This window comes from Magnolia sinica, chromosome 7, assembly GCF_029962835.1.
Source record: "Magnolia sinica isolate HGM2019 chromosome 7, MsV1, whole genome shotgun sequence".
Classification (NCBI taxonomy): domain Eukaryota; kingdom Viridiplantae; phylum Streptophyta; class Magnoliopsida; order Magnoliales; family Magnoliaceae; genus Magnolia; species Magnolia sinica.
Window position 1 is genome coordinate 89548976 of NC_080579.1, and position 72089 is coordinate 89621064.

The following is a 72089-nucleotide window of genomic DNA, read 5'->3' on the forward strand; positions in this document are numbered from 1 at the left end:
CTTTGGCCACCAAATTTGGTGGGTAGGTGCCTCATGGGCCATCTAGGGCCCGCGTAAAATTTGGGAATAAACGGATAGACGAAAATGGAATTTGAGTCAAAGGCTTTGATCTTTAAACGGCCCTGTGGGGTCCATTTTAGTGATTTGAGTAATTCTGGTGGTCCTCAGGCTATGAAGTTTTTAGGATGGGTGATCCATGGCCCGATGAAGGGCTACGCAAAATTTGGGGACGATCGGACCAGGGGTTTGACCGCACGGGTCCGATTTGTGATCGACGGTGACCGGCCCACGATCGGGTCCCAGAGTTGTGGACAGACGTATGAAAATCCATTAGGCCTCCACGGTAAATATGGAAGAGATCCAATAGTCAGATAACCTGGAATCTTGGTTCCATTTGCAAGCGCCAGATTGGTCCTGGCATGGTTGCGGTGCATTAAGTCAGTGCCAGATCCCACTTCTGAGCGTCTGCCGAGTCTGCGGTCCGCGATGGACGACAAGCCCAGTGAGCCCTATGATCCCCTAAATTTCTAAATTTTTCTAACCTTCCGACGTCGCGATATAGCCCCGACGGACTGTAACTCATTGTAAATGGTCATCCGGCTTGGCGGCCCGCACTTGATCTTGCCATGGCCTGTCCAGTACAGGCAAATGGGCTAATCCTAGATTAATTAGCTCATGGCATCCCTGCCACGAATGTTTCAAACATTCGGTCCTGCGGAAAAATCCTACGTGGACGCCTCAGGACATTGTACCGATTGGACGGGATGTTACAATCTACCCCCCTTACAAATAAATTTTATCCTCGAAATTTGTACCTGATCATATTGTCGAAGCAGGGATGGGTAATGCTTGCGGACTTCTGCTTCCGTCTCCCAAGTGGCCTCTTCTTCATCGTGATGGGTCCATAGTACCTTGACCAATGGAATGACCTTGTTGCGTAAGACTTGCTCCTTCCTATCAAGTATTCGAGTGGGTCGAAGAATGTAAGTGGCGTTTTCCTTAAGTTCCACCTGCTCCCACTTGATGATATGCGAAGGATCGGGGACGTACTTCTTCAACATTGATACGTGGAAGACGTTATGCACTCCGGCTAGAAGTGTGGGTAGGGCCAAGCGATAGGCAACCGCACCCACACGGTCCAAAATCTAGAATGGCCCGATGAACCGTGGTGCAAGCTTCCCTTTCTTGCCAAAGCGCAAAACGCCCTTCATTGGGGAGATCTTGAGAAATACATGGTCCCCAGCTTCAAATTCCAAGTCTCTTCGCCTTGTGTCGGAATAGCTTTTCTGTCTGCTTTGAGCCGTCAAGAGGTGACACCGGATGATTCCATTCTTTTTGGTCGTGATCCGCACCAGATCCGGTCCTAGCAAACCCTTCTCGCCAATTTCCTCCCAACAATGTGGGGCTCGGCAGGGACGCCCATATAAGACCTCATAAGGCGCCATGCCGATGCTGGCTTGGAAGCTATTGTTATAGGCGAACTCTGCATATGGGAGGCAATCGTCCCAACTCTCTTGGAAGTCCAGAACACAAGCACGCAGCATATCTTCCAGAATTTGGTTCACTCGCTCGGTTTGCCCATCCGTTTACGGGTGAAAGGAAGTGCTAAATTTTAGTTTCACTCCCATAGCTTCCTGAATACGGGTCTAGAAGATCGACGTGAAACGAGTATCTCGGTCCGACACAATCTCCAAAGGGACGCCATGGAGCCGCACTATCTCCTTGATATACAGCTTAGTCAAGTCATCGGCGGAGCTAGAAGTCTTGATTGGCAGGAAATGGGCTGACTTGGTTAGCCTGTCCACAATCACCCATATCGAGTCGTGCCCCTTTCTAGTCTTGGGTAACCCGGCAATGAAGTCCATGGATATGAAGTCCCACTTCCATTCCGCTATAGGCATGGGCTGCAACAGGCCCGGTGGTCGGCGATGTTCGGCCTTAACTTATTGACAGGTGAGGCATCGGGATACATATTCCGCTATTTCCTTTTTCATGTTGTCCCACCAATAGTTTCGCTTTAGGTCCCGGTACATCTTTGTACTACCAGGATGCATCGCCAACTTGGAATTGTGGGCGGCATTTAGAACTTCTTCTCGCAATCCCTGGAGGTTTGGAACACAAAGGCGGCCTCGGTACCGCAATCCCCCGTCGATGCCGACCCTCCATTCGGACTTCTCATCATTCCTTGCCCCTTCCCTCATCTTCCTCAATAGCTCGTCGCTCTCTTGGACTTCAATGATTTTACTGTCAATCATTGGCTGGGCTTGAATGTGGGCTATGAATTCATATGGTTCTTCCACCGTTAGCTTCATGTCGAAGTCCCGAACGAACTCCACCATGTCCCACTCTCTCACCATTAGCGGGGCCGCAAATTCAATTGCCTTCTTGCGACTTAAGGCGTCTGCCACCAAGTTGGCCTTGCCAGGATGATATGAGACGTCAAACTTGAAGTCTTTCAACGTCTCCATCCAGCGACGCTGTCTCATGTTCAGGTCTTTTTGGGTGAAGATATATTTGAGGCTCTTATGATCAGAGAAGAGCTCAAATTTCTCACCATAGAGATAGTGCCTCCATATTTTCAATACGAAAACTACCGCCGCAAGCTCAAGGTCATGAGTAGGGTAGTTCTCCTCATGCTTCCTTAACTGTCGAGACGCATAAGCAATCGCCCTGTCCTTTTGCATGAGTACACAGCCTAATCCCACATGAGAGGCGTCGGTATAAATGGTGTACTTGACCCCTTGCTAGGGTAGCACAAGTACAGGTGCTGACGTCAACTTGTCCTTCAACTCTTGGAAAGCCGCCTCCGCCCTTTCATTCCAGGCAAATTTGAGATCCTTCCGGGTCAGCTGGGATAGCGGCCGGGCTATCTTCGAGAAGTCTCTAATGAATCTGCGGTAATAGCCTGCAAGACCAAGAAAGCTTCGCACTTCTGTAACCGATTTCGATTGCTTCCAACCTTGCACCTCCGCCACCTTGGCGAGATCCACCGATATCCCTTCCTTAGACACAACATGTCCCAGAAACTTGATCTCCTCCTTCCAGAAAGCGCATTTTCTAAACTGCACAAACAGTTGATTTTTCTCTAGGGTTTCGAAAACTGCTCTTAAATGCTCTCCATGCTCTTCACGGCTCTTTGAATAGATTAATATATCATCGATAAACACGATAACAAATCTGTATAAGAAGGGCCTAAGGACTCTGTTCATGAGGTCCATGAAGACCGCTGGAGCGTTAGTTAGTCCAAACGGCATAACTAGAAACTCGTAATGGCCAAAGCAGGTTCTAAAGGCCGTTTTCTGAATATCCTCGTCCCTAACTCGTAACTGATGGTACCCTGACTTTAGATCGATCTTGGAGAAATATTGAGCACCCCTCAACTGGTCGAACAAATCGTCGATTCTAGGCAATGGATATTTGTTCCGAACCGTCATTTGGTTCAGCCTTCTGTAATCCACACATAGCCGCAAAGAGCCGTCCTTCTTCTTTACGAATAGGACCGGGGCTCCCCATGGCGACATGCTGGGTCTAATGAAGCCCGACTCTAGCAAGTCGTCGATTTGAGTCCGCAATTCTTCCATCTCACATGGAGGCATGCGGTAGGTAGGCAAGGAGAAGGGCTTAGCTCCAAGGACTAGCTCGATCGTGAAGTCTATCTCACGTCGAGGAGGTAGTCCAGGTATGTTTTTGAATACAACCCAAAAATCCTGGACCACGGGCGTATCCGTTATCGAGGGTCCAGAATATCCGTCCTCCAATGATGCATAACACGAAATCCTGCATTCGTAGCTGACCTGGACCGGAAACGTGAGGGAAGAGCCGTCATCATCAAATATCTTCACTGTTTTTGCATCGCAATCAATTTCTGCTTTCATCATTGTCAACCAATCCATGCTTAGGATGACGTGGTAGTGGAAGATTTTAGTCACCATCAAATCCACGTGGGCCACCTTGCATCCCAAGTCGATGGGGCAACTATAACATATCTTTGTCGTCTCTGTAAAAGTGCCGGCGGCCGCAATGATCTTTACCCCCACGAAGGGACTAGGGCGTAGCCCCAAGTGCTTAAGAGTCGCATGCGATATGAGGGAAGCAGTGGACCCGGTGTCCACTAAAAGGAATATGGGAGTACCTTGGATGTGGGCTGTCACCTCAAAGGCCGTAGGAGTGGGGATAGCCGCGTCTTGGCCCTCAACTGCTAGGGCATGCACCCGAGCCTGTTGTGGAAAATTTGGTCGTTGCATGGGCAGCGGTGGCGGTCTAACTTGAGGCGGTGGCGGATGCCGAAACTGTTGATTTGGCCCCATTGCCCGCAGGGGCGGAATCTATAGGGCCGGCTGTGGAGGCCTAATGTTGCGTTACGGCGGAGTAAACCCGAGGTCTCTCATCCTCGTAAAACAGTAGGGCTCGGAATGTCCCGCCCTTCTGCAATAAGTACATGTCTGGGCCGGTCGCGTAAAAGGGGCCGGTGCGGCGGCCAGTCGGGGTGGTGAGCTAGGACGAGCCCTTTTTCCTGTAAAAGAGGAGGACGGTCCATCCACCCTGTTTCGCGGCCCTAACTGTGAGCGGCTTCAGGTGACCCGCTCCTCATCCTGCTCCGCCTTAATAGACATCTCAACGAGCTCGGCGTACGTCCTGATGTTGACGCAGCATATCTTGGAGCGAATATCGCTCCTCAGTCCTGCCGTGAACCGCCTCATCTTAATTGCTTCGCTCGCAATCATCTCGGAAGCATAGCGGGAGAGTTCCGTGAAATGGTTCTCGTATTGGGCCACGCTCATCCCCCCTTGCTGAAGGCGGAGAAACTCATTCTCCCTCTCATGCTGGTACGTTTGAGGGAGATACTTTACATTGAAGCGGGCCTCGAACTCCCCCCACGTCCATACGTGGCCCTCAGGGATGGAGCGGAGAACGCTTTCCCACCACAAGTCTGCCTCTTTTTCGAAGAGGTAGGAAAGAAGCTCCACGCTCTTTGCTTCAGTACAGTGGAGAGGCCTAAGTAGCTTGGTGACCCGATTGAGCCAATACTCCGCTTCCTCAGGGCGGTGGGTGCCTGCGAACGTAGGCGGCCTGTACCGCTGGAATCGCTCAAACAAGTTACCCACGTTGCTTCCGGGTGAGGGTTGACCAGGTGGTGTCGGTTGCGGCACTCCTATGTTCTGGGCCATGGCCCCCATCATAGTGGCCATCATCTGCTGCTGTTGCTGCATAGTAGTGACCATCATCTGTTGCTGTTGTTGCATGAGGAGCAACATCTGGTCCACTCGGTCCATAACCGGCGGCGGAGAAGGTACAGATGCCGCGGCCGGCGGTGGCAGTGCACTCGGGGCCGCCTCTTGGTAGTGCTACCCGTATTCTGAGATTCATTCCCGCCAAGGGGGCCTTGCGGATCGTCAGGAAGGAGATCCCTCTCAACTAGGCCGCCATGAGGTAGGCGGATGAATCGGCCCTCTGGTCGAGGAGGCATTCCTGTAAAACACACTTAGACAGATTAGGTGCTAAAACATCTATCGCACTCAGAATATGTGTGCATGTGCAAGATTTATATACAATTCATTGGAGCATAAAGCGTAACTCATACAAGCATTTCCATAGCAATAAGAGATTTCCGAGGAAACCCATAACTTCACATTGATTTCAAAATGCCACGAGCATGGCCAATTACATGTGCCGCATGGATTACAAGCATTACAATCACGCCAGACGAAAGGAAAATGCAACTAGTCAAGCAAGAGTCCTAACCATCTCCTAGTACATGAGTTTTGACCTAATTAACCTAAAACAACTACTAGTTATCCGTACGAAGGCGGGCTACTCGTCTGAGTCGGGCGAGAGTGGCGGTGCTTCTTCACCTTTGCTGCAACAGATCAAAGCCTTTATGGCTCGATACATTTTCTTGTTCCATTTCTCTTGCTTCGCCTGGTTCTCTTCGATCCTGGCCATCCTAGCGTCAAGCGCGTCCAAGCGCGCAAGCACGTCCGGAGTGATAGGTGGCTCTCTACTAACCTCCTGGATCCCCTCAGTTGGCTCAGTCCCTTCAGCATTTCCAGCTCCTTCCTCCCCTTCGTCCTCGTCTTCGTCCCCTTCTTCCTCGCTTCCGCCACTATCACTTTCTCCTTCGATTGGATCCCCGTATCGATCAATGTGGGCCTGTCGCTGTTTTGGGCCCATCTTCATATTATTCAACATGTCGTCTCCCAAGATCAGCGTCGGTATATAATTCTCGTCCGATCCACCCACGCCATACTGCTGTGCCAGCCGACAAACTAGACGGCCAAACGGGAGGCATATGTCCTTTCGAGTCACCCTTACTGCCCTCACGATCTGGTGGAGTACTATGCTAGGGAGGCATACGTCCGCTCCCTTGCCTACCTGGTATAAGAACTCCACCATATAACGGGAGCACTCCGTGCGGTTCTTCATCCTTGGATAAATATTATGAGTGCCAATGCGGTGAAGTATGCGGTATTCTGGGGTCAAGTTGGCCGCACTCAGGCCGGCTTCCCGCCTCCATTGGACAGCCTGCCCGCAAAGGAAGCGTGTCCGCTCGTCACGGGCCTGTCTCGTATCCAGGTTTCCTTCCTCGATCTGCACCTCTCCCTGTGGCACACCCAGCACGTCGGCAATGTCCGCCACCCCGAACGAGAACCTCTTACTTCCCATCACAAGGTCAAAGCCTAAGGGCTTAAACTTTGGATTTCTGATCCGCACGTAGAAAGCTCTAGCCCGCCCTTCATTCGCTTGAGAGTCTCCATAAAATATCTGGCCCCATCCCTTTTCCATGAAACGTCCGAGTAGGGCGATTTTATCGAACAAGTGCTCCTCTATGGAGACTTCGTAGGCAACCCTGCGCACTAGAAAATTACCCACGTCTTCCACGCGCGGTTGAGACGCTTGCCTCGCGAGAGCCCCTTGAGAGTCGTGCTTCTGCTTTGATCGACCTTCCGAGACTTGCTTCCCCTTTGCATCGGCCCTTTGCTTGCTTCGCCTCTCCCGGCTTGGTCCGGGCTCGGCGGGAGCGGGCCTCTTCTTACCCATGAGTGATAAAATCACCGGAATGGAGAAGAGGGAGATAACGGTTGCCAAGATAGTCATTTCCTTGGCTACGGTGGATTTGGGATCGAGAGAAGCGGGTGGATCGTTGACGAGGTAGTTGCGGTCCAGCCTAAAGGATTTGGAAAGAAGAAGTAAAGAAGATGAAGCTTGGAACTTGAAGTTGAAGAAGGGGAAAAATAGAAGAGTGGGGGTGAGTTTTGAGAATGGCCTTGAGGAGAAGGAGAGAGATGAGAAATATGAAGAAGGAATGAGATGTGAGAAAAGGGAGAGGAAATGGGAGTTGAAGAAGGGAAGAAGATGGGTTTTTCTTCTTGATTTGGGAGAATGGAAGATGGTGGAGGGAAGATTTGAGTGCTAGGGTTTTTAAAGGCCTTGGGAGTGAGTCTCGTCTTGAAATTTGAGGACCCAAGGGACTTAAATCCCGTTTTTTAGGCTGGGCGGGGTGCTGCGCCGAGCGGGCGGGGTCCCGCGCACCCTCTGGACTCCGGGCGGGGTGCTGCTTGCGCGGGCGGGCGCTGCGCGCGTGGGACAGGCGGGCGGGCGGGGTGCTTTGCCCGCGGGCGGGCGCGACGCGCATGGGACAGGCGGGCGGGAGGGGTGTTGCGCGCGCGGGCGGGCGCTGCGTGCGTGGGTGGGCAGAGTTGGCAGGGTCCGCTTGCTCGGCCATTTCCCGACCACCCGTAGGACCCTCGAATAAGTTCTATATATGGATTTGGGGTAGAATTAGTAGACCTACGCGATGGGCTTAGCGGCGTCGCGCGATTCTTCTCGGTTTGGATCCAAAATTCGATATTTCTACCTCCTCTCCAGTTCCCGCAGTCTCACGGTCGCCACAACCTAGTTTCCCCCGACTGGGCTAGAGTTAACACATTTGGTCCGATATTAGCTCCTTCGGACCCGGGTGAAGGCTCACTCAGCCCAACCACGCGACCCACGGTTCGTTTTTCTATTCCGCCGACTTGGCTCGTGGCACTATGTTGCGCTAACTTGGGTAGCAAGACTAGTTCCCTATTCTCCATCCGGAAGTGGGAAGGTTCCTAGGGTCTCGTAACTCCTACTACATAGCCTCTCAAGTCAGCAGATGCGTTAGCGGGTTCATGATCCACGGCCCAATGAATTTTCAAACCACGCTCTGATACCAACTTGTAACACCCTGGAAATCGGGGGTCGCGCATCCGCTCAACTCCCGAGTTCCCGAGAGTCACTATTACAGATTTTTATTTACATGCACTTAATCTGTTTAAGTTGCGCAGCCTGTAATTATCTGAACATGGGACATGAATGCACCAGTCTGCTGAAATGAACGAGGGCGATATATATATATATATACAAGTCCAAAAATAAATGGGTCGCACAAGGCGTTGCCCAAACAAAATAACAAAAGAATGTAATATCCCAAAAGAATGAGACTGAGCCCAGCGCCCAGCCATCCTATCCCGCCTCTCATGCAGGCGGCGAACCCTCCATTAACTGGAAGTATGACAGCTCCAACTCCTCGTCCAGGCTCACCTCGCTAGGCTCCTCCAGTCCTGAATCACCTGCATCTATGAAAGGGTCTGGTTGGTATTTTAAAACACCGTTCTAGAGTGGGAGTGAGTGATCAACTCAGTGGGTGCTATTAGCCATAAGTTATAACAAGCATCAATTGTAATAAGAATTTTTTCAGAATTTAATGAAAAACGATCAATCATCAGCATCTGTCTAGTCTTGTTAATGCGCATGCATGCAGGATGATATGATGTATGCCCTCGCCCAACACTCCCTCATGCGACGCCATCTAACGATCGCCAATGCCAACACTCCCTCAGTGCGACCTCGACTGCCGAGTCGCCAGCCTAACTAATGCGATGCGATGCGGTCGTGTTAGCCGAGTTATTAGTTAGGTTCATTCATCCAGCAGATTTGGAAATCTGGTACACCCCATCTAATTAATGCCTTAATGTGGGTGTGAGGCCAAGACCCCCTAATGCGTGAGGCGAGGCTCCGCGGTCCGTGATCCCGTCGGGTTCCTCATCCCCGACTTCAAGTACATGAGGACTGCTAAGAGGAAGGGATCGATCGCGGTCACTACGGGGATGCGCGGTACCCTAGCGTAGGCCGACAGCTCGGACACGGTGTCCCATTCCACCATGCCCGGCTCACGAGGCTGTGGACCGGTTCAAGCGGGTTGTCGTTGGGCTGCAATGGTTGTGGGGAGTCCCAGGTTCCATACAAATGTGAGCAAACAGGGTTAACAATCGTGGTTGGCCAGAAAGTAGACTAAACCGTACGAGTCCAGGCAAGCGTATGGCGGAACGACCTCGGGTGCAAGCAACCCACGTAGCCTAACTACAGTCGCCCACACACACTCGCCCAAATCCGTGGGTTTAGCCCCAGGGCGGTCCTACCGACGAGACCACCTTAGCTTTCCTTGTTTCCTTGGCCAACCGCAGGGTTTGCATGGTGGTCCACAACACGTCAACGGACAGGGGTATCAACAGGCAAGATCATCATGTTCTCATACATCAATCATATAATCCAGATTCACCTAATAAGCAAGCTAACAATTTATAAACAATGGTGCATGTGTGTTAGGTGTGTTGGTGGGGAAGTTGCTCACTTCCTACAACTCATGGAAACAAATTACACATGTGGTAAATAGGGCGTGCATACTATAGGGCATCAATCATATGAGCAATCCAACAAGTCAACAACAAGCGATCAACAAATTTCAATAAGTCATGTAAGAAGCACGAATAGCATCATGTGAGGAAATCAAATAAAACATACAATTTAGTACCATTAAAATAGGCATAAATCCCTAGGTTTTCTCTACACTCTCTAAATGCATCATCCCAACAATCATAATCATTAAATTCATATTGAAATTGGTGCTAGGCCACCTAGGAGTAATAGTCCGCACCTATGGCTCATTGGAGACTCGAAAAACGCCCTAGGAAAGAGGGCTTTCGGGTGGAACGGTCGGAATCCCTAAATCAAGCTATTGCATGTTAGATTTTTAACTCAATTCCACATTACTACATGAACTTCAAGAAGGATGGGTGAAAAACTCACCTAGGCAACCCACGGATGGTTGTTGAGGCTAAGGAAAGGAGTTTTCTCCTTGCAAGAGTGGTAAAGAGTTGGAAGGGTTGGCTTTCTTGGGGCCCACCTTGGATCTCCTCCTCCTCTCTCTCTTCCTCTTTACTCTTCTTTACTCTCTTTCTCTCTTGTTAGTTGTAGCAAATGGGAGAGGGAGTTATGAGGGATAGGGTTTATTCCCTAAACTTGGGCCCTTTGGCCTTAAGTTCCCTCATATTCCCAAAATAGCTTACAAGGTCTCCCTTTTTAAGTTGGAGCGGCCCTGACACTCCTTTGGCCACCAAATTTGGTGGGTAGGTGCCTCATGGCCCGTCTAGGGCCCGCGTAAAATTTGGGAATAAACGGATAGACGAAAATGGGATTTGAGTCAAAGGCTTTGATCTTTAAACGGCCCTGTGGGGTCCATTTTAGTGATTTGAGTAATTCTGGTGGTCCTCAGGCTATGAAGTTTTTAGGATGGGTGATCCATGGCCCGATGAAGGGCCACGTAAAATTTGGGGACGATCGGACCAGGGGTTTGACCGCACGGGTCCGATTTGTGATCGACGGTGACCGGCCCACGATCGGGTCCCAGAGTTGGTGGACAGACATAGGAAAATCCATTAGGCCTCCACGGTAAATGTGGAAGAGATCCAATGGTCAGATAACCTGAAATCTTGGTTCCATTTGCAAGCGCCAGATTGGTCCTGGCATGGTTGTGATGCATTAAGTCAGTGCCAGATCCCACTTCTGAGCGTCTGCCTGGTCCGCGGTCCGCGATGGACGACAAGCCCAGTGAGCCCTATGATCCCCTAAATTTCTAGATTTTTCTGACCTTCCGGCGTCGCGATATAGCCCAGACGGACTGTAGCTCATTGTAAATGGTCATCCAGCTTGGCGGCCCGCACTTGGTCTTGCCATGGCCTGTCCGGTACAGGCAAATGGGCTAATCCTAGATTAATTAGCTTATGGCATCCCTGCCACGAATGTTTCAAACATTCGGTCCTGCGGAAAAATCCTACGTGGACGCCTCAGGACACTGTACCGATTGGACGGGATGTTACACGATCACACCCACCCAAGCCCACAAGTCCAACCATAACGTAGTCCTACCAATGGGACTACCGTCTCTCCTCAAGTTCCTGACCAACCCAAGGGTAGGGATAGTGACTCATAGCATGCCAACAACCAATGTCGCATCAAGCATATTCAACACATTGATCTCATGTTACTCAACATACAATTCAAATTTTCCTACAAGCAAACCATTAATATTATAAATAAAGTGTATGTGTGTGGTGTAGGTTAGTGAGGAAGTTAACACTTCCTCCATGTTGAGAAATCATGTACACAAGAGTAATGAAATCATACGTAACATGAAGCAACAATGTATAAAAATCAATATGGCATGAGTATATGATCATCCACACATCAAATCATGTGAGAAACATAAACGACATCATGAGAGAGAGTTAAACATATAAATCCATACCATTTCAACCAACATACTATTTCTAGGATTTCCTAGGCTTTCAAAAATAACATCCAAGCAATCAAAATCATTAATCTCGTATTAAAATTGGTATTAGGTCACCTAAGAGTAATAATCCGCACCTATGGTTCGTTGGAGATTCAGAAAACGCCCAATGAAAGAGGGCTTTCGGGCCGATCGGCCGGAATCCTTAAAACAAGCTCTTGCATGTTAGAATTCCAAGCCAATCCCATCTTACTACATGGATTTCTAAAAGAATAGGTGAAAAACTTACCTAGGCAACCCACGGACGGTTGTTGAAGTCAAGGAGGAGAGTTTCTCCTTGTAAGGGAGGTAGGGAGTTGGAAGGGTTGACTCTCTTAGGCCCCACTTCGATCTAGGGTCTACCTTGAATCTACCTCCTTCTCTCTTTCTCCTCTTTACTCTCCTTTACTCTCCTTCTCTCTTGGTGGTTGTAGCAAATGAGAGAGAGAGAGAGAGTTATGAGAGTTAGGGTTTATTCCCTAGACTTGGGCCATTTGGCCTTGAGTTTCCCCAAATTCTCAAAATAGCCTACTAGGTCTCATTTTTAGAGTTGGAGTGGCCCTAACGCTCCTTTAGCCACCAATTTTGGTTGGTAGGTGCTCTATGACCCGATTAGGGCCCGTGTAAAATTTGGGAACAAACGGATGAACGATTGTGGGGTTTGAGTCAACGGTTCTGATTTTTAAACGGGCCTATGGGGGTCCATTCTGGTGATTGGAGTGGTTCTTGTGGCCCTCTGGCCATGAAATTCCTATGATAGATGCTTCATGGCCTGATGAAGGGTCATGCAAAATTTGGGGACGATCGGATCTGGGGTTTGGTCGTACGGGTCCGATTTGCGATCGACGGTCACCATTCCACGATCGGGTCCTAGAGTTGGTGGACGGGTGTAGGAAAATTCATTAGACCTCCACCGTAAATATGGAAGAGATTCGATGGTTGGATAGCCTGGTATCTCGGTTTCATTTGCAAGCGCCAGATTTCGGTCATGGCATGGGTGGGGTGCATTTAGTCAGTGCCAGATCCCACTTCTGGGTGTCCGTTGGGTCCGCGGTCTGCGATGGTCCACAAGCCTAGTGAGCTCTATGGTTTCCTAAATTTTTAGATTTTTATGACCTTCCCGCATCGCGGTATAGCCCGTACGAGCTGTTGCTCAGTGTAAATGGTTATCCGGCTTGGCGGCCCGCACTTGGTCTTGTCATGGCCTGTCTGGTTTATTCAAATAGGCTAATCCTAGGTTAATTAGCTTATGGTACCCCCACCGCGTATGTTTTAAACGATCGGTCCTACGGAAAATCCTACGTGGACACCCCAGGACACTGTACTAGTTGGACGAGTTGTTACAATTTTGATCCAAGCCCTTGATTTGATGGGCCTATAATAGATGGGTTTTCGCCAACGTCTCAGGTTAAGAGATCCTACGGGAAGCGGATTGTGTGGTGTGCCACACACCACCGACCTACGTGGTGTGTTGACGTGGCTAACTGTTGTGGGCCCACCATAATGTATGTGTTATATCCATACCGTCCATCCATTTATAGAGTATGAGACAAAAAATGAGGTAGATCAAGATCACAAGTGGACCACACTGTAGAAAGCATTGGGGACAATGAGGCCTACCGTTGAAAACTTCTTGGGGGCCAGAGAAGCCTTGGATCAAGCTGATATTTGTATTTTCCCTTCATCCTTGTCTGTGAGATCTCGTGAACAGGTTGGATGGCACGGAAACATCATGGTGGGAACTAGAAAGGTTTCAACGGTGGCCATCATTGTTCCCACTACTCTATGTGGTGTGGTGCAGTTGAAATTTGAATTTGCCTCGTTTTTGGTTTCAAGACTTAAAATGGTCTAGTAAAATCGATGGAAGGTGTGGATATAACACATACAACATGTTGGGGCACACAGCAGTTTGCCACGTCAACACACCATGGAGGTCGGTGGTGTGTGGCACACCACGCAATCCGCGTCCAATCCTACGCGATGGTTGTGTACTTGTGTATGAATGATATGGTTAAGAAGAAAACAGGTCACTGGCCTAGAGAAGGGATCAAAGCATTGGATGGTAGGATCTAAGTGGGCCCGATAAGATGAGCGGTCTGGATCATCAAACTGTATGCACCGCATAAGATCACGGGTATCCTAGGAAACACTATACATGTCATGCGCGTGGCATCGAGGAACTAGATAAGACGTGACACACGTGCGGGTAATCCTAACCGCTCTTCTATTGGGCCCTGTTGGAAAATCACATTGATTGCACCTATCGAACCATATGATCCAAGGGTATTAAAAAGTCAATGTGTCGGATGGTAAGAATTATCTGATCGGTGGCCCGTCAACGGTGGGGCCGTTGGATGAGGAGACTGATGGTTGCTCTTCCATTCCCGACAAGTGGAGCCCATGGTTTTCGGATCCAGGCCGTTGATCTTATGGCACCCATCTTAGACGAATGAGAAATGTTGTAGATTGGGAGATCTTAGCAATCCAATATTGAAGGGTTTAAAAAATCTCAAATCTGGGAGGGGTTTTTTGGATTCCTCCATTCACAGTATCCCAGATTAGATCGACGGTCTGGATTTCCAAAACGCGAGACCCATTTGCATACACTGATGCATCAGTTATTTATTATTATACTGACGCATCAGGACCCACTGCTCACCACAAGCGGGCTTCTATGTTAGTTTTGCACCATTTAAGAAATGGTGGTGAGTTGACTCATCCTCTTCGCACGTGGCACTAGTGTACAGCTATCCAGACCGTCCAAAATGTGGGTCCCATTGTGGATGGAGCATATATCTAAATCACACCGTTCATGAAACCCTAACTATCCAATTGATGGTTGTCAAATGTACGGTTATAATTCTCCGAGCAAAGTTTTAGGTTATGCCCCATTCACAGCTGGCAGGTTGAAATATCATCATGGACCATTCATCTAGTTTCCCTTATTAAATATGTAATTTGGTTCAAAATAGACATATATTGGACAATCCTAGCCATCTGACCAGAGGCCTCCAAAAATCAACGGTGGGAAAACCAAATTGCTCAATGACCCACTTAAATGAGGTAAAAGCTATGAAAAGTGATGGATCCAATTGTTCGGTCTGAGTTTTGAAACATAAGCCATCCTTGATGGGTCCCCCTAGATGGATGGTCCCTATTAATCCTTACACGTGTAATGTGAAGAAATGGCTTACCCTAGTAACACAACGGTTTTTTAGGGCGATGTAAGAACTCGGCTCTTGAATTCGAATTCTTAGGTGTTATAGATGCCTTAATAGGTTTAATATTTTCATTACATTTAGATGATTATCAACCGTGAAGATTTAGCAGGAAACTAAATGTAATGAAAATATGAAGCCCGTTGGGATATCCATTTAGATGATTATCAACCGTGAAGATTTAGCAGGAAACTAAATGTAATGAAAATATGAAGCCCGTTGGGATACCCATAACATCTGGGAATTCAAGAGCCGAGTATCCATGACATCTGGAAATTCAAGAGCCGAGTTCTTATATAGCTCTCGAAAAACTGAGGTGTTACCCTCCATGTTGGGCTGCTACCAGCTCTATGGCATCAGCTTCCATGTGCTAGACTGCTAGTGTGTACAAAGGGAGATTGATACCATGGAGGTGGAACAAAAGGAATATGGTGACTATCTCTCCACAGCATATATGGCAAGGTGATGCGCAAATCGGTCCGTCCATATGCTGGGCCCTATTATGGATGTTTTATATCACAAAAATTACACCTATTAGAAAATCTTATCCATCTGATCTGTGGCACTAAAAAAAAAAAACACCCAAATGACATAAAAATCTCAAGAGAAAAATTTCAATACCACCCATCATAAGACTTTTACATATACACTTCATACTCACATACTACTAAAAGCTTAAGTTGAAAGAAGGTTGGTAAGTGATAAGGAAGAACAAGAGAAGCAGCACCAGACCAACACCCCAAGGTGAGCCACCGGCTCGATGAATGTCTCCAGGGTCGGACCCTGGTACAGGTATGCTGAGCCTACTAGATGGTGGAACGGCTGAGAGCCAATGTACTATAACAACTAGAAGTAGAGGCGAGACTACAAGCAAACGCTTGAATTGCTCGACTGCAGTCACCATAATGGCTTCGTAAACAACGTACCATAAGAAACCACATAGGAGTGCGAGCATGGCCCATATGATCAGACGCTGTTCTGAAAAGCCAGAGCTGGTGTTTGGTTTGAATCCTTCCATGGATGATTTGGAAAAGGAGAAAATGAAAGAGGGGTGGGGGTAGCAGTGGAAGTGGATGTGCGTTTGGTTTGCGACTGAGGGATTAAAAGGTGAATGTTTGGTAAGTGGAGTACTTGTGCGTCTCTTATTATATCTTTTAAGTGATGGTGACTCATTTATGTTGGATGTTGATGTAGGGCTTGGTAATTGTGGCCACCCAGATGGTGATTGTATATTGATCGGACTTGAAACCTCCTCGCCGTGTCCATTAGGGCATGTCCGATTTTTAAATTTTTTTTTCGTAGTAAAGGTAGACGGATGGGAAATGGACAATATTTATCACCCCACGGCACCTTTCCCATATTGATTTGACTCTTACTTTCGCCAGTACCAAAACTGAGGATGCTACTAAATATATGTGGGGCCGATGTATGCAAGATTTAAAACCGAGGATGTATGATTGCTACCCTTTATCCATCACGCCTAATGAATTAAGGGCATGAGAAAAAAAAACAAAAAGATACGGTTAAAAGCCTTTTAGGCCCATTGTTTACTTTAGTGTGGGCCACTTAAATGTTAGATTTGTCTTGTTCTTCAGTTCATGTGCCAAAATGTTTTGATGAAATGGATGGGTGACACGGATATGCGGTATACATGATGATGGAGCATACAAATTTATGTCAGTCATTTTGGACAGTTTTTCAAAGCAAAAATATATTTCGTGATTTCCAACGGATGAAATTGTAATAATTGACAATTCATGAGGCGTTTACACTGAATTTGGAAAATCAAACAAGCCCTTAAACTAATGGTTGGAATTGAAAATCGTCAACGGTTCAAATTCAGTAGGCCAAATGAAATGGGACTCTGTGTTGGCGTGGCAAAGTTTTGTGGGCCCTATCATGATCTATGTGTTGTATCCACACCATCTATCCATTTCCCTAGATTATTTTAGGACATGAACCAAAAAATGAGGCATATCCAAAACTCAAGTGATCCACACGATAGAAAGCTACGGGGATGATGATGCCCGATGTTGAAACCTTTCCGTAACTCACCATTATGTTTATTTCCCAACCAACCAGTTAATAAGATCACATAGACCTAGATGAAAGAAAAACACAAATATTAACTTGTTCCAAAACTTTTGTAGCCACTAAGAAGTTTTTAATGATAGACATTTATTTCACGTGATGTGGTCCACTTGAGCTTTAAATTTGCCTCACTTTTTCAGCTTATCCCCTAAAATAATGACAAAATGAATATACAGTGTGCATATAACACTTTCCATGAGATCACTCGTTCTAATACTAATCTCGCCAAAGCATACTTACCTACCCATTTCTTATAGAATCTTGTATGTTAGTGCTGGTAAGATGGCACTAGTAAATGCGGTAAGTAAAAAGTCACGGCCCCTTAAATGCTGGGTCCACAAGTGAGTGGTGATTTAATGACTCCTCGGATAAAAGTTAATACTAAAATTAGGGGCAGCTCCGATGGTTGCGATCATACTAGCAGTAATGCACGGGTCTAACTTACATCATAGTAGGGCCATGGGCGAAGCCACGTCAACACAGCGCCCACCTCCTTACTGTGTTCTACACTACAACTCATATCAAATGTGTGTTTGATGTAGCCACACATGTGTGTGCCAATATGCAAGATCTGAGTGGTTCATTAGGTGGGCCCTAAAAAAAGATAGTGTGGCAAAAATAGGACGGTCTTCTCATCAGGTTGGGGCAGTGTATGAAGCAAATTGATGGACAAAACAAGTTATTTCTGGGCATTCATTTTGTTTCAGATATTGTATTTAAACCTGCTGGTCTCTCGGCTAGATATTTACACAGCGAGGCCCAGCTGATAGACTTCTCTGATATCGCACACGTGCGCCACAATTAGCATGTGCCCTGGTGTAAATATCATGGTTGTATAAGCATGTGGGCTTAGGAAAACTCATCAGATGTTCAGATTGTCAGAGATTTAACGGTCGTGATTTGCATACATATGTGTCACGTGTACGGTAGAGAAGTCACCACCATTTAAGAAAAGATGCTAAAAGAAAGGAAATAATAGCATGCATGTATGCGTGTGTGTTTTTTGTCTCGTTGTGTAACCGGGGGAATATTTTGTCTTGAAAATTCAATATCGCATCTCCCACGTGAGGCCGCGTGGGGGAGCCGGGCCCACCTTGGTTGCAATATACGGTAAGGATGCAACGTCCTACAACGATGGAGTTGTTGGCCGTACAAAATATGGGCTCGAGAGACGAGGCCATCTCTCTGCAGTACACGTGGCAGGGTGACTTATCAAATCCTGGCCGTCCATCTAGTGGCCCATTCTATGGATGGGAAATGGTTCAAATACAAGCTAACAAGATGGTTCCAGCCATCCGATCAGTGGCCTTCATAGAGATGGTAGAAGATGGAGATATTCAATGGTCTAGATTCAGTGCGGGAAAGAGAAGAAAGTGATGGTTGAAATTATCTGGTAGGTGTATTTGGAAAAAATTAGCATGTGTTCGAGTTATGTGGGTCCTACAATGATGTTTGAGTTCCATCCAACCCGTCCATTAGATGTACCAACCCATATCAGCCATAGATTCCAAAATCCAGCATGATAGATGTCAAAGACGAGCCACATCGAAGGTAACAATAGGGGAGATTAGGGAGGGTGTGATGCCCACCATAGAAACTTCCAGATGGAATTACAGCTCGAAGGTGTCGAGCATATGCAATCTGAACCATTCATCAGGTGATACTAACGAGGATAAAGGGACACGCAAGACTTTATCTCATTCCAAAACTCAGGTGGACCAAACATGTATATATAGGTTTTAGATGTGATTGTACATCGCTCTTTTTTCTGTGTCCCATTTGAGTTTTGGATCAGGATAATTCTTGGATGTACGGTGGACATGAGAAGGCACACCAAATGCACGGTTTGGATTCCACATACACAATACGTATGGGCCCACACACCTCAAACGTAAGTTTGTATGTGTGGGATCATTCCGCAGACATTCAGAAGTTTTACAAAATCTTCCAGCTATATCAGGACTAAGGGAATCAACTCATTAAGTTTATTACTGTTCCAAAAGTAGAGGCTGCAATCAAATCAACTTGCCCAAATAGTTTTTGTGCCTAATGGTTTTAATGTCCATTTTTATTATGTTAGTAAGTATTGGAAAAGATATTTGGCATGGTTCAATCAACTTCTTTTAACTCTACTAAAATGCTTAAGCAGCTCAACAATATTTTAATTGTGTCGATCCCTAAAGCTAATAAAACTCAAAACTCCAAACAACTTTCGGTGAATCTTATAATCAACAAGATATAAAAAATTATTTCATAGTCAACAAATTGAAAGGTATCATATTATACCTAGAATCATAGTCAACAAATTGAAAGGTATCATATTATACCTAGAATCATAGCTTTCATTATTAGCTACACCCAATAGGCTTTTATGCTTTTGCTTAGCATCTCCAACAATATCATACTTAGACACTATTTGATTCCAGGTATTCACCTTGATGGAGGCATGTGTAGGATGTGTGCTGAGATTGATTTTAAAAAGGTATTTAACTCTGTTAAGAGGGATTACCTTTATGAAGCCCTCCGTGTCCTTAAATTTCCAGATACTTGGATTAATGGGATCTACGCTACTATGTCCACCCCCTGTATTATTATTATTATTATTAATGGAGAGATTTGGAATTTCATCATTTTTGAGCAAATCATATATTTCAACAGGCTTATTACAACCACTGTGACAAACATTACATGCGTAACTAATTAAATATATCAAAGTTGATTTAGTAATTAAATTCAAACTCATGTAAATATACCATTCATAGCTACTTTTGGATTAAAGCTTAATTCCTAATAGTGTCAATCACAATAGGAGGATTTCAAATCCAGGGCGTCCGAATCCACGCTCCCAAATAGGCCTGATCAAAATCTCAATGGACCACATGACAGGAATAGCTGGGACATTTGATTTTCACCATCCCAACCTTAGTATGGCCAAACCATAATGTTTCCTTCTCATCCAATCTGTTTCTAAGATCACACAACCCTGAATGAAGATAAAACACGAAAAATCAGTTTCATCCAAAAGTTTTAAAAAAATATATAACAGTAGACCTACCGTCCAAACACGTTATTCTGGGGTGGTCCATTTGAGCTTTCAAGTTGGTTTATTTATTGGGTGAAGCCCTGAAATTGACTGCTAACATGAATGGACGGAGTGGATGAAAGTCATAAGTCAAGGTGGGACCAAGTACGCAATCCATTCCAGGCATAACAAGCAATAGAGATGGGCAAATCATGATGATCGGGTGGATATGTCAGCGTGGACCGCACACTAAATCACAGCCATTAATCCACCCACCTGATCTGCACAAGAAGGTCATATGACTGTCCGGATGGAAAATGATCAACATCCAAGTATCATGTGGCCCACAACACGAGATCAACGTCCACATGTAATGTTCACCGTTTAAAACCGTTGAGGACTACAAATTTACCAAAACTATCTTCATGAACCCATTTTCAATCAAAACCTTTGGGCGCCAAACGGGGGAAGATAACAGTTCTTATATATTTTTGCTGCACTTAGAAATTTTCAAATGGCTAACTGCTGCCATTTACCTTTATAAATAATAAATGCACAGTTGCATTGCATTTATAAAGGATTTGGAAAATCAAATATGCCCTAAGTGGCTGTATCAACAGTGAAAAAAAAGAAACTATATTACTTTTAAAAGTTGAAAAGCAATAAAAAATAATTTATAAAAATAAGTTACTTTTTTTAAAAAGCTACTTATTTAAATTTAATAAACAGACTAATTTATTTAGAAAAAAGTTATAACTTAAATAAACAAAATAACTTATTTAGGAAAAATTACTTATTAACTGATGGAAGTTGAAAAAGTTACTTATTTGGTAGTATCCAAATGGGCCCTTGGGCCCTTAAATATTTACTTCTGGTTCAGTCCAGCCTAGGTCCATGCACATCTGGTCACTTGAGGACCAGAAGCCTACTAGTACAGTACGGAGACAGTTGACCAGAGAACATGTGGTGCAGTAAGACTTCAAGACCTAAGCCACTGGATGTGGTTGTTAGGGTTACCAATGGTCTGGATCTTGTTTGCCATGGGGATCAATTGGGTTCAGCCCATTTATGTAATGGGCCTAAAATTTGGTCATGGGCCCAATAGATTTATTTAACGTATGTCGAAATCAGGTCCAACACCATCCACTTAACATCAATCGATCGATCGGGACCAGGGTTCAGTGGGCCCAAACATCTGCCCAGACGCGACTAATGGACCTAAATATCCGGTGTATTCCATCCCTCCTGGTAGCCCAACAGATCAATCAGGCCCGTTTGGTTTCCCAGATATAGGGCTGTCAATCGGCTGGGATCGGGATAAGCACTCCATGATCTGATCATTAAGCCCATGGGCTGAGGTCCGTCTTCATTTTCTGGCCCAAAAATAAACCAGCAGGTCACATGGCTACATTTTCTGCCATTGTGGGCCCCAGCTTGAAATTTTTGGCCACGCTGGCCCAGTGTTCCTAATCTATCTGTTGATAAGGTAGGTCCCATGTGCTCAAAGAAATAGACATTTAGAGAAATGAAACCATCCGTCTGCGAGACCTCCCACTCTGATACCACTTTAATGCAGGATAATTAGCCACTTACCTTAAAATCTTGAATTGTTAGAGAGTAGCGAATCAATCCCTTTAACTCATATCCAAGGCTCCAATCGCATGGGTTAGGACCTTGGCCGAACTTTCTCGTTGGCCCCACTTCACATGGGTTGCACTTCACATGGGCCACCTATCCTGAGTGTGTCCTCGCATCCCACAGGCTACCCCATTTGAGCCTGGTGTGAAAATGCCCTTGCATTATGATCCCAATCTGGACCCTAAAATCAAATGGACAATACACGCTAGTCCGAAGCCCTGCCCACAGCCTAGTGCAAGATTTGGGCTGTTCATTAGGCATGGCCTGGTTAATAAATGGGCTTAACTTTCAACTCTGGGCTTAGTACTTGGGCCTAACATTCAACCCAAGTCCAGCCCAAAAGCCCGATGGCTCATTTGCAACTGTACGGCTACGATTTGATCATTCTTCATACCATCTCTAAATGGGCCTTAATTAAGTCAAGAGAAAAGGAAATATTAATGATGTTTCCACACGAAGATTAATTAATGAACGTCTATTTTCCTCGAGTATGATCAGATGGTTAGATCATCCAATCCATTTTAATTAATGCTGGTGATCCAATGATCTTTACCATCCAATTAATCAATACGAAATGGACAGTCCTTATTTATTATAACAGAAAGGTCCAACCAATGGTCTGGACCACCAGCATGTCAGGCCAACCTTGTGCATCATGGCTAACCAAATTTACCAATCATGGATATTAAAATGAATAGTCCACATTAATTATTATAATAGAAAAGGTCCATAATAGCCATCATTAATTGCCAACCCCTTTCAAAAGCCACTTTGATCTAATGATCCCAGCACCACAAGATTGCTAAGATCCACGCCGCTCATCAGGTGGGCCACAAAAGTTAAAAAAGAAACTTATCAATGTTTCAAAATTTATATACTTGTATGGGCCATCTAATGATCATATTTTATCTTATTGTTAGAGAATGCAATTTACCTGAGCCAAGCGACTGTACGGTGAAAGTGCAGTCGACCAGGAGGTTTGCTAGAATACATCCAGGAGTAGCTGCACCGGGTCCCTTTCAATGATCCGAACCGTTTGTCTTATAGGTCTTAAGGTGGGTACAAGAAAAGAAATTTGAAAAATTGGATATCTGAACTCTTTGATTGTTGAAAGATCAAGGACATCATCCTTGAAAAGAGTTGGCTGATTAGAGTATTGAAACATTCAACATTCCATCTGTTAGACGCAATTCAATCAAACACAAGGCCATACATGTGATTAGGGCATGTATTTGTTGTGTGTGCGCGATTAGGATGTGTGAGTGAGCCAGATTTGTACTCAAGTCATTGTTTAATTGAACGCTAGTGACCCCGTGCTGAGATAACTGAGCAAAACCGGGTTCAAAAATCCAGCTTTTAAATCAATCATTGGTTCTGATCAGCGTAATGTGATTTACGAAAGGGTTGGGGTGAGTTCTCTAATGAATTCCTTTTGCCTTACGCCTTCATCACTCTCTTTTTTTCACTAGTATAAGTAATTAATATTTATCAAAAGAATAGAGATGAATAAGTAACTTAAATGAAGACTAAAGTAGTGTCAATTTTATTAATACTGAAATGCAGCTCATCACAGTCGATATATTATTCGAATAAACTATAGAAATAAGTAAAACTAAAGATAAATACCTAAGAACAGATGATCGATGTAAATAGTCAGCAAGATGTGATTAGAAAGATGATCACCTAAGTAAGAACTCAATTGATTGGGATCCGGCAACTTAGGATTATTGACATTTAATCTAATCTTTCGGTACTGTAGCAATGACGCTTGACAACAATAATTTATGCTAAAATTAGGCTATGCTATGCTACGATAAAAGTAAGGATAGATGTAAAAAGAGATAGATTTGTGTTTGGCATGGGCCTGTATCTCTTCGGCACATGCCCTTTTTATAGGCTTCTGAGAGATGGTGAAAACCCTCACTTTGTTTCTTTGCTGATCTTGGATCCTCCATTTTTTATGGTATGCATTTTGAATAGGAGAGTTTCCACATTTCTGGAGCCGTGTATTTTCAAATCTTTACTTTTACGTAGATGGTCTTCATATTGGAATATTTAAGATCTTGTGTCAAGATTTGGGATCCAATAAGGAGAATCTCTACTGCCGATCCCGGATCTCAAATTGTCATGGCCATTCATGTATATGAATGAACTAATCAGACCACCTCCTGCAAGACTTTGAACTCTCGCTCTCTTCTGATTGTGGTCCTGGTGAGGTCGGACCGCTTGGTGTGTATCTTTTTCTGACTTGGGTCTAATTCACAATTGAATTTCCTTAAATATTGGTCCGATCCTTGAATATTTAAAATCTTCATAATCGTAGCAAGGTCTCCAAATGTCTCTGGGAAGATCTCCCATTTTAGAAAGACTATAAGAGACGACCTTACCGAGTATATCATAACCAGATCTGTGATAGAATTATTTTCCTTGATGGGTCTTTATAATCGTGCTGGGAACATTGTCTCATTAATTGGCTCGATAATCAAGACCATGTGGCATGCAATGTTTCGCTCCCCAAAAGGTACGTAAGGTTTTATGTCATTGCATTAATGATATAATCCGTATCGTCGAAGATAAAATTAGCTAAAGATATCTTTCGGTGTGAGTATGACTTCCACTAGCATTAATTCGCAATGACTTCCACTAGCATTGATTTTGTTATGTCGATACGTGGCGATTTCTTATCGATCCACGTTGGTGTGTTGAAAATGGTTGTGAACGCCATCTAATTCATATTTTCTAGTTATCACCCATCCAAAGTGATGTCCATCATATCAACAGTTTGGGTCAATGAAAAATGACCCCGATCCAAGGATTAAAGTAATGACATATTCAATAGTATTACATCCTATGTATTCTAGATAAACCTCTCACAAAAGGGTGTGGATTGGTTACTACCCCCACCAGGACCTAGCTAGAGATTAGGTGAGACTCATGATTCACCTAAGCCAATATCGTCCTTACCATGGGGCTCACCTTGACGTCCGTATTCTGTATTCACGTTGTCCATCCATTTTTCTAGATCATTTAGGGCATTAACCCAAAAATGAAGCAGATCCAATTATCAAGTGGATCATATCATTGAAAACAATAGAGACTGACCATTAATGGGCCACAAAAGTTTTGGATTAACCTGATATTTGTTTTTACCCTTCATCCATGCTTACGTGACCTTAACAACAGATTGGATGGAAAATAAAAACCATGAAAACATTAAAGGTGCGCTCTAAGAAGTTTTTAATGGTAGGCCATTCCGTCACTACTATTTCCTAGAGTATGGTCCACCTAATAATTGGATCTACTTCATTTTTGTTATGAATGCCCTAAAATGATAGGAAAAAACAAATGGAGAGAGTAGATATAAAATACACACATCAACGTGGGCCTATGGTAAGGGCCACATTCTTGCATAAGTAGGAGTCTCTAGGGCTGTATATGAATCGAGTTAGCTCGATTAGCTTGCTCGACTCGACTCGAAAAAGCTCCAACTCGGTTTGAAACTGAGTTCAAGCCAAGTTGAGCTGATTTTTTTGGCTTGAAAAAAATTTCGAATCGAGTTTGAGCTTAGCCGAGCTCAACTCGACTCAGATCGAACCCCAACTCGAATCAAATTCAGATCAAACCAGTTTAGTGACTCGGTTACTTTGATATTGATGTTGCTCACCAATTTTTTGATGAAATGACCCAACAAAGTGGCGGCTGATGGCAAGGAAGATATGTTTGTGAAACAAATATCCATTTTTCTTGATTTTGATGTTGCCTATAAGGCGTTTGATGGAATATCTGTAAAATCGCTACTGTTGTTTTATAAACAGTGAGAATTTGAAGGTGCAGTCCATGTGTTTGTGAAAATGCCGCAGAGGCAAACTTGGCTCGATCTTGGCTTGAACTCGGCTCGAATTGGCCCGAGCTATTGACTGAACCGAGCCGAGCTGGCTAGTCAGGCTCAAGGACCAAGTCGAGCCAAGTTCGAGCTGTGCCAAGCTCGACTCAGTTCAACTCATGAACACCTCTAGGGGTCTCACTTAATCTATGCCCCACTGTAAACAAATGAACCTATCAGGGCCTCCGTGGGGCCCACCTTGATATATGTGTTTCATCTATTCTGATCCTCCATTAAAAAAAATCATGTTAGGGCATGAGCGAAAAAAGTGAAAAATTGAAGCTAAAGTGGACCACACCACAGGAAACAATGGGGATTAAATACCTACAGTTGAAAACCTCTTTTGGGGCCATGTAAGTTTTGTATCAAGTTGATATTTATATATTCTCTTCATCCGGGTAAACTTATATTTATCTTTTCCATTTATTCAGGTCCATACAAGCTTAAGAAAAATAAACATCACAACGCATCCTACAAAGATTCCAAGAGTGGATATCATTATCACCACTACTTCTTGTTGTGTGGTCTACTCAAGACTTCGATCTCACTTCTTTCAGGCAGATTGAATATTCAAGTGAACCACACCACAAAAAATATTGGAGAATGAACCCCTACTCCTTAAAATCTCTCAGTACCATAGAAGTTTTGGATCAAGATGATATTTATATTTTTCCTCCGTTTAGGTAATATGTAACCTTACTAACGGGCTAGATGGTAAATAAACATCATGGTGTGCCTTAGGAAGGTTTTAGCAGTAGGATCATTGTCACGTGGTCCCCTCTAGCCTTCAATCTACCTCATTTTTAGGCTCATACACCAAAATGATATTTCAAAATGGATGAACGGCTTGGATAAAACACATGTAATGATGGACCTCATAGAGCCCCTAAAAGAACCGCCGTCTCTAGCCCAGTCCTGGTGGGGTAGTACCCAATACCGTCCTTATGACCTGCCGAGGTTCTTTCTTTACAACCGGACGTGTAAAAACCATACGCGTGCGAGATCCAAGCCTTTGATCAGGTGCGTCCCGCAATGAGGTTGCCCTTGCCCAAAAATCAGTAACAACGTCCCCAACATCACACACACACACACACACATATATATATATATATGGAGTGAATGTTACCAGGGATCCCCACCTAATGTGTGGCAGGGATATCACACACGTACGCCACGTCATGTAACGCGTGCTCCATGAATGGTCTCTTATGTAACTCACGCGCGATGTCTCTGCTTTGTCATTTGCATGGGCATTTTGAACATTTCACTCGTGATCTTGAAAGTGGATCCCACTAACACCCCCATCATTACCTTCAAATCCATCCCATGGATATGTCCAGCCAAACGGGTCCTTTGATGCTTATTTTCGGGCGAAGATTCTGAATTCCATCGACATGTTTTCTCGATCGCTGAGTCATCTGTGCCCTTTCGAAGTTTGCAAACCCCTCGCGCGTGTGTAATATAGCTGATGTACACGCTACACATATGTTAGCATGGAACCTGTCTCGTGATCTAAGCCATCCGTCAGGTTCTTTCAACTTTATATATATTTTTCCAAAAATAAATATGGTATACTCAGTAATCCTACCATGATATTGCAAACAAATGAACGAGATTGCAAACTATAGCCCACCTTACCTGTTGATGAAACTGATTCTTGGAACTGAGAATTTATGTAGTCGTGAATTTATGATTGAGGGATTGGATCTCCGGTCTAGCTTCTATGTTGGCACATGTGGGGTGTGAACATGAGATATATTGCACACGCGTATGTGCTTATGCAAGCTCTAAACTTCTTTATTTTATTTTTTATTTCCTTCCCTTGCCGGTCCCAACCGCAATACCTCTCATCGTGCTACTTTTCCTTTTGACCGTCGGATTGAGGCTCATGATGGCCTCACCATCGACGGAATATGACCATGAAGATCATCAGTTCTAAAATCCTATTAATTGAGCCACAAATCATGTTAAAGTAGACGGTCTATATTCATGAGAAAAGAGATTCTCCAAGAGTGAAATATTTCAACCTCATTTTATTTATTCCCCATCCACGGTAAGGCCCATCGTATAAACGGTTTGGATCATTATAACATGGCCCTAGATCCAACAACTACTGTTCGGATGGTTAAAAATGAAAAACATCAAACTGTCCTATTTAAACAAAGTAAGTTCCCACGAATCAATGGACGGAGTGGATTTCTCCGCCGGCATTGATCAGGGGCCCCACCAGTTATGCAAAATCTAGATTTCTCATGCAACGCACAGTCCTCACGGTCGGACGCTGTGGGCCAGTTGCATGATCAAGATTACGTTCGGATGAGTGATCCGGACCGTCCAAATTCTTCCCATGGGGCAACCGACCACCACCAAGAAGGCCGAACGGGTCAGATGGCCAAAACGGATCGGCTATCTGTGCCAAACGCGGGTCAAGCGCGGTTTCGCTGCGCATGGTGTGAAAGTTGCTGCATAAACTCTACCACCGACTCTCTCTGACTGCCCTAACCTTTAGCTATAAAAGGAGAAGAGAAAGGGACGTGAGAAATCATTAGCCGTGGAGGAACGTGTGGAGAGAGAGAGAGAGAGAGAGAGAGAGGGCCGGCCGGCCCTAGAGTTTTTCCCTTCCCTCTTTAGTTGTTTCCTTTTTCTTTAATGCTTTCCTTCATATTTCTTTAGTTAATCATGTCAATGGCTAGCTAAACCTGTTAGCTAGGGCGAAGAGATGAAACTTGTAGCGTGATGGGGTGTTTTCTTTTGCTTTGATTCATGATTGTTAAACCATCTTTGATTTTGGTTTAATTATAAGGAATACCTTTTAGTTTTTAATGATTGGTTGTAACTTAAATTACAATAGATTTGCGATAGCTTTGAATATGTTCTTTTCATTATAGAGATTATGAACTTGGGAAGCCTGTTGTTCACCATCTTCTCATGGACATGGTTGGATGATGGAATCCTTCCTAACGTTCATAACTCTCTTAGATTGGTTGTGGTTAAATTCTATTGTTTGCTTTGTCTCATGGGCATGGTTTTGTGATGGAATCCATTCTATTTCTCATACCTTTCTTCCATTGAAAACTAGATCAAAGAAAGTTTATAGTTGATTTTTAATGACATATCTTCCAACTGGATGAAAATAGGACTCTGATTCAAGTTGTGTTCGTGAATCAAGTATAGATCTCCCTGATCTCTATAAGTGGATCCTTGGAAACCCTAATTTTCCATCTTTAAATTTTACAAGTTTTAGTTAAAGTAATTAACCATTATTTTCTTAAAATTTTTTGATTTAGATTACATCTTCTTCTAGTTCTAGTCTTAGTTACTTTCAAAATACGTACAAGGTTCAGTTCCTGTGGATTCGACCTCGGTCTTATTGAGATTATTACTGCAATTGTAACCCTATACTTGGGGTGGTGAACACGGACCAGTTCGAGCCAAGTTTGAACTCTAACTTTCAAGCCGAGTTCAAGCTCCAACTTCCGAGCCGAGTTCGAGTTGAACAAGCAGAGAGAGGGGCAACAGGGAGTTGGTCAGGCGGGATGACTAGATGAGTATAGAGAGGGAGAGGGAGAGAGAAAGTGAGAGTATGGAGCTGGTCGGGTGGGATGACTGGACGAGTAAAGAGAGAGGGAGGCAGGGAGCTGGTCGGGCGACGGGCAGGTTCTTTTTTCAAACAAAAGGGGAAAATGGAAAGTGGGTAGACGCCAGGATTTTTTTAAAAAACTTTTTATACCTACATAACTGAGTCAATCCGAGTCTAGCTAGGTTCGAGCTACATATCGAATCGAGTCGAGTCAAGCTGGGGCCAGCTCGAACTCATTTTCGAGCTATAAAAACCGACTCAACTCGGATCGAACTCAGCTTCGAATCGAGCCAATTTGAGCTTTTTCAAGCCAAGTCGAGCAAGTTGACCGAGCTAGCTCGGTTCATGTACACCTATCGTTGATGCCTAAAACATTACATGAGTCTAATGCTTAGGAAAAGGTTGATAAACATTATTGCAAAAAGGTGTTTAAAGCATGTGATGTTGTTCTAGTTCACTTGTATAAGGAGAAATTTTTGACCAGGATATATAATAAGTTGATGAATAAGAAAATCGATCTTGTTCTGATACTCAAGAAAATCAATGATATCGCTTATATTATTGATTTTCCCAGGGGCATAGAGTTAGCACAAACTTTCCATGTGGCAGACTTGTAAGAATATCATGAGTTAAGTTTCTTGAATAACTCGAGGATGAGTATTTTCCAAGTGGAAGGGAGTGATGAAGGATGTGGCACCGATACATTCCTAGCGTGATTGGACCAAAAAAGGTGAACCGTAAATCAGCCATAACTTTTGATCCTAGTATCGTTACGGGACACACTACCTATCAATTTGTACTGTAACGGGCCATTTAGGGTGAACTGACTCACATAGTGGGTTGCATCAGTCCGTTTCATGAGAAACTATGCTTCCATCTCAAAATAGGATTTTATGAAAATTTTACTATTTTTAGTAATTCCGATTTTTGTAGTATTTCATTTTTTTATATAGAATTTTATATTTCCATCTTTTTTATAAATTACTTATGATCGGGCTAGGACTCCTTGAGCAAAATTTATATAAAATTTTTATTTTTAGAAATTAGGATTTAGAAATGTTTTTTTTTAATTAGGAGTTTTACTAGGGTTAAAATTGACTATTTTTGGTAATTACAAAATTTGGTTTATTTTTTATTTATTAATGATGTAATTGAGAAATTAAACATTATTCAATAAAAATATTTGAGTTTTATCTCACCATTAAAATTGAGGTGTAATGTCCGTTACCCCGTGATGTTCCAAAAAACAGGGGTCTTCTTCAAGGAAAGAAAGAAAAAGAAAAATAGAAGAGAAGAGAAGAGAAGATAAAGGTCTAAGGCGTACCTAATTCTTCTTCTTCTTCTCATCTCCATCAGCCGACCAAAATCTGAGAACCATCTCTCTCTGCTAACGTTTTGAGCACAGAGCCATGCACATCTCTCCCCACTAGGGTTTCGAGCACAGAGCCTATGCATCTCTCTTTCCATTTGAAATCGCAAATAAGTTTAAGAGCCCCTCCTCTCTCTCTTTTCATTCCAAAGAGGCTACGTGGCTTATTTCCACCAAAGTTTTTTTTTTTTAATAAAAGGTCCATGTGTTGCGTGCTGCCCTACTCTGTGGACCACACCATCGGAAACAATGGTTATAGAATGCTCACCATTAAAATTTTCTTAGGGTCCACTGTAATGTTTATTTGCCATCTAACCTATTAATTGGGTCACACTGACGTGGATGAAGGGAAAACACACGTGTCGGCTTGATCTGAAACTTTTCTAGCCCCCAATAAGTTTTTATTGGTGGACGTTCAATCATTGTTGTTTCTTATGGTGCGGTCCACTTGAGGTTTGGATCTACCTCATTTTGTCTCATGCCATAAAATGAGGTGGAAAATGGATGGACGGCATGGATAAAATACATGCATCAATGTGGGGCCCACATTCAAGGCCTCACCTAATTAGACTCGAATGGCATGGTGCAGCACTACCAACCTGGGTGGTGTGATGACGTGCCAAAGTTCCATGGCCCCACCATGATGCATGTGTTATATCCAACTGCTCCATCCACTTTTCCAGATCATTTTAGGGCATCAGCCTAAAATTGAAGTAGATCCAAAGCTCAAGTGGACCACGGAAAAAAAAAAAGAAAAAGAAAAATAAAAAACAATGGGTATTGTTCACCTACAATCGAAATCTTTTAGGGATCCCCAAGAAGTTAGGAATCACGCAGATATTTGTGATTTCCGTGCATCTGGGGTGGTGTGACCTTAAGAATAGGTTTGATGGCAAATAAACATCATGGTGGGCCCTAGGAAGGTTGCAACGGTAGGCATCCTTATCCCCACTGGTTTACGTGGTGTGGTTTACTTGAGCTTTGGATCTGCCTCATTTTTGGGTTCATGCCTAAAATTATTTGGCAAAATGGATGGACAGTGTGGATATAACACATACATCACGGTGGGTCTCACAAAACTTTGACACTTGTGTGCTACACTTCACAATCCGAGTCCCACCTAATTCGGGCCCTTAAAAAATTGTACATGAGACATGTATTAACTTAAAATTTACCGATAAAATCATGAGACTGCAGTTGCTAAGTCACAATGCCAAAATCAATTTGTTTGAATAGTTTTAATTATTAATTTGTGGACACTTATTTTCTAAAATTGGGCCATCATTATTCACTATCCAATAAATGTCCACCAACTCATAAGTGGGATAAGTGCTAATAAATTGCATGAATTTGATCATGCTAATTTGGGACATCGATTGGTCCGCCAAGTCAACCCCAAATTGGCAACACCATCTACTTGAATGTTATTTCATTTTTTTAAAAGAACTATTAGGAGAAATGATATCAAATTATTAAGTATATAAATTATATAATAGGCCACAAAAGTCTTTGGACTCTGTATGTTGAAATAAAATGTATGTGAGTCGTCGTGATATATGCAATACTCCAATACTCTAAATAATAGTAAAACCTATAATTATTAGATGTTCTGGAATTACATTCATTCTAATAAATTTATCATTAATATTATATACTTAGAAAATTAAATATAAAAGGTTTGCAACCCATCCTAAGTTCACAGGTTCATAAATTCATCAGACACTCCGACACACATTCTCACCAAAGAGTGGAGCGTTGTACCACCATAAGCATGTTCATCATAAAAAAGGAATCCATATTTGGAATATTTACAATTTTCTAGATTTTTTGGATATTTTCAAGAATTTTTCAAGCAAAATAAATCCCTTCCCCCCCTATTGGCCATTACGCTGACACTCCATATCCGTAACAGTCACCACTGTTACCAATATGGAACACCTTGTTTGGCTTGAGGTTAGCTTCACTTGATTTTGAATTGTTTGGGTTAGCATTTTTCAAAGTTGTGATTTTGTTTGGCCGGAACTAGCTTAAAGAGGATTGCATCACTCCATGGAAATCAATCTAGGCAAGGGCTCTATTGGGCCCACCATGATGTGTGAGTTTTATTAACACTGTTTATCAATTTTTTAAAAGATATTTTAGGATATGAATCCCAAAATAAGGTAAATTCAAGGCTCAAGTGAACCACACCATTATGTATGGGTTTTTCCACGCTATCCATCCATTTTTTCATATCATTTTAGGATATGAACCCAAAAATAAGGTGGAACCAAGGCCCACGTACGTGGACCACATACCTGGGATTGAACATCCACCCTTAAAAACTTCTTGGGAGCCACAGAAGTTTTAGATCGAGCTGATATTTTTGTTTTCACTTCATACAGGTCTACATGATCTTATGAAACAGTTGGATGGTAAATAAACATCACGGTGGCCCCTAGGAAGGTTTCAACAGTTTGTTATTGTCACTAAGCAAACTGCTGCTTAGTGTGGTGTGGTCCACTTGAGCATATTATCAGCCTCATTTTGGGCTCATAATGTGAAATGATTTGGAAAAATTGATGGACGGCATAGATAAAACTCATATATTACACGGTGGGCACCGTAGAGCTCCTGTCTAGACGGATTATCGGAAAGGCCGGGGATAAACGTGATCTGCTTCCGGCCCGGCCGGTTCATTGTCAACCCTACATTTACTCTCACCCAGTCTTTTCAGATAAGTTGCACCTGCTCTAACCAAGTATCATTTAACACGCAGGCACACCGGCCAAAATGTAACACACGTGTGAAATCTCATCTTTCCAGCAGGTCGGCCATTCCACACCTAGGATGAGCGCTATACAAAACAAATGGGCGGCTAGAAAAGAAAAAAAAAATGTTATAAGCCTCGGTTCTTTCGTACCTTGTGGCCCACCTGAGGAGAGAAACGAGCCAGACCTTTGTAGTAGTAGGTACGATTACTTCAACCTGATTGAAAGCTCATACATGCCACGTATTCCATATTGGCTCGTAAAGATAGGCAAGGCTCCCCACGCATGTCTTTCATAGTTTGATAAAGTCAAGTAGTAGAAATGAATAGAAAATGCTTTATGTTAGGATCACTGCAATCCCACCTTAAGTAATGAGACTGTCAATATGTGGACCGTCATTTTCTCACTTTAATTAATGACATTTGGTTTTTAATTAAGATTAAAAAGAGTCTAATCAAAACTATATATAAACACACCCTTCAATACACCATGCATCCATATAATCTAGGAACCATTGGGTCCATCGGGTTGTAGTCGTCGCCATGTCTGTTCAGTACTGATCGCTCTTCTTCGTAGCCTTCATTGCGGTCGTTGCCACTGCGTTCCATGCAAGTGCACAACTGGACCCTGAATTCTATGACAAGGTGTGCCCACAGGCATTGCCGACTATCAAAGCAGTTGTCGAGGAGGCGGTTGCACGTGCAAAACGCATGGGCGCGTTGTTACTCCGTCTGCACATCCATGACTGCTTCGCCACTGTAAGATTGGACCATGGCCCAAATTACTTGAAGCACCCACATCACATTGTTCTTAATAGGTTTGTGGTTACATGGTTTTTTGGTCGAACTGAATCATTTAGTCCTGAGTTGAGCCACCACTCGCTCAAGTCAAGGTGTGATTCGTCTGAGTTGGGCTGGATCAGGGCTATTTGCACTATTGACTTGTGGGGTCAAGTTAGACAGTGCAATTTGACTCAGACAAGTTGTCAATCCAGAGCTGTCGATGGGCCAGCCCTGGGGTGGGTTTGGACCCAGATCTTGAGCTGGTCAGCTGAGCCTGTCGGCCTTACACATACAACTTATAAATGTCTTGGTTTAGATAAAATGACCAAACTATCCTTCCTTTGAGGCCATGGACATTGTTGGTTCTTGGTGATTTTGACTGTGTAGAGGTGTCATCACACACTTATATCTAATAATCTTTGTTGGTTATCAAGATCTCATACGTGTGGGATATGGCCCACGAGTATAAGATCTAGGCCATTCTTTTCTGGGCCTACCATGAATATGCCATACTTCAGATTCCAGAAATTTTACTGGTCAGATGATTGGAAAAAATTGGAAATAGACAGTCATTTAAAAAGACCAACCAACAGTTGACATTCAACCATAGAAAACCCACCAATCAGATGCCACGATCATCTGAGAGCTGTGACTATTGGCTTGGAGCATATCAATGGTAGAGCTTATCAAATCAACAATCAGGATGTCGTGGATGTGTTCCCTATGTAAGGAGATATTGTAGGCACAATATCACACGCTCGCATTATTGTTATACTCTATAAGAAGTATTTTATTGCTGTGATTTTTTGTTAATTATATGTGGTTTGGATGTAGGGATGTGATGGGTCCATTCTCTTAGATGACACTCCGACGTTCACTGGTGAGAAGACAGCGTTGCCGAACTTAATTAAACCCCGTTAGGGGCTTCGATGTCATCAACGAAATCAAGGTTGCTGTGGACTCGGCCTACTATGGGAGCATTGTAAGAACTCTATTTAGTGGGCCTTACTGATCAATGGTCTGGATTGTCATTCAGTTGGACTGGATGATTGATTAGACCAGTGGGCCCCACTTTAGGTGATGCGCTGCGCAGTTTATCTACACAGCTTTTACGTACTAGGGATGGAATGCTATGGCTGTTTACGCAGACAACAGTTTGAGTCGAACTAGGACACAACAATGTGGAGCGTAGGAGAGAGAGTTGTGATGGGTTTCAAACTCTCTCTCCACAGACTCTATATTAGAGAGTTGGGTCCCTGATCCCACACCATAGCAAAATTCGAGTCCCATCTATTGTATTGCAGAAAGGGTGTGAAGGAGAGGAAGATCCTAAGCTCTAGAGGAATTCTGGTATTCTTATCCGGCTTCCAAGGCGGCGTCTTAGCTATGTAAGCTATTTGAATCTCTGATCGCCATGTCCCATGCATAGACAGATCCGTGGGCTTATTCCGCATATAGATTAAGTTCCACAGTTGGTATCAAAGCCATCTATGCAAAGGCATGGATGATCAGATTTCATCTATTTCATATTCAGATTCGAATTAGGGATTTTATATTCAAAACCCATATAGATAATCAAGGTTTATTTCATCCCAAATTCGAAACTGTATTAATGTTTAGGGATTTTAATCCCAAATCCAATATTGGAAAGTTCAGTCTCATAAACCCCAAAAATTCAGCTAAGATTAGGGATTTGGAGTCCCTGTATTCAACAGATAATTAGGGTTTTCGATTTCGAATCCCTAAATCCAATTAAACTAGGGATTTTAGATTCGAACCCCTAAATACAAACATCCAATTGGGGTTTTTTAATCCAGTAATTAGGGATTTGAACTCCAAATACAGAATCCAGAGTTAGGGATTTCGAATCCCCAAATGCACATTTAGGGATTTCGAATCCCAAATCCCAAATTGGGGACTTCAAATCAATACCTCAAATCCAGATCCAGATTAATTAGGGATTTTTTGAAATCCTCGAATCAAGTAATCTGATTAGGGATTCAGCATCCAGAACCAGCAATTAGGAATTCTGAAATCCCTGAATTGAAGTTTCTTTTTTCTTTTGCCCTTACCCGCGATTTTAAGTGTCGTCAGCCATCCGGAATTGCAAACGAAGGCAATGGCATGTAATCTTCCGGAATTGCAGACGAAGGCAATTGCAGACGAAGGAGGATCGCATACAGTTGCGTTCACATTTTCATGTGTAAGGTAACGAAAACACAGATGATTATTGTATGGCAGTCAAGTGAATAAGTGGAGTAAATGGTGTAGGTAATGTAAAACTGAAAGACTCATCTCACCCACAGGTGTTGAGTGTCTCAGATTTACATCACCGACATTACTTAGCTTCATGTTCAGGAGGATCACTAACATGTTATTATTACCTCCCACTAGAGGAATGATGATGATGTAACAGGTTCTCACCATGATGTGATGGTTGGGCCCATCTTCATCTTGGATGATTCAGTTGATGTCTCTCTTAACAACTGAATTGATTTAATTTGCTTGATATTCTTTGTTTACATTCACTAAATTACTTTGTAAAATTATGTACTAATTTGAGTATAAATGCATCTCTTTTATTTCAGTCTCAATTCCAACTAATTAAAATCAAGTCCCTGCTCTTAATGGATCTAATTACGCTCAATGGAAGAATGACATTAAAGTTGTACTGGGCTATCTTCAATTAGATCTTGCCTTGATAACACTAGAACCGCCAAAGCCATCTGATAATGCCACTGAAGCTGAATATAATCGATGGGTTGCATGGTTTAGATCAAATGATACATGCCTGAAAGTCATTAAGTATTCAATTTCTGAATTGATGAAGGGTGTCATGCCTGAAACAGATAAGGCCAAAGTTTTCCTAATTGAAATGGTAAAACGATTCAAGAAATCTGATAAATCTGAAGTAGGCATTCTTCTGAATAAATTGACTCGCTCGTCCTACGATGGAAAAAGCAACATCCGTGAATACATTGTAGAACAGATCGAAGTTGTTTATAAGATTCGTACTCTAGGGCTTGTACTTACTGATGATCAACTGATTCATTTGATCATGAACAACCTACCTCCCCAATTCGGCACGTTCTTGGTAAACTATAACACTCTTAAGGACATATGAACATTGGATGAACTCATCACTCAGTGCGTTCAAGAAGAAGACAGGATCAGGTAGATGGTTAAAGTTTAAAATGTTAATATGGTGACCTCCAGTCATAGACATGGGCAAGAGAATAAAGGTAAAAGGAAAATGAAACAAGGTTCTAATAATAGATTCTTTGGTCCTCCATCTGGAAATCATGGGAATCAATCTGTAAATAGATCTAAACGCAAACGGGTTAAAGGTAAACCGTGCTTCTTTTGTAAAAAGGTGGGTCATGTAAAGAAAGATTGCGAAGGTTTTCAGAATTGGCTTATAAAGAAAGGTAATCATTCTGTTCTTGTCTGTTTTGAATCTAATCTGACCGATGTGTCAGTGGATTCCTTGTGGATAGATTCAGGAACTACTATTCACATATGCACTTCTATGCAAGAATTACTATAGGCCAGGCCACCAACTGATGCGGAGCGCTCAGTATACGAAGGCAATAGGAGTGTATAGGCTTAAGTTAAAGTCTGGTCATTTTTTGAATTTAGTAAATACATTCTGTGTGCTGTCTATAAAGCGCAATTTAGTTTTAATTTCCTTTTTGGATAAGTTCGGATATTCGTTCCACTTTGGAAATAAAAGTTTTAGTATTTACTTTAATTCGATTAAAGTTGGAACCGGCTCTATAGTAAACAACTTATACCAGTTAGACTTGATTGCCTCTCACGTCTATAATATTAATACCTTACATGGAAATAAAGTGAGATCCAAGTGAAGACTAGACTATGAGAATTCCTCCATGCTGTGGCACAGGAGGCTATGCCATATATCTCGTGAGAGATTGGACAGGCTTGTGTGAGAAGGAATTTTGTATTCTCTAGACTTCTCTGACTATAAAGTATGCATTGATTACATAAAAGGAAAACATACTAGAACTAGAAAGAAATGTGCAACCATGAGTGTAGGTCTATTAGAGGTGATACATACAGACATTTGTGGACCATTCCCTATAGCATCATGGAGTGGACATAAATATTTTATTACCTTTATAGATGACTACTCTCGCTTCGGGTACCTATACCTTATTAATGAGAAATCAGATGCCCTAGATGCTTTTAAAATCTATAAGGCCGAAGTTGAAAATTAACTCGATAAGAGAATTAAAGTTGTCAGATCTGACCATGGTGGTGAATACTATAGCAGATATGACGAATCAGGACACAATCCAGGGCCATTTGCTAAATACTTGTAGGATTATGACATTGTTGTTCAGTAACTATACCTGGTACTCCAGAGCAGAATGGAGTGGCTGAGAGACGCAATCGTACCCTTATGGATATGGTGCGAAGCATGGTCAGCAATTCGACATTACCAGAATCCCTGTGGGGTGATGCGATCAAAACTGCAGTTCATATACTAAACAGGGTTCCCAACAAAGCAGTAAGCAAAACTCCTTTTGAGTTGTGAAATGGGAGAAAACCAAGTCTCCGATATCTACATATTTGGGGTTGTCCTGCTGAGGCCAAAGTTTATAACCCGCATGAAAAGAAGCTTGATCTTAGAACCGTAAGTTGTTTCTTCATTGGATACCAAGAAAGATCAAAAGGTTATCGATTCTACTGTCCTTTCCACTCCATTAGGATTGTTGAGACTGAGAATGCCAGATTCATTGAAGACACTGAAAACAGTGGGAGCACGAACATAAGAAATTTTGTATTTGAGGAACAAAGGACTGTGACTCCAGTCATAGTCAATCATAGTCGATTCTGCAGTCACTGTAGAGCACCACGTAGAACCTCATATACAAATCACTGATGAGGAAAATCAAGATCAGACCCAACAAGCTGAACTATTGAGAAGATCTGAAAGAGAGAGAAGACTTGTAAATCGAGACAATTACATCGTATACTTATAGGAGCATGACTTTAACATAGGGGTGGAAAAAGATCCTGAATCCTTTACACAAGTCAAACAAAGTGCTGATCCTTCTCGTTGGTTTGATGCCATGAAAGATGAGTTGAAATCCATGCAGGACAATAAAGTATGAGATCTTGTAGAGTTACCCACTGGAATAAGGTCGATTGGTTGTAAATGGATACTTAAAATCAAACCAGACTCTAAAGGTAATGTCAAACGATATAAAGCCAAACTTGTTGCCAAGGGTTTTAACCAATGTGAGGGCATTGGCTTTAAGGAGACTTTCTCACCAGTATCCAAGAAAGACTCATTCAGGATTATAATGGCTCTTGTAGCTCATATGGGTTTAGAGTTACATCAGATGGATGTAAAGACTGCATTTCTCAATGGGGATCTGAATGAGAATGTGTATATGTTGCAGCCTGAAGGTTTTGTAGCTACTGGCTCAGAACATTTGGTTTACAAACTTAAGAAGTCTATCTATGGGTTGAAACAGGCATCGCGACAGTAGTACCTTAAGTTTCATGAAGTAATTTTCTCATATGGTTTTGTAGAAAACACTGCAGATGAATGCATCTACATTAAAACCAGTGGGAGTAAGTTCGTTATGATGATTTTGTATGTTGATGACATTCTATTGGCTAGCAGTGATACCGGGATGTTGAGTGGCACCAAGAAATTTTTATCTCAAAGATTTGAAATGAAAGAGCTTGGTGAAGCTTCTTACGTCATCGACATTGAGATTCGCCGTGATAAAACACTTGGACTGCTCAGCCTGTCACAGAGGGCCTTTATTACTAGGGTACTCGAAAGGTATGGCATGCAAAATTGTGCTTCAGGAGAGTCGCCCATTATGAAGGGCGATAAATTTGGTCTATTTCAGTGTCCAAAGAATGATTTAGAAAAGAATCGAATGAAAGAATTTCCGTACGCATCAGTAGTAGGGAGCATCATATATGCTCAAGTTTGTACACGACCGGACATTGCCTTTATCACTGGAATGTTGGAAAGATATCAATCTAATCCAGGAATGCAATATTTGATAGCTGCGAAGAAAGTATTACGGTATCTTCAGAGAATGAAAGACTTCGGACTCACATACAGGAGGTCTGATCAGTTGGAGTTGATCGGATATTCAGACGCAGACTTCGCAGGCTGCATTGACACTAAGAAGTCTACTTCAGGATACATCTTCATGATAGTGGGAGGAGTTGTGTCATGGAAAAGCGTGAAACAATCTACCACAGCCTCATCCACTATGAAAACTGAATTTATTGCCTACCATAAGGCATCTAATAAGGCATTATGGTCACAGAGTTTCTTCTCAGGTTTGCGGGTACTGGAGCATATCTCGAAACCATTGAGAACATTTTGCGATAATTCAGCTGCTATTTCCTTCTCTAGTAACAACAAACATTCGTCAAGGTCGAGGCTTATTGACATCAAGTATCTTGTTGCAAAGGAAAGGGTTCAGAATCATCAAGTGTCCGTGAAATTCTCGGCACTAAGCAGATGATTGTAGATCCGCTCACTAAAGGGCTCCCTATCACGCCATTTCAGGAGCATGTAACATCCATAGGAGTCATTGATCCCACAGATGTTTTCAGTTAGTGGGAGTTGAGTGTATTTTGATTTTCACAGATACTTAGAGATCTCGCTTTATACAGTTTGTTTGGATGATTTTGATATAAAGATTTATTTCTGCTCCTCTATATATATGTGCAAATTTTGAGTAAGTAGAACTACAGTCGTGTTTCGTCGGAGACATGTAAAAGCTTCAGGACCTCTTAAGGATAGACAAATATAGTCGCACTAAAGTGTGTAATCCTTATGCCACATTTCCTACTTCATGATCTATATTGTTAAGATTGAAAGTAGTTGTGATCGCGCTTAGTCTCACTTCGCCTAAATTAAATGTTGTGATGACTACCGCGTTTCGATACTGACAGTCTTAATAGACCAGATTGAATAACATTACTCATATTGTCCAACTATTTCATTGGTTAACCATTTGGATATTTTCTTAAAAGATCAAAACTTGTTTTCAAAATTATTCTATATGACTATCATTAACGTTGCTCAATGAGGCCCAAGTGGGAGAATGTAAGAACTCTATTTAGTGGGCCTTACTGATCAACGGTCTGGATTGTTATTCAGTTGGACTAGATGATTGAGTAGACCAGTGGGCCCCACTTCAGGTGATGCGCTTCACAGTCTATCTGCGCAGCTTTTGCATACTAGGGCTGGAATGCTATGACTGTTTACGCAGACAGCAGTTTGAGTCGAACTAGGACACAACAATGTGGAGCATGGAAAAAAGAGTTGTGATGGGTTTCAAACTCTCTCTTCACAGACTCTATATTAGAGAGCTGGGTCCTCGATCCTACACCACAGCAGAATTCGAGTCCCATCTATTGTATTGCAAAAAGGGTATGAAGGAGAGGAAGATCCTAAACTCTATAGGAATTCTGGTATTCTGGTATTCTTATCCGGCTTCCATGGCGGCATCTCAGCTAGGTAAGCTATCTGAATCCCTGATCGCCATGTCCCATGCACAGACAGATCCGTGGGCCTATTCCGCATATAGATTAAGTCCCACAAGCGTTGTATCATGTGCCGGTATCTTGGCCATCATAGCTCGTGACTCCGTCGTTGCGGTGAGTCGCTCGATCAACCATGCGGCCCGCCCAGCTTCGATCAATTATTTTTGCTAATTATCATTTATAAGCATATATTATTAGTTAGGGTGAAAGGCACCCATAATTTTTCTCAGAAAAATGAGTTGTATGGGACACATAGACAGTCAATCATCCATCTGGACCATCCATTTCGATGGACCTACTCAGCCAAAATCTTAGTTATTGTATGATCCTAACCATCCAATCGATGCTTGCAAAATGATAGCTAGATAAGTTATAACAAGCAAGCTCCTATAATAAAACGATGGCTAGATAAGTGACTCAGCTCGAAATCCAGTCGAATTGAGCTGACTCATCCGAGTTTTGAGTCGATTCACTGAGTTTTAGAACTCTGGTATCAAGATCACTCCCCCCACATCTAAGTCGTATCTTACATGTATAAATACACATTTTTTCCTCTACTAAGATAGTATTTCCTCATAATCATCCTGCAGCTGGGAGGCCAAACGTACATTGTACCGTTGGGCCGAAGAGACTCGAGAACCACCAGCAAGGACGAAGCAAACACCCACATCCCAGTGCCGTTCTTCAACTTCTCGGTGCTCCTCTCCAACTTCCAATCACATGGGCTGACACTCGAGGACCTCGTCATCCTATCTGGGGCCCACACGATCGGCCTGGCCCGGTGCACGAATTTCCGCAGCCACATCTACAATGACACCGATATCGACCCCGCCTTCGCTGCCTCATTGCAGATCCAGTGCCCGGTGACCGGAGGCGACAACAACACCACGCCGTTGGATGCTACGATAACGTTGTTCGACACTGTATACTACAGTGGGCTGTTGTATAGGAAGGGGTTACTACATTCCGATCAAGAGCTTTTCGAGGTGATGGGAGTGCAAGTGATGGCCTGGTGAGTTACTACAGTGCTAACCCAACTGCATTTTGGGCTGACTTTGGTGTGTCCATGGGCAAAATGTGAAAATTGAACCTCCTTACTGGGTCTGATGGAGAGATTCATTTAAACTGTAGGAGGGTGAATTAAGGCCATTCATCAAGTGGGCCACTATGGTTCTTTGGTTTGTTTGTTATTTGATGCACTTTTTTTTTTTGGTAAACTATGTGTTGGGATGTATGCATTTATTTGTTGAAATGCATACTTTATTTTAAATAAATTATATATATTTTCTGCATTAATATTTTATTTATTGCTCACTTTTATTGTGCATACATGGAAAGGATATGATCAAGGCATTGTGGAAGTCTATCTGCTCTTAAAGAATGATTTTATTTGGGTGCGGGATGAATGGTCTGGTACATTGGGTTGCACTGAACACTTAAGTGCACCCTAGTTCTTTTCGAGACGTGAAGAGTCCAATAAATGATCTGTACCGTCCATTAGTTTCACACCTTCTGTACAGGTCATTTTTATATTGGAGGATACTGCCCTATAATTAATCTGGACGGTTTATATAATTACCAACAAAAGAAGCTCGGTTAATAATGTGAACTGTATTCAGTAGGGCCCACCTTAGACAGATAGTCTATTTCTCAAAATAATTTATTATGATCATACTTCATGACCATCCCTTCCATGGCTTGGAAACTGATGGTTGTAAGAAAGAAGACCAGCGTATGATTCTTAGGATCTTCCAATTAATGGGTCATTAAGAGTAGGGTTTTGACCAAATGGACGGTCTAGATCACTTATTCAACTTAAAATAAGAGGGATGCTGAGTATTCCCCTTTCACAATGTGACAATCCTTAAGGGCCCTAGACCTGGGCTTGGTCTTGGCATGTATGCCCTAATCAATGTTCTGTACGGACTTGGGCTCAAGAGATATTAGCGCGAGCGGACCCGGCCCAACTTCTTATGTAACATGTGCTCTGTCCTACAAATATGGTTTTGCTGCATGTATCTTATATGTAGACCACTGGTTTCATTTTACTAAATGTCTTTTACCATGTACATGTGTGGGCCTACTTGATCAACGGATGGATGAGGAAATTTCTCATGTGATTGGGAAAATGATCAAATTTTGGGCCTTTCTAGGTTGCGCAAGAGCCCGCTGAATATTTTCAGTCTCGGGTTTGGGCCCACTATGCTAGGCCCGTGGTATGCTCAGGCCATTGGTCTCTTGGGCCTTCTAATGTTAATCGAGAGTCGTACACGAATCGAACTGAGTCGAGCTTGGCACTGTTCGGCTTGACTCAGCCAATAGTTAACCCTATCTTGAACTCGGCTCGGCTTGATCCTCGAGCTTGATTTGCTAGCTCAGCTTTGTTCGATCAACAGCTTGAGCCAATTTCGAGCTAGTGTGACATTTTCTCGAACACATATAATGCATATTCAATTTTTTACAGAATGCAAAACATTAACGACACTTTATGAGTATTTCATCAAACACTCGGCGAACAATATCAAAATCAAGATATGAGGGCTGTCTTGTAATGTGAAGTTTGTTTTTTCATACTGATCTATTTTGTATCCATTCCTTTCTCGCCACTAGCTGATCCCGCAGGGAATGTTAGCATCCAAAATAACATTTCGTTGAGTCATTTCATCAAACATTCGCCAAGCAGCGTTAATATCAAAATAATTGAGTCCCCGAGGTGATTGGATCCGAGTCTAGTTGAGCTCGGGCATGCTCGATCTCAGCTCGAAATTTTTTCGGGCTCCAAAAACCAGCTCGACTTTGTCCGAATCCAATTTCGAGCCGAAGCGAATCCAGCTTTTCCAAGTCTAGTCGAGCGAGTTGACCGAGATAACTCGACTGGTGTATAGCTCTGGTCAGTCCAGGGCAGGACCAGCCTGGCATGGCCAACTTAAAAGCTTTGGACACCAATGGAGAAATATTTCGATCAGCCCAGCTCATTGTGCGATGATCCTGACCTTCTAATGGTGAGCTTGGCTGGGGATTCCTATGATCTCAGCCTACTGAGCCCTCGTAGAGATGCATATGGCTGATCCTGACCTACCAAAAGCCTAACATATGGAAAATGATTGCCATAACTAGTGTTTCACAATGGAAAAGAACATAAAAAAATGCAGATAGCAAAATCAAGGAGAAGAAACACAATCAAAGGCATGTGAGAGTATATGTATGAAAATACAAATATCATTATTAGGTCACACATGGGTTTACACATGGGCCTCATTTGAGGTAGCCCACTTGACTAAGACTCTTACCTAATCACACCTTAATGAATTATTATCTTTGTAGAGTCCATAAAACTCCATCAAACCACACGTCAAACACACACACACACACACACACACACACACACACACACACACACACAAAGAAGAAGCCTAGAGGTGGCATGGATTGGGCTTGGAATTGATTCAGGCCTAATATTTGACCGGCCAGGACCCATTCTAGGCCCAGACCAGGCCCACCACCAACCCAACTTAACTGTTTGTTTTCCTACAATTGGTCCTGATCTCACCATTAGATCCGGTGAGAGGACTGATATTCCCCATCTTAACCATGGCATTGCTGAAATCTGCGAAGAATGTCGCCGAACTACTGCAGTATTTCTCGACTTGAGAATCGGTAGACCCGCCATTGAAGAGTTCTTGGTCTGAATGGAGGAGACCCTCATGGATGATCAAGTTCCTATAGTAACTGACATCGAAATATGTTGGAGACGTCGTGTCGAGTGGCGAGAGGTTGTCATCGCTGCCTGTGCTCGGACACTCTGACTGTAGTGATGTAGCAAAATCCGAATCGATGTTGGTGTCGTTGTAGATTCGGGTCCGGAAAGTGGCACAGCTTGCTTGGCCTATGGTGTGGGCACCTGATGAACATAGCCCGAAAATGGTGAGGATAGTTTGGTTATTGAAGACATGAGGTGGGCCTTACTGGGCTTCCCAGAGCCCACCAAAATGTTTAGGAACTGTTTAGGCAGTGGCCCTAAGTTCCATTGAGGTATACTTGGCTGTTTTTACAAGTGAGGCCCACATTTGCGTGATCAAAACCATTGGTCTATTGGGTCCACAATGGTGGATGAACCATGTTCCACAACATCCCAGGCTGGAAGAAAAATCCTGGGCCGTTTTTAGTTGAATATTGACCGTTGGTGCATTACTATTTTTAACCTTCCATTTTGTGGCGAATAGTACTTGAAAGATTAGGGTGGTCCAATAGAAGACATTGTCATGGAATAATCAGATCAATTGTCAGGACCATTCATCAATGAGCCCCAGTTGTAGAAACAGAAATTGGAGTATACTATGCTCATTCAGATGAGGATTGTTTAAACCTGACATGAGCCTTATAGTTTCAACCATCTATCCACAGGCCATCGTGGGTCCTAATTCCAATGTCCAACGGTTTAAACCATATGCAATGGACCGATCAAATGAACGGCTCCGATCACCAACGATGGGACCCATGAAGAGTCTACGCCTCACAAAATGCAATTTGGGTATACTAATGACGAGATTAGCGGGTTAAAAGTACCTGAAAGGGTTACCATTTCCTTAGCATTGAGGCCCTTTTTTGAGAAGGCAGATATAAGGTCGCTTAAGCTTGAAGCGGCCCCAGGGATATCCCTATTGGCAGCACTTAAACTCGCCGTGGTCGAATCTCTTCTCCCTAACTGCACCGTCCATGATGGCCCACCCAGCTGAAAACCAAAATCAATGCAAAAATAAATGGTGGTGATGATTATTGTCCAATCAATGTAATTTTTTGCATACAGCCCATGCATAGTTGGGCTGATAATTTGGAGGGTCTTGATTACGCACATGTGTGTCCGTGATGAGATGGGTTCAAGTACAAATCCTTGTGTAATAAGCTTATTCTATAAGTGCTGCATGTTGGTCTCACTTACATTCAACCGTTGATAAAGATCTCCTTGCTATAAAAGTAGCACGCCCTAAAATACAGGCCAATTTAATTCATTAAGTTGGCCATTCCAAAGTTTTTTTCAGGTCCATTTAAATACTCCAAATTCACATGGTGGCCTACCTGATGGATCATGCAGTCCAAATTTCATGATGTAGCAACCATTGTAGACAAGTTGGATATCATGCATACTTTAGTGGGCCCCACACATAGCACTTATAGAATAAGCTTGTTTTACAAGGGACTTGTATTTAATCTCTACACAGTTTTCACACCAAATCTGTGCAGGTTTATGTATTTGAACATGAAAAAAGAAAGGATCGAAATGATAACAAATGAGTAATGATGGCTTTGTGAAAAATGGTTAAATTTCTTTACCGCAACAACTGAATCACGAGCAGCAACCGCTATGATATCTGCGCAAGACACGACGTTTGGACACGCGCTCTCAACTTGGGATTTGATGGTATCGATCACTTCGTAACCTCTCAGAGAGCCAGCATTGGGAGTCGCGGTCTTTTCGCCAGTGAAACTGGTAGTATCATCTAATAGAATTGAAGCGTCGCAACCCTGTCATAAAATCAAATAACACATCATCATCATAATTAATCTTCACCATCACAAAATTTTTATCAAAATTCACCAAATGAAGCTCTTTTCTGTTACAAGGGAAGAAGGAAAAAGAAAGGCCCCTTTGTATCAATAAGAATATTACTTCATTTAAAAAAAAAAAAAAAAATCTACCCGGAAAAATTAGGGTTAGGTTGTTTTTCTCTGTCCTTCTCTTTTGTTTATTGTATTGGAAAAAAAGAAAAAGAAAAACTGAGTATAAGAACTATTAAATAAAATAATCCATTCATTCTAACATTTTCCTTCAAGCAAGTGCATATATATATATATATATATATATATATATATATATATATATATATATATATATTGTAAATGCTCAGCTTGAGTATTATAAAAAACATTCAAACTTGGTATATAACAGAAGGATTAATCACACAGGAAGTTGGTCTTTGGTGGAGAGATTTGGAGTAGAGATGATGTCAGTGTGCAACATGTCTCGAATAAAGTGACTGCCAGCCACAATATGCTTTGTATATAAGCAATATTAATGATATCGACTTGATAATCACCAAAAAAAAAAAAAAAAAAAAGTAGAACTAGAGAAGTCTCAGGAAAACCAAGCTCACAAAGAAGATCCCCAATCAAATGAATCACTTGTCATATACCCTATGGATAGATACTCGACTTTAGCAGAAGATCGAGCAGCAACAGGCACTCTACAAGTAGAAACCTAAAAATCATAAACTAGTTTTATCAACTTACAACTCTCTCTCTCTCTCTCTCTCTCTCTCTCTCTCTCAAGTGAAAGAAGTACACGTTGCTAACATGAGCTGTAGCATGCACGCCTCAAGTGTGCTATCAAACATTTAAAATCCAACCAAAGGTGCTCATGGACTACCCACATCACGTGCACGTGTGACTAATGATGGTGAATGCGTGCATGCGCACCACACATGCGCTATGCTTTGTGCATAGGAGAACAAGTGTGGTTGGCCTATCTGCATGCGCTCCTCATCTTTGCCCACAGTTGTAGTCACATGTTAAATAGCCACCCAGAACAAGGACATGATATTGTATGGTTGGATTTTACACAGGACTTACATTAACAAAGCAATCATGGAAATGCAAGCGGAGCAACGACGCCCCCATGCGCTTCTCTTTGGCTACTGCAGCCTTGACCGCAGTTTTGATGGTGGAGAGAGCTTTAGGGCATGAAGATGCATAGAAAGTCGACGATAAGTCGGCAGAACCAAATAGAAAAAAGCAGAAGAGCAAGAAGAAGAAGAGGTTTTGAGAAAAGACAAAGCTAGAAGAGAAAGAAGCCATTGCTTGTTAAAGAAACAAAGAAGGAGAAGAAAAGCAAAGAGCTTAGGATGAATGGGTAAGTGTTCAAGTACCTGAATTTATAGCATGTTTTAGAGGTGCCAAGGTCAGTGCTGGTGGGGCCGTTGACATAATGATTCCTTCTATTGATTCTCCATGTGGATTGAATGATCAAGTTCATCGAATATCCAAATCCTTAAGGCTTTTAGTGGGTAGGTAATACATCATGTGTCCCATGAGATAAATGGTTTGGATCTTCGAATCGTGGGTCCTACTTAAACATATGCTTTGTGGAGAATTGCCTAATGGGTGGTCAAGGTCTAAGGTCAAAGGTGGAAAAACATTAAGTGGGAGCAAGGCTACACGGTCTTCTCTTGCAGGCAGCTTTTCTGCTTTCTCCAAGCTGGGAAAAACAAATGCCCCTAACTTTACGTGACATTATCAAAAATGCCACTGATCATGGAAGATAAGGATATGGTAGAATTCTCCGCGCGTGTAGAATCCCCGTCAAGAACACGTGTGAAATCTGGCTAATTTCCATCAGTTACACCGTTAACTTTCGTAATTTACTAGGCGTATCAATGGACCTGATCGACTCAGGCCGAGTTCATATTTTAGATATGTTAAGAAATCAGGTGGAGTTCACGTGTCACCTTTTGCACCCACTTAAAAGTCAGGTCCAGACAGGCTCTGGTGGGTTCAAGTAGTTTTAAAAGTATAATTATATATATATTTCTTGTATGTTTAATAGATATTGATGATTCTAAGCATATATATATATATATATATATATATATATATATAGATTGTTTAGCTGGGTCCATTATCAAAATGCAGGACCCAGCTTGATGTGTGCTTTGTATATCTATGCCTTCCATTTTGCCTGCTCATTTTGTGGTGTGGTTCCAAAAATGATGTAGGTAAATCCCAATTATTGGACCACACAGTAAGAATTGAATTCACACCATTAAAAGCTTTCTGGGACCACATATATATTTTTTGAATTATAATAGTTAGCGTGTGTGGGTCACCATAGTGTTTGTATGACATCTTACCCATCCAGCATGGTTGTCCTACCATGAAATCTATGCATTTCTCGAAAATAAAAAATGCCAAAGCTTCTCGGTAGTAGTCCATAAAATGTGTTTTGGACTTAATGGGCATGGGGATTTTGGCTATTTGGACTGCAAGTGAACTGGTGCAACTAGGAGCACCACATAGCTTCGAGAGTACAGTGGGCGTACTCCTTTTTCTAAATAAATAAATAAATAATAAGAAAAGAGCACTATGTAGTTCTAAGAGCACTTGACCATCTCTTTTCATTGTTGTGCTACAAAGAGGTGTACACGAGTCGAACCGAGTCAAGCTTGGCACAGCTCGACTCGGCTTGGCCACTTGCTGACCCAGCTCGAACTCAGCTTGACTCGGTCCTCGAGCTTGACTGGCCAACTCGGCTCAGTTCAGTCAGTAACTCAGGCCAGTTCAAGCCAAATTCGAGCCAAGATCGAGCCGAGTTCGCTAGTGCAGTATTTTCACAAACACATGCGCTGCACCTTCAAAATCTCACTGCATGTAAAACACATAAGCAATGGTTTTATAGGTATTTCATCAAACACCTCGTGAGGAACATTAAAAAACAAGACAAAAAGGGTATTTGTTTCATATACTTACCTTCCTTGCCACCCACCATACTTCGTTGAGTCATTTCATCAAACACTTGGTGAGCAACAGCAATATCAAAGTAACCGAGTCACCGAACTGGTCTGATCCAAGTTTGATTCGAGTTGGGTTAAGTCCGAGTCAAGAGCTTGGGCAAGCTTGAACTCAGTTCAAAATTTTTTTGAGCTAAAAAAATCAGCTCAACTCAGCTCGAACTCAATTTCAAACCAAGTAGAATCGAGCTTTTTCGAATTGAGTCGAGCGAGCTAACTGAGCTAACTCTGCTCGTGTACTGCCCTACTGCTACATGCTATGCTAATGGCTGCCTATCTTTATCTAAACTCAGTCAGAATTATGCAAAGCATGTGTGTTCACGGATTCAGTACGAAACTCAAGTGAGACTTGAGTCTACCCAATTCACGTAAGAAGTTGGCACATTTCCCAATTGATCAAAGTTGACTTAGTTACGTTTTTAATTGACTTATCAATTTTTTAAACCATGTCTTAAACATAAAGCAACTAATTATTTTGCCTATTTTCATTACTATTTTATGATTACCAAACCAAACATAGGAATGAACGGTTAAATGCAGATATGCTCAATAATAATAAAAATTTTAATTATTACATTTTTTATGTAATTATTGTAAAAATCTCCATATAAATAGTAATATCAATTTATTTTGCCTATGATATAATACTAAAGTAAGGTAAAATTATCATCATTATATTTTGATAGTGGATAAATCAAATAACATAAAATTGTCATCATTGAACTCAAATGCAATGGTTAGAGAGAGAGAGAGATTAGTAAAATAAATTGCAATTATTAATACTCATTTCCTTAAAAAATAATTCAATTACTGAATAAAACCTAATTTTCAAAGCTCCTACAGATGCATCTGTATTGATCAATAGTAGGATTTGGTTATCTTAAAGTCCAACCCAACGTACTATCAACCGTGTTAGAGTCCATTTAAGGCCACAATTTTCATCCATCTGGACCGTCCATCATGTAGTTCACCTATCGGGTGGGTAAGAGATGGTCCAAATTCAATACTATATACCCCCAAAACTTCTCATCACCAGACTTTTTTTGTGGACCCTTGTTCAGCATCTGAAAGTGAGACCGTTGATCCTATAACTATAGCTAGGCTAATCTGGTCGGTATGATTTTCGGGCTGTAGTTCAACCATGAGAAGGCATATAAGTTGGACAGTCAATATTCAATCTCATTTGACCGTTTAAGGCATAACAGCCGGGAACCAATGTGCACCAATGTATGGCCCTCTATCCATGCATCTGCTGGTCAATCCAGACCGTTCAACAAATCTCCACTCTCTTAGATGAGCTAATCTACGAGCAAAGTAATACGGCTGTTGGCTAGGCTAGGCCCACCAGGAAAATGCTCAAATTCAGCAAAATAATCTAGTTGCATCGGGACACCTAGCTAGATACTTCAATCCAATATTGATCTAGGCCATTCATTAGGTCCAGCACACAATCATAAACTATCAAGCTAACATTACACCAATGCATCAGGATACTTTGCTTGCCACAAGCAAGAAAATCATGTTTTCCTACAAGATGATTATTAGTCCGGCTAGAATTCCAATTCCAATCACATAATAATGACCTATATGGATTTCTACCCACACTATCTATTAGGGCCTGTTTGATTTTTGAGGGAAGAGGTAATTACCTGGTAAATAAGTAATAATTACTTACCTGGTAAATAAGTAATAATTACTTACCAGGTAATTACCGCATCATTTCTTACACCAACTTTGGTTGCTCAACTTTTCGGCGTTAAAATCAAGGATGGCTGCCAAATGAATACAGGGCCCACTGTGATGTACGTCATGTATCAACACCGTTCATCCTATATGTCAGCCTCATTTAGGCCATGAACCCAAAAATGAGGTAGATCCAAAGCTCCAGTGGACCACACTATAGGAAACAGTGAAAATTGGATGCTTGCCATATAAAAATTTATGTAGCCCTCAGATATTTTGGATGAAGCTGATATTTGTCTTTACCCCTTATCTATGTTTTTATGACTTCACGAACAGATTAGATGACAAATAAAAATTAATGTGGGCCCAATAAATAAAATAACTTTCAATGGCGGACATTTAAGGCCATTGTTTCCCGTGTTATGGGCCACTTGGGCATTGCATTTGTCTCAATTTTGGACTTAGGCCCTAAAATCTTTTGATAAAATAGATGGACGGTGTGGATATGTCATGCACATCATAGTGGGGTCCACAAATGCAACTCAGGTTTTTTGGACCAATTTTCGAGACGAAAATGCATTTGAAATTTTAAACACGTTGAAAAGGTAATAATGACCTTTTTCAAGGGTATTTCCCTTATACACAAAAATTAAACACGCCCTTAATGATCAGCATAAAGTCAGCACTGCTACATCAAATGCTAAATGCATTGTGTGATGATGTGGCCCAATTAGATTTCAAAAAATAGAATTTTCTTGCTTGTGGCAAGCAGAGGATCCGGATTCATTTATAGATATCCAAAGCATTCCAACCGAATTCATTTCAGGCCCAATTATTAATGGAGCTTGGTTCTCAGGTCCATCCATCCGGATTCTATCAAACATTGGTTCCCAAATATATAATTTTATCTTTCTTGTATGTTCCCAATCCGGTCAAATGAATTTGGATCAAATCCGATTCCAGACATATCATTTAAGTACCATATCATCCAGTCCCAAATAGGGGTGTAAATGAACCGAGCTAGCTCGGTTAGCTCGCTCGACTCGACTCGAAAAAGCTCTATTCAACTCAGTTTGAAGCTGAGTTCGAGCCGAGTCGAGCTGATTTTTTGAGCTCGAAAATGAGTTCAAGCTGAGTTCAAGCAGGCCCTAGCTCGACTCAACTCGGATCGAATCTAGCTCGAATTGAACTCGGATTGAACTAGTTCGATGACTCGATTACTTTGTCATTGATGTTGCTCACCAATTGTTTGATAAAATAACTCAGTGCAATGTGGCTGGTGGCAAGGAAGGTATGTACATGAAATAAATATCCTTTTTCTCTTTGTTTTTCTTGATTTTTATGTTACTTAGAAGGTGTTTGATAAAATACCTGTAAAACCATTGCTTCTGTTTGTAAAACAATGAGATTTTGAAGTTGCAGTTTAGGTGTTTGTGGAAATGCCTCGATGGTAAACTCGGCTCGATCTTGGCTTGAACTCGGCCCGAGCTGTTGACCGAACTGAGCCGAGCCGAGTTCGAGCTGAGGTCAGCCAGTGGCCGAGCCGAGTCGAGTTGAGGCCAGCCAGTGGCCGAGTCGAATCGAGCTGAGGCCAACTTGACTCGGTTCGACTCGATGTACACCCCTAGTCGTAAAAGTAGATATGGTGGGATTTTTGGTGAATTTCAAATCCACTGTATTTATGACCCTTTCATTTTTATCTACACCATCCATTCATATGAGCCCATTACCTGTGACATTCGAGTTGCATGTATACATGTGATCGGCATCAATTGTAAATCTGGTCCATGGATTACAACTCTGCAATTTACCAAACGCAAGTTCACTTATCCCAAACTTGTAATGGGACCATCAAATACTATGGTATTTCCATACATGCAATCATTGTAATGCTATTAATTCCATTTAATGCAATTCCATACCATTTAATTCTGAGACGCCTTTCACATAAGGTTACTGCAAGGATGCAGGGTGGCTGCAATGTATATGAGACATCCATTCCATCTATCCGTTTTGACAAATCAATTTAGGACGTGAGGCCAAAAATGAAGTGGATACAAAACTCAAGTGGGTCACATGAGTGGGAAAATTGCGGAAAGAAATTACTACCATTGAAACCTTAATGGCTCCACCTTGATGTTTATATGCTATTGAAACCATTTATAAGGTTATTCCCAATGGGATGAATTGAAAACAACACAAGATAGCCTGATACAAAACTTTTATGGCCATAAGAATGCTTCAACGGTGCTCACTGTTTTCCCACTCTTTCCTCTCGTGTGGGCCACTTTACTGTTGGATACACTTCAATTTTTGGTCGTACATCCTAAAATGAACTAAAAAACGGATGGACGAAGTGGATTTCTCACAAACATCTCAGTGGGCTCCAACTAGCATCCGTAGACAGGAACTTCCTGCAAAGGGCTTTGGCAGGAAATCTCCGTCCATCTAATCCCACCAACCAAACCGGTCCAACACGGATGGGACTGCCTTCACCCTAGCTACCTGCGGTTAGATAAAAAAAAGGATTCGGTATAATGCAGAAAATGACTATTTCGATATGAACAAGAAGGTTCTGAGACTTTGGACTGAATATAAAATGAAATACGCGAGCCTTTTTAGCAACCCCATTATCTGACCAAACAAAGATTCCCTAAATACTCCTCCATTCACACTCATACATGCTATCTTTAGCAAACGGTCAAGATTTCCTGGCACGCTGATATATGTTGAATTACCGAAATGCCCTTGGAAGTATATTCTTCCTTTCTTATACGAGTTTTAAAATACTAAATATTGTTAATTAAGTTTCATAGAGTAAAAAATGAGAAATGCTCCAGCACTAAGTTACAGTGCTCTTAGACGAATCTGTTCGATTGAACAGTCCAATCAATCGATCTGAGCTGTACGCCCATTAAGTCCAGAAAACACTTAATCGACAACCAGGAAAATATTACACTGATAGGATGATCCAATCCATTCTTGACATGGCTGTTTATATTTTCTATACCCGTCCTTTTATCAAGCAATTGATCATGGGATGTTTATGATTGGCTAACATAAGATTCTTTAGAATTATAAGGAATATATTATGGGCCCTAGCAAATGGATGGATCATATTGTTGATTGGACTTACTTTTACGATTAACAATCTTGACCGTCCATATCAAAAGGCCATTGGTCAAATGTAGAGGTGGGTATCGAGTCAAGTCAGACCCAGTTAGGTCCAACTCAACTTGATCCTGTTTTACCAACTACCTAACTCAAACTTGATTTGACTTGGGACTGAGTCCAGCAGGGCTGACTTGATCCGAACCAATTCCGAACTGGCCTTACCTGAAACAAGTCCGACTCGGTCGGGGAAACTAAGTTGGATACGATCTGGATTGAGTCTTTTGTTTTAAATATATTTTTTTGAAAATTTTATATATATATATATATATATATATGAAATTTTTTTTTTAAATTGTAAAAAAAGAAAAAAAAAAAGAAAAAGAAATTAAGGGTAACTTTTCTAAGTTAATAAATAACTAATTAAGGGAGGGCCACCAACTGCAGCTGAGCCAGCAAGGTCTAGAGATCGGCTGGACCACCAGCGAGCCAGGGCGGGACCCACCATAAAGTGCGGTCCACCAGCGAGCCAAGGCGGGACCCATTGCCATGTTCAGTAGCTAATCCGCATCCGTCCCAATCTAGGGTGGGCCACAACTGAGGTCCCGAGCCAGGGTGGGCCACCAGCGGCCTGTACAACTGCACCCGAGGTCCTAAGCTCGAATCAACACAGAAAAAAAATGCCTATAAAAATTAACCTACCTTATGAATGGATGAGGATGACCGGTTAAGATAGGGTGTTGGGCTGCTGACTAGTCTGGATTCCGATCGAGTTTGGTGCAACACCGGCTCAAGTAGGGTTAGGGTTCTGGTTGATGAAGGGTAAATGTTAAAAATAATATTAATAACTTTATAGTACGCGATTCTGGATCGGATCCAACCGGATTGGATCGAATTGAGTTGCTACGTGACCCGAACTCGACTCGGTCAAGCTTTGGATCCGAGTGAGTCTACTCAATCCGAACTGACCCCGGCTTTCAGTTCGGGTCGAGTTGATCAAGTCGGATTTGACGAGTCGAGTTAGATCCTGCCCACCTCTAATGTTTAATATTTGTCAGATTGGTGTTGAATCCAGATCCTCTGCTTGCCACAAGCAGGAGAATATATATATATATATATATATATATATATATATATATATATATATATATATATATATATATATATATATATATATATATATATATATATATCATATATCATATATATATGATATATTATATTATTTAAAATATTTGTCAGATTGGTGTTGAATCCAGATCCTCTGCTTGCCACAAGCAGGAGAATATATATATATATATATGGGAAATGGTATTATAAAGTTGAGAGCATAGAACCTTAACATAAGGTGAGTCGTGTCTCAGAGTGAGCCATTGGATGATAAACATTCAAAATACGTGATGTGATGGGAAGATAGCTATCGGGGAAGCTTAATATGATAGGAAGCTAGTTAGGGCCCACCATCATGTTGTGAGAAATCCACACCGTCCATCTATTTTTTCATGTCACATTAGGATATGAAACAAAAAGTGGGGCAGATCCGAAAATAACGTGAGTTCACAACAAGAAATAGTGAGGAATGGATGTTTGCTGGTGAACATTGGTGGGGTTACAGAAGTTTTGGATTGGGCTAATATTTTTGTATTTCCAGTTCATCCCAGTAAGAATGACCCTGTGAACAGTATGGATGGCATATAAGAATAATGGTAGGCCTTAGGAAGGTTTCAACAGTAGGCATGTAGCTACTCACATTTTCTTGTTGTGTGGCCCATTTGAATTATAGATATACCTCATTATTTTTCCCACGTCCTAAAATGACCAGAAAAAATGAATGAATGTGGTGGATTTCTCATGAACATTATAATGGGCTCACCTATTTATGTAGATAAAAATTCTTTCCTACACAATCCAGACGGGAGTGTATTAAGTGCGGCTCAGGCCTGACCCAAGACGGTGCGACCCTTATTGTAGGCCCACATTGATGTATGAATTTTATATCCACTACACCCATCTGTCTTTATAGATCATTCTAAGATACGATTCAGAACTTGAAGCAGATCTAATTCTCTAGTGGATCAAACCATAGTAAAAGGTTGTGATTGACAATTAATGGGCCACTGATATTTTGAATGAAGCTGATATATTTTTTTATTTTACTTCATCCAGGTTTATGTAATGTATCAACAGGTTAGATGAAAAATAAGCATAATATAAACGTTACAGTGGGCCATAGGAAGTTTTTAATGCTAGAGTATTCGATCACTACTGTTTCCGATAGAATTGGATCTTCTTTATTTTTGGAATCAAAGACCTAAAATTGTCTTCCAAAATAGATGGACCATGTGGGTACACAATATGTAGGTCAAGTTGGGCCCCACGATGAGGGACGCACTGTCTTAGGTTAGGCGGAGGCCACACCTAATCTGCTCCCTTCCGCGGGGCGCGGATTAGCTACTAACAAGTTAAGTAGCGAGACTAGCTATTGAAGTAATGTAAGCAAGTTCCGTGGGCCTCGCTATGATGTAAGTTTTGTATCCACACCTTCCATCCATATGGAGAGATCATTTTAGGGCAATGTCCAAAGAATGAGTTAAATCGAAAGCTCCAATGGACCCTAGCACAGAAAACAGTGAGACAATGACGCACACCTTTAAAAACTTCTACGGGCTACAAAAGTTTTAGATCAAGGTGATATTTGTGTTTTCCCTTATTTCATGTCTTTTTTAACTTTTGTTTTTAAACGCATGCGCACACACCCCACACACTCACGTGTAGTGGAATTTCACCACATATGGGTACTCGAAGCAAGCGTAAGGCCCCTGTCTTTTTTTAACTCTTGAACAGGTTAGATTTCAAATAAACATTATGATGGGCCTTAGGATGGTTTCAACGATGGGAATCACTCTCCCCAATATTTTCTTTAGTGGGGTCCAGTACATATTTTTATTTGCCTCATTCTTTGGTTCATACCCTAAAATGATATCTACAAATGGATGGACGGTGTGGATATAACACATACATCAAAGTTAGGCCCACAAAACTTGGTGACATCACTTCAATAGCCAACTCGCTACTCAACCTGTCAGTATCTAATCCGCATCTAGTTTCGGGTGGGAAGCGTAATGGCTGGTGTGCCACACACCACCGACCTTGGTGGTGTGTTGCCGTCGATAAGTTCTATGGGCCCCACCATGATATAAGTATTATATCCACATCGTCTATCCATTTGAAAAAATCATTTTAGGGCATTAGCACAAAAATTAAGTAGATCCAAAGCTCAAGTGGACCATAACATAGAAAGTAGTAGGGATTGAACTCCTACCATTGAAAACTTCTTGGGGCCACAAAAGTTTTGGATCAAGATGATATTTGTTTGGTCCCTTCATCCAGTTATGTGTTACGTTATGGACAGGTTGGATGTAAAATAAACATCATGATGGGCCGTAGAAAGGTTTCAACAGTGGCCATCATTGTCCCCACCGCTTTATGTGTCATGGTCCACTTGAGGTTTGAATCTGCCTCAGTTTCACGGTCAAGCCCTAAAATGATATCTCAAAATAGATAGACGATATGGATATACACATATATCATGGAGGACCATATAATTGGTGACGGCAACGCACCCCGAGATTGTATTACACTGATTTATCCAGTTTTACCCTTTTTTGGGGATGACTTCTCCACTATATATTTTAAAATTTATCATCCAATGGTTCGGACTAAGACACAACTCGACCTTATATTATGGTTCTATGCGCCCGACCTTATAGTACCATTTCCCTATATGGTAAATAGTACTATGAGGTCGACCTCATGGGAACTTCCCATGAGGTCGAGCTGTGTGGGCCCCACCATGATGTGTATTGAACATCTATCTCATTCGTAAGATGCACCATTCCCTGGTGGGCCTCATGCTTAAAAATCTAGTCAATCCATGACTTGGATGGGCCACACCACATACAATAGTTGAGAGGGGTTATCCTCCCATTAAAACATTCATAATCATTTATTGGGCTCACCTAGATGTGGTTCCTACGAATTCAGCCCTTCCATTGTGTGTGTCCCACCTGGATGAGGGTTTAGACCAAGTTTCAACTACATCCAAAGCTCATGTGGACCTCACCAAGTGTTTTTATATGTTTTAGGCATGTCTTCATATGATTTTATATGATATGGCCCACCTGAGTTCCGTATACAGCTGATTTTTGGGATATCTCCTAACCTAAATGAGACCCATCAAATGCACGGTATCGATGTTAGACAAAAATCATGGTGGGGCCCACACAACTTGACCTCATGGGAATTTCCCATTATGCCAAAATAGTACCATTTCATATATATATATATATCCTGACAGCCCTAAAAAGCAAGGCCGTCCATCATACATGATGCGACAGTATTCTTAGTAACCGTTCGTTGAGATGGACGTGGTGAGTTAATCCACCTCTGAAATTGTATATCATGTTACTTGCAAACGAAGATTAGTTGCGTAATGGTCCGCCAAAACAACTAGTGGACTTGGACTTCCTCAACACCGTGTTTTGATAGTTGACAAATGTCATCTGTTGCTCAGTCATACATACGTTCATGTATACGAGCTTTGACTTTGAGAAAGCATAGACACAGACGCATGTAGTAGCCAGCTAATCCACATGCCATATGCAATATGGTGAACTGGGGCAATTATCTGAGCGGTCCACCAGGTTAGTTAGGCAGCAGTGATGTATTTGCCAGAAAATAAATCTAGTCCATTCAGCAGGTGCGCCGTGCTTTTGGAAACAGTACTTCGATGGATTATTATTATTATACCATTTTAATAAATGGACGCGATTTCAAACCAATGAGCCACGCTGAAAAGTGCTTAAGATGTACATGAGATGCTCGACATGCTGATTGTGTCCCCGTTGGACACAGATCCGGTACGGAATTGGATTGTGTACTGAGTTACTCAGTACGCTAAGGGATACTAAGTTGATGTGTCGCTCTAAGATGTGGGCGGCTTCCCTCCTCCAAACGTGCCATTAGCTTCTTTCTCTTTCACTTTTCGGTGCAAGGAGGAAACGTAAATGGATTCACCGCTGCTTAGGGATGTTTCAATGGTACTGAGTAAACTCTATTGGGCCCACTGTAAATGGATGTAGTCTATCTACAATGTTCATCCATTTTTCAAGCGCATTTTAATGGTTGAGACCAAAATTGAATAATTTCCAATACTCAAGTGGACCATGGAACAGGAAACATTAGGAATAAGAATTTCCACCGTTGAAACATCACTGTGGCCATTAGAGAGGTTTCAATGGTGGATTTCATTATCACCGCTGCTTCCTTTGGTGTAGTCCACTGGATATCTGCATCTGCTTAATTTTATGGAGCATACAGTAAAATTATCTGAGAAAAGTTATTAATGGCATGGATAAAATCCTTAAATCATGGTGGACCCCACAGAGCCCTGCCTGGACGGATTACCGTTCGGGCGGGGTTAGGATGCAATCCGCTTCCATTGCATACCTGGTAATTCATTAGGCTTAGCGTGCTGATTAAATTCTGTGATGTTCACCGTAATTTATGTATCTTATCCACTCCGTCCATCTATTTTACCATATAATTTCAAAGCTTGAGCCCAAAAATGAATCATTTATAAAGTTCAAATGAACCACACTACAGAAACATTGTGAATTGAATGTCTACTGTTAAAAAATTCTTAGGGCCACAAAAGTTTTGGATCAAGCTTATATCTTTGTTTTCCCTTCATCCATGTCTTCATGATATCATGAACAAGTTGGATGACAAATAAAAATCACTGTAGGGCCTAGCAAGGTTTCAACGGTGAAAATCATTACTCGTACCATTTCCTGTAGTATGATCCACTTGATCTTTAGATATGCTTAAATTTTGAGCCGAACGCCTTAAATTAGCTGTAAAAACTAATGGACAACGTGGATAGACCACATACATTTAAGGTGGGCCCAACAAAATTTACTCTGTATGATAAAACCGTACTGAGTAACTCGGTACACAATCCGATTTCTGCAGGAGCGGGAAGCAGATTGCATAGTGAGTAACTCACTACGCTTAGCGCTTAGCGTACTGAGTAAACTCTGTGAGGTCCACCATGATTTATGTATTTTATCAGCTCCGTCCATCCATTTTCCTAGATAATTTTACGGCTTTAGCCCAAAAATGAAGCATATACAATGTTCAAATGGATCACACTACAAGAAACAGCTAAATTGAACTTCTACCGTTGAAAATTTCTTGGGGGCCATAGAAGTTTTGGATCAAGCTTATATTTGTGTTTTTAGTTCATCCATGTTTGTACGATCTTATGAACAGGTTGGATGACAAATAAACATCACTATGGAGCCTAGCAAGGTTTCAACGGTAGAAATCATTATCCCCACTATTTCTTGCGGTATGATCCACTTGATCTTTGGATATGCTTGAATTTTGGGCTAAAGCCCTTAAATTAGATGGAAAAATAGATGGACGGCGTGGATAGACCACATATAGTCAAGGTGGGCTCAACTGAGTTTAATCAGCACGATAAGAGCATACTTAGTAAGTACGTAATCCGATTTCAGAGGTGCGGTCGATCCTTTTACATTTCCCCCTTGCACGGAAGATAGAGAAAGAAAGAGAAGCTAACGGCATTTGTTTTGGCGTTTGGAGGAGGGAAGCAGCCCCACATCTTACAGCCAATAAGCTCGAGACACATCAACTCAGTATGCCTTAGCGTACTGAGTTACTCAGTACACTATCCGATTCCATTGGGTACAACCTAAGTACATACACAACATGGCCTAATTTAATTGGAAGCTGGCTATGGTAAAAAAATGTGACTCACGCAGAGCATGTTTGAAAGTGATGGCCCATCCATGGCAAGCCAGTTAATCAATCACAACCTACCACATCATCATTATAATTATAGGCATCAGCGATATTCAATTTATATTCATTCAATTTATTATATATGTGCTTGTAAAATATGATGCCTATCGTGTGTGTGTGTGTGTAGTTAAGTGTAATAAAAGTTTTAATATTGAAATATAAATCCAACCTTAACAAGGGCACATGGTACTTTTTCAACAAACCATACCTAAGCATGTAAACCATACACGCACGTATCCTCTTTATTTCTTAATAATTATTATTATAAATTAGCCCATCAACTAAATGACTCAATGACAAGTCACAAACACATCTCAAGTTGGCGCATGTCACAACATATCATATCTGCACACACTTGTATGCATGTGCAAACACACTATAACCTCATGATCAGCAAATAAAAGACCAAAAGTCTATGTTTGTATTGGAAAATGTTTCGTAATTTAAGAGTAGTTTTGTTAACGCCTCCCCCAGGCGAGCACATCGATGCCCTCACTCCCTTGGTATTGATTAATTAGTGTAGCCAGAATATGTTATTGACTCGAATATAAAAACATATTTAAGTCAGAGTTGCCGCAACCCAAATAAAACTTAAAATATACGGCCGGCTAGAAACCATAGAATACTTAGGGTAAGGGAATCTTACGATTTCCTAACTCAAGTGACTCATACAACTGGTCTATGATCATATATTATAAGGATCTCGATGACGAAAAATGAAGGAATTAAGCATCATTTTCCATCTGAATAATGTGCGGTCTATGCTTAACAAGATTTAGCAGTTTTTTGGAGATTTAGTAAAATTTTGACATTTTTATATTTGGTTGTGCTTCGCATAACCCATAAGGGCTGGATAGGTAAAAATAAGAAAAATGAAACTATCTAGTTATATATCACAGAGGCAAATTGCCCCAAGTAGAGCTGGGCATCGGTCCTGATCGGATCGGATTAAGTATAATCCGATCATATTCGAATTTTCAATGGTCAGATCCGAATTCGACCCGTTCCAAGACCGGATTTTGGTCACCTGATTCAGACAGACCCGATGCCTGGTTGACTTTACCCGAACCGAGTCCGCCTCGGTCAGGAAAACCGACCGGATCAGATTAGGTACGATTCGAATAATATAAATTAAGTCAAATTGTTTTATATAGTGTGGTCTAAGTTAACCTTTAATATATCTCATTTTTGTGCTCAATGACTAAAATAATATTTCAAAATGGATAAATGGTTTAGATGAAATATATACATCAAGGTGGGACCCACATGGCTCTGTAAGAACTTCTAATCTCCGTGCATAGGATTTTATTTAACTTTTAAAGTTAAACTGTTTGCTTGCATTTCACGCAAGCATGCCTGGGTGAATTTGACCGGGTGAATTGTGTATTCACGTTAGCAAGGTTTATACATTTGATGATGGGGTAGGTGTTATATCCAAACCGTTCATCCATTTGGCAAGCTTGTCTTAAGGTCTGTGACGAAAAATAAGGCAGATCTAACTATCAAGTGGACCACAAGAATGATTTAACAGTGAAAATCATTCTTTGCTTCTATTTATGGTGTGGTCCAGATAATCTTTGGATATTATTTATTTTTTGACTAATGCTAATACATGATCTCTAAAAATATATGAACAGTGTAAATGTAATAAATACATCACTGTGGGCCCATATAACTTGATCTCCTTTGAACTGTTCGTACAACTCGGAGCTTAAGGAGCGTCCGCTCGTTTTCACATGCCACAACCAGCTGGCCTAGGCTACAGCCTACGGCACAGCTGGTGGCTAGTGCATGTACTGGGAGTCTGGATGCGAACTGCTTATCGACGCCAGCCTCTGTGGGGTCCACCATGATTTAATTATTTTATCCACTCCGTCCATCCATTTTAAAAGATAATTTGAGTAATCTAGACCAAAAACAAAATATATCTAAATGTCAAGTAGGCCACACCACTAGAAACAGTGTGAATTGAAATTATACCGTTGAAAATTTCTTAGGGGCCACGGTAGTTCTGGGTCAATCTTTTATTTGTGTTATCCTTTCATCCATGCCTTTGTGATCTTATGAACAGGTTGGATGACAAATAAACATCACCGTGGGGCCTACCAAGGTTTCAATGGTGGAAGTCATTATTTCCACTGTTTCCTGTGGTGTGGTCCACTTGAGCTTTGTCCATTCTTCAATTTTCAGCTCAACCACTAAAATTAGCTGGAAAAACGGATGTACAACGTGGATAACCCACACACATTCATGGTAGGCCTTACTGAGTTTACTCAATGACATTAAAGCATATTGAATACGTCATCTGTGCCATAAAATAATGTTAGTGGTGCTGACGAAAATGGATGGGCTACTCGCTGTGTTCGTGATATGTGAGCCCCACCATGATGTATGTCTTTCATCGATGCCGTTCATCCATTTTTACGGATCATTTTAAGGTTTGATAAAAAAAATAAATATTAGAGGGGTAAAAATCCCAGGTGGACCACACCATAGGAAAACAATAATGATTGGATATCCTCTATTAAAATCCTTCCCAGGCTCCGGATTGGGTCGGGTCCATTCGGATCGGGTTTCGGATCGGATCTGTCCGGATTGACCACGATCCGAGCCAGATCCGAAAACCATTCGGATCTGAAATGACTAACCCGATCCTCACCGATCCAGGCCGTCGGTTCGGTTAGGATCGGGTCGGATCGGGTCGAATCAACCAGATCAGATCAATTTTGCCCACCTCTAGCCCCAAGTAGACAAATAAAGTAAAAATACAGTGAGTAAAATGAAATACAAATACCCTTATTTTATAGAGCTAATTAAATAGCACCAAGTGGGCAAATAAAATAAAAGTGTAGTAAATAAGGTGAAGTACAAACTAGCTTTGCTTCGTAGGATTTAAGATATTTAGCAGGCAAATAAAGTAAAATAAAATAAAAGATGGAGAATAAGGCAGAATGATATAGAAGAAAATGTGAATGTAGTTGATACACTTGAAATGCGCGGAGTGGAATGTAACTTAAATGGAGGTAGAAAAACTCTTAGATTAAATGACTTCTTTGATGACTTTTTTTTTATTATTATTAAAATTATATTTCCGACAGCATGTCGGCATGTTAGAAATCTGTATTTTCCTCATACTTTATCTGTATTTTCCTATCTCTCTTTCTGTTCTCTGTTTTTTTCTCTTTCGCTCTCTCCCTCTGTCTCATTTTTCTTCATTTGTGTTTTTCTTTTCTTTTCTTCAACCGCTTAAATGCTTATATCTTTTTCGTTGTCTGTCCATTTTCAATAATCTTAGTTTTATTGGAAAGATAATCAGATGAGATTCCTAGCAAGACTATAATAATTTTGATCAAATCCTATTTGACCTGTTAAAAGTATGACAGTTTAGTATATAAAATCAATTGCTTGCAATTTGATCGGTTGTCCATTTTCAATGATCTTGGGCTCATTGGAAATTTCATTTGATAAGCTTTCGATGGAACTGAAATCACTTCAATTAAATCTCGTTTAACATGTCTAAAGTGCAGTTAGAGTTCTTACAGCTTTGGTTGCTCATCAATGTGTGGTTTTGATAAATGGGATAGATATATATTCCTCACCATAACTCGGATGGGAGGAAACTTAAATTCGTTAAGAAGATCCTTTGATCACCTTTTCAATAAATCATAAATCATCTTGATCAATCAAAATTTACTTTCAACACTTTGTGTACAATAACAATTGTACTTTCCTCGATATCGAAGATATGACCTTTCACGCCGCAACACAATATTGTATAGGAAGTGTAGATACTAAAAAGAGTAATCCTTCGGTAGAGGGAGATCATTTTATCATTTTTCGCACATTAGTTGTTACGTACAAAGAATTCTTGAGTTCTGAAGTTCGGACGCATGGTCATGACCGGATCGTTACTAGATTTGGCGCTAGTCGATCGGATCCATTGGTTGTTTTTGAAATGTGTGGAGGATAATCCATGTTTGACTCGTTCATATTTTCAATGATTTCTAAGGCAATAGGAGATAATTTTATTGAAGTTAAGCTGAAGCTCAATGAGTGGCTTATCCTCGTTTGAGGTGGGGTGTCTACACTATGGGTCAAGTGGCCTAGCCCAGGCCCTTGACTCTGAAACTTGAGCTAAGGGTCAAGGGACACATATTAGCTACTGACAGCTTTACCAAGTTTTGTGGGACCCACCATGGTGTATGTGTTTGGTGAGATCATTTTAGGGCATGAACCAAAAGATGAAGTAGATCCAACGCTAAAGTGGACCTCATTATAGAAAATAATGGAGACACTGATGCCACAATTGAAACCTTCCTATGGCCCACTATGATGTTTCTTTGAGATCCAACATGTTTACAAATATCAGCTTGATAAAATAAATAAATTTGTAGCCCCAAAGAGGTTTTTAATAATAGGCGTTCAATCCGCACTGTTTTATGTGGTGGGGTCTACTTGAGTTTTGGATCTACCTCTTCTTCTTTTTTGGCTCATGACCTAAAATGATCTCTAAAATGGATAGACAATGTGGATACAACACATATATCATGGTGGGTCCAAAAAACTTGGTAACATCACTTTAGTAACTAGATAACTATTGAAGCGGTTACTTAGCCAATCCGCATCCCAAGCCTGGAGCTCATTCTCTAACAAAGATGTCTGTTTGGCCCAACCATTAGCCCAATCTAATCATCAAGTGAGCCATTATTGCACAGAAACATTGAATGGTTTAAAAATGCTTGTGACATGTTACAATTCAACATACACCGAAGTAGATTGGGCGAAGGTGACACACCATCGAACTTGGTGGTGTGTTGATGTCACCAAGTTTTGTGGGGCCCACCATGATCTAGGTGTTATATCCACACAGTCTATACATTTTGTAAGATTATTTTCCAGCAAGGGTCCAAAAATGAGATAGATCCAAAGCTCAAATGGACCACACCACAAAAAGCAGTGGAGACTGAATGGCTACCATTGGGGGCCACAGAAGTTTTGGATCAAGCTTACATTTGTGTTTTCCCTTCGTCTATGTCTATGTGACTTTATGAACATGGTAGATGGCAAATCAGCATCATATTGGGCCATATAAAGGTTTAATTAGGTTGGGAGTCATTGTCACCACTGCTTTATGTGGTATGGATTACTTGAGCTTTAGATATATTTCATTTTTGGGTCATCTCTTAAAATAGTCTAAAAAATGGAAGGACAGTGTGGATATAACACAAAAATCAATTTTCTGGGAGTCATTGTCACCACCGCTTTATATGGTATGGACTACTTGAGCTTTAGATATATTTCATTTTTGGGTCATTTCTTAAAATAGTCTAAAAAATGGATGGACGGTGTGGATATAACATATAGATCATGGTGAGGCTTACACAACTTGGTGACATCAACACACCTGAAGGTCACCCGACCACCCAATCTTATATATATATATATAATGACAAAAATCAATTTTCTGGTGAATATTTGGGATCCGCATTTATTGCAACAGTATAGACAATGTCATGATGTGGACCAATCACATTGCACCTAGAAAATTTCTACTAGTGGCAAACAGGTAATCCCGGAACCCTTTTTGGGTAAAGCTAAATTAAATTTTTTTTTTTTTAAAGGACTAATTTTAAACCCTTCATTGTTTCACTCTTTTTTATGAAATGGCCAGCCTTGCCTACAAGGCCACCATGGCGAGCCCCATCTCACATGCACCGAGTCGGATGATAAAATTTTCCGTACAACTAGTTGCACTTATATCTCACGTGCCGACAGTGTCACACATGTAGAACACCCACACCATGCATAAGGTGGGCCTCATAAAGAATATCACCTGGATGAGCATCCATTGCACTGTTCAAAATTCCGACAAGTCTCCTTTTCGCTCCAGGTGATCTTCATGGTGGAGCCCATCTAATGCATGGTCCGGATGTCTCATACCCCTGACACGTTGGCACATTAGCCCACTTGCAACCAGTTGTAGATGATCATTCCTCAATTGTGGTTTAGATCACTCACACACACCATCTATATCTATTCAATACAAGGCCAGGGAAATTATATGATCCGTGACGCCCCTTTGCACAGTACTCACATTTCAATCCTGACAAGTAAGGCCCATGGTTTGGCAATTCAGACCATTGGGTCTGTTGAATCCAACCATGGATGGAGAATGACCCACATATCTCTCAGATTGGACGATCCCAACCGTTAATATTTTGAGCTATTTTCTCAGATTAGAGGATCCCAACCAAGAATATTAGGCAATATTTCTGTCGATTTGAACCGTTGTTTTGTGTCTTCTAAACAGCTATCCATCCGTATGCTGCAAAACAAGGTCTACCATTGTGCTGTCATGTAGAATTCGACCACTCTATTTTACTAAACTTAACTATCCAATTGATAGCCATTAATTGGGTGGTCAGGACTCCACCATCAATGTCAGTGGGATGTATGATTCAAATGCTCTAGATGGTCATACATCAGTGACATGTGTCAGGAGAACGAGTCACCACCTTTTCTTAAATGATGCGAAACTAACGTAAGAGTCTGTCTCATTCACTCTATTATGGAGCATGTAGTCTATTTTTATCCCTGAATTAATCACTTTTTGTGCCTTTGAGCCTTAGATCTGTCTCATTTTTGCGTTCGTCTTCTAAAATGACATGAGCAAATGGATGAACGGCGTAGATAAAGCCAATACAGCACGGTGGGCCCCACAGAACCCCTGCCTGGACCGATTCCGTCAGGGCAGGGGCAGGACGCAATCAGCAGAATATCATTTTGACTCCAACACACGCTTCCTCGTTAATAGATTTTTTGTTTTTTTTATGCAAGTAATGTAGTTATTTACGCATGCATGGTTTACTCCGTCACGTTTGCCAACTCCACAATCGCAAGAGACCCCTGCCCATCCACAGCAGGCACACGTGCCAATATATAACACGTGTGTGAAATCTCATATTTCCATTAGGTGAGCTACAATGTAAAGATCTTCTGACCATTTCACACCTAAGATAATCTGGACCCTTTTTCGGTAAAGCTAAAAAAAATATATAAAAAAATAATAATAATAAATAAATAAAATTAGACTAATTTTAAACCCTTCATTGTTTCACTCTTTTTTATGAAATGGCCAGCCTTGCCTGCAGGGCCACCATGGCGAGCCCCATCTCACATGCACTGAGTCGGATGATAAAATTTTCCATACAACTAGTTGCACTTATATCTCACGTGCCGACAGTGTCACACATATAGAACACCCACACCATGCATAAGGTGGGCCTCATAAAGAATATCACCTGGATGAGCATCCATTGCACTGTTCAAAATTCCGACAAGTCGATCTCCTTTTCGCTCCAGGTGATCTTCATGGTGGAGCCCATCTAATGCATGGTCCGGATGTCTCATACCCCTGACACATTGGCACATTAGCCCACTTTCAACCAGTTGTAGATGATCATTCCTCAATTGTGGTTTAGATCACTCACACACACCATCTATTCGATACAAGGCCAGGGAAATTATATGATCCGTGACGCCCCTTTGCACAGTACTCACATTTCAATCCTGACAAGTAAGGCCCATGGTTAGGCAATTCAGACCATTGGGTCTGTTGAATCCAACCATGGATGGAGAATGACCCAAATATCTCTCAGATTGGATGATCCAAACCGTTAATATTTTGAGCTATTTTCTCAGATTAGACGATCCCAACCGTGAATATTAGGCAATATTTATGTCGATTTGAACCGTTGTTTTGTGTCTTCTAAACAGCTATCTGTCCGTATGCTGCAAAAGAGGGTCTACCGTTGTGCTGTCATGTAGAATTCGACCACTCTATTTTACTTTTAACTATCCAATTGATAGCTATAAATTGGGTGGTCAGGACTCCACCATCAATGTCAGTGGGATGTATAATTCAAATGCTCTAGATGGTCATACATCAGTGAAATGTGTCAGGAGAACGAGTCACCACCTTTTCTTAAATGATGCGAAACTAACGTAAGAGTCTGCCTCATTCACTCTATTACGGAACATGTAGCCTATTTTTATCCCTGAATTAATCACTTTTTGTGCCTTTGAGCCTTAGATCTGTCTCATTTTTGTGTTCGTCTTCTAAAATGACATGAGAAAATGGATGAACGGCGTAGATAAAGCCAATACAGCACGGTGGGCCCCACAGGACCCCTGCCTGGACCGATTCCGTCAGGGCAGAGGCAGGACGCAATCAGCGGAACATCATTTTGACTCCAACACACGCTTCCTCGTTAATAGATTTTTTGTTTTTTTATGCAAGTAATGTATTTATTTACGCATGCATGTATTACTTCGTCACGTTTGCCAATTCCACAATCGCAAGAGAACCCTGCCCATCCACAGCAGGCACACGTGCCAATATATAACACGTGTGTGAAATCTCATATTTCCATTAGGTGAGCTACAATGTTAAGATCTTCTGACCATTTCACACCTAAGATGCATGGCCACCATACAAAAACAAATGAGCAGCTACAAAAATAAAAAATTATCATGAGCTTAGGTTCTTTTCTTACATAGTGGCCCATCTGAGGAACGGAACAAGCCAGATTTTTAAAGCACTAGTCTAAGCATTACTCCTACTAGATGGAAAGTTCATACGCATATCTTTCATAGTTGATAAAGTCAAGTAGTAGAAATGAATAGATATTGTTTTATATTAGCATCATTGGATCCCAACTTAAGTAATGAGACTGTGTCAATAAGTGGACCATCGTTTTCTCACTTTAATTAATGAAATCTAGTCTTTAATTAATATTAAAAAGAATCTAATCAAAACTATATAAACACACTCTATCTTCAATACACCATGCATCCATACATCTAGGTACCATTGGGTCTATCAGGTTGTAGTCGTCGTCATGTCAGTTCACCGCCCGCTATTCTTCATGGCCTTCATTGCAATCATGGCCACTGCTTTCCATGCAAATGCACAACTCGACCCAGGATTCTACGACGAGGTGTGCCCGCAGGCGTTGCCGACTATCCAGGCCGTTGTTGAGCAGGCAATTGCACGTGAACAGCGCATGGGCGCGTCGTTACTCCGGCTGCACTTCCATGACTGCTTCGCCACTGTAAGATTGGACCATGGCCTAAATTACTTGAAGCACCCACATCACATTGTTCTTAGTCACATGGTTTTTTTTTACTCAGAGAATTGGACTGAGTTGGCCGTGACTCGGTCGAGTCAGGGGTGACTCGTCCAAGTTGGGCAAAGGTCAGGGCGATTTGCACTATTGACTTGTGGGGTCGAGCCAGATTGGGCTTGACTGGTCTGAGATGACTTGAACGAGTCACATCTGACTCAGGAGGAGTTTCAATCTAGAGCTGGTGATGGGGCAGGCCTGGGGTTGGTTTGGACCCAGATCTTGAACTGATCAACTGGGCCCTATTTAAAATTTTATTTTTCCTCCCATTGAAAGCATTACACTTAGTTCTTGCAAAAGTCATGGTGTAGACAAAATGACCAAACTACCCTTTGAGGCCATGGACATTGTTGGTCGTTGGTGAGTTTGATTGTGTAGAGGCGCCATATTCATGCACTTATATCTAATAATTTTTGTTGTTTATCAAGATCTCATACGTGTAGGACATGGCCCACGACTATAAGATCTGGGCCATTCTTCTCTGGGCCTACCATGAATATGTCGTGCATTAGATTCCAGAAGTTTTACTGGTCAGATGATCGGAGCATTAGATGATTGGAAAATTGGAAGTGCACAGTTTCTTGGATTATTCTTATACTCTATAAGAAGTATTATTGCTGTGATTTTTTTCTTAATTATATTTGGTTTGGATGTAGGGCTGTGATGGGTCCATTCTCTTAGACGACACTCCGACGTTCACCGGTGAGAAGACAGCGTTCCCGAACATAAACTCCGCTAGGGGATTCGAAGTCATCGACGAAATCAAGGCCGCCGTGGACTCGGCCTGCTATGGGAGCGTTGTATCATGTGCCGATATCTTGGCCGTCGCAGCTCGTGACTCCGTCGTTGCAGTGAGTCGCTCAATCAACCATGCAGCCCGCCCAGCTTCGAACAATTATTTTTGCTAATTATCGATTATAAGCATAGATTATTAGTTAGGGTGAAAGGCACCCATAATTTTTCTCAGAAAAATGAGTCGTATGGGACACATGGACAGTCATTCATTCATCTGGACCATCCATTTAGATTAATCTACTCAGCCAAAATCATAGTTATTGGATGATCCTAACCATCCAATCCATGCTTGCAAAATGATGGCTAGATAAGTTATAACAGGCAAGGTCCTATCATCAAACTAGATGGTC

General features: G+C 41.8%; 3 protein-coding genes and 1 pseudogene across 3 annotated transcripts in view; 2 read left to right on the plus strand and 2 right to left on the minus strand.

The window, feature by feature from the left end:
* Positions 1-4571: 4571 nt before the first annotated feature.
* LOC131250704 (uncharacterized) lies at positions 4572-5273 on the minus strand. Its single transcript, XM_058250986.1, has one exon. It carries the CDS (start codon positions 5271-5273, stop codon positions 4572-4574), a length of 702 nt encoding a protein of 233 aa, XP_058106969.1.
* Positions 5274-15614: 10341 nt separating this feature from the next.
* LOC131250706 (peroxidase RIP1-like) lies at positions 15615-42716 on the plus strand (annotated as a pseudogene).
* A 2208-nt stretch (positions 42717-44924) lies between these two features.
* Positions 44925-48400, minus strand: LOC131252169 (cationic peroxidase 1-like). The gene is made up of 4 exons (XM_058253034.1): positions 48144-48400; positions 46848-47039; positions 46083-46248; positions 44925-45417 (listed from the first exon to the last, which is right to left on the minus strand). Exons 1-4 carry the CDS (start codon positions 48366-48368, stop codon positions 45029-45031), a joined length of 972 nt encoding a protein of 323 aa, XP_058109017.1. The 5' UTR covers positions 48369-48400; the 3' UTR covers positions 44925-45028.
* Positions 48401-70597: 22197 nt separating this feature from the next.
* LOC131252170 (peroxidase RIP1-like) overlaps positions 70598-72089 on the plus strand; it is a 2659-nt gene continuing 1167 nt past the window's right edge. Inside the window, exons 1-2 of the mRNA XM_058253035.1 lie at positions 70598-70872; positions 71601-71795. Of these exons, the coding sequence (XP_058109018.1) occupies positions 70660-70872; positions 71601-71795 (408 nt within the window). The 5' untranslated portion in view covers positions 70598-70659. The remainder of the gene's footprint in view (positions 70873-71600; positions 71796-72089) is intronic.

Bases quoted from the DNA above. Each gene is read 5' to 3' on its own strand.
- LOC131250704 (XM_058250986.1), bottom strand. From the start codon at position 5,273: ATGGACCGAGTGGACCAGATGTTGCTCCTCATGCAACAACAGCAACAG.
- LOC131252169 (XM_058253034.1), bottom strand. From the start codon at position 48,368: ATGGCTTCTTTCTCTTCTAGCTTTGTCTTTTCTCAAAACCTCTTCTTC. The intron at 47,040-48,143 runs GTAAGTCCTGTG...ATTTTATGACAG, and splicing joins TCCATGATTGCTTTGTTAAT to GGTTGCGACGCTTCAATTCT. The intron at 45,418-46,082 runs GTACTTTTAACC...TATGTTCATCAG, and splicing joins GGAAATGGTAACCCTTTCAG to GTGCCCACACCATAGGCCAA.